Genomic DNA, 68,337 nt, shown 5'->3' on the forward strand with positions numbered 1-68,337 from the left:
GAAGATTACGCCTAGATCCTTATGGCTATCAAGTCTTTGTAGAATGTCATTTTCAAGTTTTTAATTATAATATAATGGACTATGATTTCTAGAAAATGTCACAACGCTACATTTCTTATTGTTAAAATATAGCCCATTGATATTACACCATTTAATTAAATTATTTAAATCAATTTGAACTTTATTTGCATCGTTAAGTGAATTTATGGAACTGAATATTTTGAAATCGTCAGCAAATAGAAGACATTTAGAAAAAGTAAGATGCAGAGGTAAGTCGTTAATAAAAATGATGAAAAGAAGTGGTCCAAGGTGACTACCTTGAGGAACAACCGAAAAATTTATAATTTCCTTAGACAAGGCATTATCAATTTTTACCACCTGTTTCCTACCTACTAAATAGCTCTTTATCCACATTAGGAGCTGAGAGTGAAATTCATATATCTCTAGTTTCTTTAAGAGAACACTATGTTGAACGCGGTCAAAAGCCTTTGAAAAATCAGTGTAAATAGTGTAGACTTGAGAACGCATTTCCATCTGTGATAGACAAAAATTTGAAAATATTGATACATTTGTAGTAGTGGATCTACCTTTTAAGAAACCATGTTGGTAAACTGAAATGTTATTGTGAATAAAATTATACAATTTGTTTTTTACTACAGCTTCGAAAACCTTAGGAATTAACTGCAGTTTTGCAATTGGTCTGTAATTTTCAATCGAACTTTTTGTACCTGATTTATGAAGGGGAGTTATTATAGAGTATATAGAGTATATATTTCCGTTCATCTAAAAACTAACCATTACTTAAAGAAAGGTTAAATATTATACAAAGTGGTGTAGCAAGTATATTAGCACAAGTTTTTAAAAGAATTGGACATTATCTACAGATAACTGCAAATTACCAAGATCAACCATAGGATCTGAATTTATTGAGTTAGCATAGTCTAATTTGAGATTTATAAAATTAGATTGAAAGAACGACGCGAAGTTATTGCAAATTATATTAATATCATCGGAGAACACATTATTATAAGTCATGCTAGATGGAATCCCAGTTGAGTTTCTTTTCGTGTTAATAAATGACCAAAAACTCTCAGGGTTATTCTTAATATTTGATTCAAGAGACGAGATGTATTGCTTGTATAAAATTTTTTTCAAAAACTCATACTCCCTTCTTATTTGTTTGAACTGTTCATTTAAATGAATTGAAGATTTTTTAATTTTATTAAGTTTATTCATGTCATTTTTCAGTCTTGATATACTTTTGTTGAACCAAATAGGTTTATTTGAATTTTTAAATAAAGTTTTTTTAGGAACGTAAAAAGAAGCCGCTGAATCTAAAATGTTCCGAAACAGAGTAAAAGCTTGTTTAGTATCTTTACTGCTTAAGATTTGTTGCCAATCTACTGTGTTTAAATAAGTTTTTATGGAATCATAATCAGCTTTTTTAAAATCATACAATTGTGAATTATTTTTAGATTTAGATTCATTTAAAACTGAAAAATTTAAAATTATTTCAACTGTATTGTGATGAATGCTATTTTCTAACATTTTATAAGATGGTTCATTACATTGAGTTTCAAGGCAATTATCAATAAAAATTAAATCCAAAATACGACCAATAGAATTAGGAATATTGTTAATTTGATACATATTTAAGGCTGATAAATTATCAATAACATTATATTCATAATCTTTGACAACATTATAAGGAAATAATTGCTTTTCATCATCTGAGAATTTCCAATTAATTAGGCAAGTTAAAATCGCCAACAACTACAAAATAACAATTTTTATCTTTATCATCAATTTCTACAATATTTTTAATGTGAGACTCATACAAAAGATTTTGATATGAAGGTGGGATATATGATACGAAAATATATAAATGAATACATTTAAAAGATTGAATAAATAAATCTACACAAACACAAATCTGATCAATTTCGAAAGAATTATAAGGTAGTCTAACTTCTCTACATGTAAAATTTGATGGAACAGCCAACAAAACTCCTCCTCCTTTAGTTTGACCAGTTTGACGATCTTTGCGAAAGACGATGTAATCGGAAGGGAAATATTCACCATTCAAAAAGTTCTCATTTAACCAAGTTTCAGTTAAAGCTATAATGTCGTATGGACATTCCTGGGCAGCAATAAAGAAATCATGCGATTTGGTTCTCATACCACTCGCATTATGATAAAAGATGGAAAAATACTTGTTGAAGCTAAAAATTTGAAGATCATTCATTATGTTGACGTTTGATTTTGTTTTTGGCCTAGTCCGTTTTTTGGATGGTTCAAAAACTGCTTAACTTGTACTCCAGTTGGCCATAAAGATGATTGAAGAACAGCATCGAAAGATCTCGAAGGTACACCAAGTTTAAAATTTATGAAACGCAGTTGAGAAATATCTGCATCTTTCTTCACCAATTTAGCACAAACAAGGTTCTCTTCTGGCGGATTTAGCTTTTGTGCTACAAATTTCGTAATGTCGTTTTCATTGACAGTGTTTTTAAGCCGAGAAACATGTATAAAACGTAGTTTAGGTACGGAAGGAAGAACGGAGACGGCGAGAACATCGCTGCCTATTAAATGTTTTTGTTTCTTACACTTACTAGTACCTGCAACATTTTTGTTCGCTGTAACATTATTGCTTACTACAGCTTCAGCCACACCATCATCAACAGCAACAAGTTTTTCACTTTCACCTTCAACATTATTGTTCGATGTAACATTATTGTTTATACCAGCGTCAGCAACACGATCATCAACCGCAACAAGTTTTCCACTTTCGCATGCACCACGATCATCAATAGCAACAAATTTTACTCTATCAACATTAACATCACCAATATCGTCAACATTACCAACGTCATCGCGAGCATCAACAACAACAACATCTGTTTCAATTGAATTGTTTTTATCACTGTAGTCAATGTTGCTAGCATCAACATCTATTATTGTCGTAGGAACATTCTTCAATTTAGATGCCGATTTGACTTTATTTGAATTTGATATCGTAGAAGTTGATAACAATTTCGTTGATGAGGGAGTGAGAGAGGAACGCGAAGGAACGTTATTTTTTAACGAAGAGCGACTCTGAGGTGTAGAGGTTTCTCCGAGAGAAACTTTTTTGTTTTTTGTATTAGTAATTGACTGTTTCTTTTTATCAGTTACACTTAAACTTGTTGTTCTCTGAGCACGAGTAGAGATACGGATGTTTCGACTCAGATCTAGAGAAGGTGTTGCACTCTGAGAAGATGGAACATCGAGCAACATAAAAAGTTCTCTTAATTTGTCAATACACAGTTTTAAAGGAATAAGAATGCACTTTTCGCATTTAATGAACAAATGTTTATTTGATTTGAAAGTGATAATTTCTTTTTTATCGATTAAGTTGATACACCCCGCATGTATGCTTCTGCCACAAACACCACACGAAAGAAAGGAAATATCATCAATAACCTTTAAGCATTTATCACATTTAGAATTCATTTTAAATAAATAAATTTAAGAGAGCACAAAAAAATGTTTGTAATAGATCTTGATGATTAACTCTATTGAAAGACGTACCGAAATTCGTTTGAAAATATTGGAAAATTTGGAACAGTACATTTGCCATTGATTGACAAATCCATAATGTACCGCTAAAATAGCTTCTTCAATATAAAATAAGTGTTTTAAAATTTTCATAAAGTTTTGTTATGGTCATCATCAATTGAAGTTTCATCTATATAGATAGTTCATTGATTTAAGTTTACCTACTGATTTTATCTTATAACTTATGAAATGCCCAAAAACCTTGGGGGTAGTTTTTGACATTATTTTGGACTTGGGCACATGACTTGCACATATATTTATTATGATGGTAAATTGCTTTCGTAGAAAACAGTATTTTTCATACAATGCAACATTATTGTTTAAATTACGATATAATGTACTTAATTTATTTTTACGATTATTTAGATTTTTTTAAACATATTAACAGCAAAGTGGGTTTTAAACGTTGGCTTTCAGTTTTTAGGAATAAATGACTATCGAATACTTTACTCGATGGATAGTTTTTTTTGTATTTCCGACTAAATAGTTCAGTTCAGTTTTCTTTATTGCGACTTAAAATTCAAAAATCAGTTTTGATTACAATATTTTTTAATTATGCAGCCGACTTCATTAACATGTCTGGCTTTTAGAAGATGTTTAATAAAAGAATAGTTTAAACCTTTTTAAATTACAATATATGCATACATGCTTCAAAAATGTATTTGATTAATATAATCGTGTGTTTGCTCCCGACACAAGTTCATTCCACCTAAATAGTGTATTCTTGATCGGATCAAGAACAAATATGATCTAAACTACTAGTAATAAAATTAGATTAGATTTTATGTTTATTATTTCATACCATATTTGTAAATGGGCAGGTTCAGGCGACATAAGGCAAGTTTCAAGCATCTGATTTGCCAGCTGCCAAAAAACTGCTTTCAAATTAAGGCAACTTTATTGAAAACTTAACAGTAAAGTTAGTAAAGAAAAATCTCCCGAGCTGTCGAGTCAACTTGTGTCAGAATGACGATCATGTTTTTTTTTTAATTAACTGAAAGTTGAACTTTATTCCTCTATGATGTATTTATTTTTAGCACAATTCGATTTAATATTTTGTGTAAAAGGGTTTCTCGTCATATTCGAAAAACCCTGTTTTGTAGACAGTAATGTGTTTGGTAGTTTTTGTACGGTAAACTGAAGGGAAGTAAAGTTCTGAGTTTGAAGTTTATGAAACTTAAAAAACTAACGAGTTGACTTGGTCAAAATGTACGTTCAAAGAATGCAGTTGACTGCAAATGAAGTCCCTTATATTGTCTGAACTTGCCCAATGACAATGTTGTCTGTCAGGTTGACAAGCTAAATTTAATGTAATATAAGGCTTATTATTAGTGTATTGATTAATATGTTCGAGGTTAAACTCAGCCAACCTCTTTATCTTTACTCTCCCAATCAGTTCGAACGTTTTATGACGCAAATTTGTAATTAACAATGGAAGAATAAAAGCTACTTGCTGATATTGTTTGAGATGTTTTTATATGGTACAGAGATTATCAATATGTATTTTATATAACTATTCGACAATGTTGAGGATAGATCTGTTTTAGTGGCAACAATTGATGATCGAACCATAACTCCACCTCTATAAAGATCAGTTGATAATGAAAATCGACCTTTTTGAAAAACATGGTGGATTGCATTGTTTAAGGTTTATGCTGTATGATGACATTTGTTAAGCCAGGTTTTAGAAGGATTGATAATATCATAAAGTTGAGCCAACGAAAATAAAAACATCCCATCGAGGTAAGTAGGGCTGGCCAGAAGACAAGAACCAATGCGATTTCCGTTAGACTCGAATTGGTCTCATCATAAGTCGAAAAAAGTCAGTCTCAGTCTCATTTTTTTTTTCTAGTGAATATTAATTTGCACTCTCGTCTCTATTAGTGTAGTCTTGCCTTTGGTCTTTGTCGGGACTTATGTTTAAGGTTTTAATTTAAAAGTATTGTATAGGGAAAATTCTTAAATTTATACATTTTTTTTTTTCAAAGGGTAAGTTTTAACTAAGTTGTTTTTGAATGTATGTCATTTAAAAAGCGAATATAAGGATATTCAACGGAATTTTTTCGATTATTTTACTTTGTTTTTAGATCTCTATCTGACTATGGAAGTTCCTTAGTTTTGTGCAAGAAATCGATGCGTCGGGTGTTTCTTTTTTCAATTTAAAAGTTTTGAGTGGAAAATACATGTTATAAGAAAACGTTTATGTAATTGTTATTTGTTTTCTTTTTTTTAAGAAGATACAAACAAAAACAAAATCAAAAGAACTGGTGTAAGTCAAGTTGAGCCACCAGAGAATCCCAGCACTTGTTTAGAATTTTAAAGCAATTGAAATTAAAACAAAAAACGAGAAAATAGGATCCTATATTATTTTCACCGTACAAAAACTAAAATGCATCATTTACACACGTTGTAGAGATAATCAAGAACAACTGGAAAATATTTGAAATTTAAACTATTTGAATACAATTAATTTAATATTCGCCATATCTGCCAAACATGTATACAGAGATGGAACATTAAGAATGTATTTAATTCTGTTTTAATTTTGTATGAAATTTAACTTCAAGTCAAATATTTTATTAAATTAAATTGGGTGGCGCAACAGTTCGTTGTGAATCAGGCCCTAGTGACTTACAACTCTCAACCATTCCTGTGTGCGAGTACTGTTGTCAGGAATGGAAGGGACCTACAATTTTAGGCCGAATCGGAACGGCTAATTTGAGAAAGCACTTTTTCATGACAAGAATTACTCTTGAAGGATTTGTCAATTCCTCGCAAGAGGCAGTACCCGCGAAAATAATTTTTTTTTTTGAAATTAAGGTGGCACAGGCAGAGATTGAACCCAAGACCCCTTGCATCACAGTCCAACGCACTAACCATCATGCCACGGGTACTACAAATATTTTATTATGGTAGATTTTAAATCCAATGCCATAAAAAAAATTACATTGGGACTTACTAATAATCAAAATTAATGTCGAGGTTAAAATTAGTGTGAAATTGACCTATATGATGTGACTCTTATTATTAAAAGATACATGCTATGACTTAAATATTTAATTCGACTCTTAACAATAAACCAATTCTGGTTTCAAATACAAAGAAATTTTACATAAAATGTATGGTTTATAATTTATGATCCTTTATTTATGGTAAATCTCTAAATCTGATTATTAGTAGTCTATTGACTTTTCTCTCGGATTTGCATATACCCTCAAGTATGCAACTGCTTGAATTTTTTTCTCACTTAAGTTTGAGAACTTACAAAAATATTAAGAGCTACATAGTTAAAAATTGTATCAAAAAATCGAAAGAAAGAGAAAAAAATTGAAATAAGTACAATAAAACTTAACTGCATATTCTTAACAGCTCCATAAATATTTCCAAGGAGAATTATCTCGTTGCATAAATGCCCTTAAAAATCTAAAGTTTTAAAGTTAACATATAGAAAAAGAGCAGCTTGTCAAAATATTATACAGCTCTATGACAGTGCTGGGATATTTTTTGTATTAGTTAGTTTATGCCCTTAAAATAGAGAGCACAGAGATAGTTCTTTGCTTATTTTATGTTTTCAATTTACAAGAATGGCTCTAAAATAAAAGTTTAAGAGTACCTATCTATTATCAAAACAACTATGTAAAAATTGCTTACATGATCAGTTTTTATTGTGTTTTATCTTTTTTTTATGATTTAACATCTCAATTTTTATACTAACTATGTACGCCTTAACCTACACTTCATTGTTTCTGCTAAGAGAATAGCTCCCAATTTACCTACATACAATGTGGAAAATAGAAAAACAAAATACTTTATTGCTAACTGTATTCAATAATTTGTAAATATATATTGAGAGCTGTAAGCCACTAGGCCTTAGTTCTCAAAGGACTGTTGCGCCACCTTATTTATTTTGTATTTATATACATATTGTGTTATTACACTCAGAAGTTTTTAGAAAGACGCAAATAAGTGCGAAAGAGAAAGTATGTGAAATTAAAATACTATGAAAAGTGTCAACCCGCACAGTTATGGCTGAATCACAAACACGCTTTATCTTCGGCTTCGTCTTCGTTACGGTGGGCCTACTTTGAGGTTGCTTTGAATGACATTTCTATTATTTCATCCCTCCAAAGAGCAAATATTTTGTTTGTTGACATTTTATTACAGGTGTTGAGCTGTCAGACAAAGCAAATGTTCAGATAATTGATGTAGAGCTTCCGTTTGGAGTCACATTACGTTACATTATGTTATTTTCCTTACGATTGTCAAACGAAACGTGAGGTCGAAGCTCCATTGTGATAGCATGTATTGCGTTCCCATGGCTGAATTTGTAAACATCAGGTGAAGCCGAAGCTTCAATTGAAGAAAAGACCTTTTACAACCGAATTAATTTAAATGAAGGAATGGTTAATTGAGTCCATCTTGATAGTTTAAGCTTTGCATTCCAAACTACCCGTCAACCGAAAAACATCCCAGTGTAATAATGCGAGATTGACGGGATGGGCGTTCAAAAGAAAATATGCGAAACACGCAGCATACAGAAAGTCTGAGTGTAATAATACACATACCTATTTTAATATGCTTGTTAATAATTGATTTTCAACATATCATATGTCTAAAAAATAAGGTGTATTTTTGATTAGCTATTAAATACGTATATGTAAAAAATTTCAATAAATAACGTATAACACAAATTTTAAAACATTTTTTTTTCTTTTAGTTAATGTTTCTAATGAAACAATCGCATAGTCTGCTATTACACGATGCCTCACGACTCACGACTCACATGAGTGCGAAAAAGAAAGCAACTATGAGAAAATGAGATGCAAAAAATAAATTTCCGGTGAATCTCGGGCAAATTTTTAGTAGACTCATTTTGACGTTTCTTTTTTCTCATATTCGTTTTATGCTGTTTATTTTCATTCGATTTTCTTGTTGCTTTGATAAACAACATCGAATTTGTTTGAAAACCAGAGAAGTGTGTAACTCCATATAAAAATATAAAATTAAAGCCAACGAAGGGAGCACTCAAAACAAAACAAATAATAATTGTCAAATTTGAGGCATGGGGCACGAGTCAACATGTAATAGCGCTTGCTTCAACGAATACAAATTTAAAAGAAAAGTCAAAAGTGAGTCGTGAGTCATGAGTCATGAGTCAACGTGTAATAGGGGACATAGATTCACGGGTATGAAAAAGAGACAAATAGAATCGGGATTATTAAACAAAGAAACTCTCTATAAAGACCGGAAAGCAATCTTTAACCCGGTTTGCCTACAAGCTAATATCAATTCACCATTCAAAATGTATAATTATATAATGTTAACTTTTAAAAATAAAGAAATTGCCTTTCTCATTCTTTATGGTTTGTTTAATACGATTTTAAAAAAATATTTTTTTAGCTTAAAATAACTTCGCAAGTAAACTTCTTTCTGAAGCAAATAATGCTTGCTTATAATTGTGTGAACAACATATTTATTGTATTATGTAAAGAGAACTTGACAAAATATTAGCAAAAAAGTAAAACATTGTTTTTTTTTTTTTAAATTTTAAATGTAATGTAAACGTACAAAACGGTCTTTATATAGAAATAAAAGGAAAGTCGACCTCTTAGTTTGAGTAAATGTTTAAAACTGCCGAAGCTTTATTAAATGGAAAATAACAATTCTTTCTTAAAATGCTACGTTGACATGTTTTGATGTTTCATGTTGCAATATGAGAATTGAATTATCTTTTGTTTCTGCCGAAGCTTTATTAAATGTAAAATAACAATTCTTTCTTAAAATGCTAAGTTGACATGTTTTGATGTTTCATGTTGCAATGTGGGAATTGAATTATCTTTTGTTTCTCACGATTGCAACTTGGAATTAGCTTGAAAATATAAGATTACAATGCTAAAGGGAAATGGAATTTGATTATTATAACTCCTCCCCGCCTTAAAGTTTTGCAGCCTCTGCAAAAGGATCTTTTTTTTCGTTACTTTTTGTTTCAGTATTTATTTCTTTTGATCTTAGTTTTATTTTCTTTATGAAAAGTATTACAAAAACAATAATCAAAATTAAACTTATTAAATTTAAGCTAGAATTTATTGTTGTAGTTATTTTATGTTTAAATTCCAAATACTCAATTTTTTCTCTATTTTTAAAATGATTAATATTTAGATTTTCTAAGTTCAAAGTATTTACAATTTTTGTAAAGTTATTATTAATATTTGGAATTATAAATTTCTCAGTGTAGTTTTTAAACTTATTTTCAAATACAGTATTTCCAATTTCAATTTTGCAGTTACTAAATTTAATCAAATTATTTCCACTAATTTTAGTTTTTTGATTTATACAATTTTGATTAATTTCTGTTACAGGAAAATTTTTTGTTATGACTAAATCGTCATATATTTTTTCATTAAAGGTTGAATTGTTAATTTTTAATTTACAAACAGTATTTTCTTTTAAAATATTTTTAATACATTTATCATTGTGTTTTCTTAATTTTCTTTTTAGTATAATTTCTTTTTCATATTCGAAAACATTATCTTTTTGTATAAATATTCTTTGTATTTCGGAATCTAGTTCTTCAAAATTATTATTTGGAAATGGAATGACGAGAGCGTTGAAAAATTCATCTTTTGAAAAACTAGGAAGACTTATAACAAAAATAAGTGATTCATCCTTAAAAATAACGCTATTTTGGATAAAGGGTAGCATTTCAGCAGTTATGTTATATTCAGAGATTTCTTTATTTGAAAATATGTTGTGTGCTAAAATGTTTAACCTACTCATGAGAATGTTATCTGAAATTTTACTAATCTGTCTAATTAGGGTTCCTATATCTGAATAAATTATTAAAATTGATTTTAATTTATCGAACGTTAACAGTGTAGTGTTTGTTTTATTATTGAGATCTGTTATTAAAGTTTTTAATTGAATTTGTTGTGTGTTTACATTTGTTACCACTTGTTTATAACTTTCGATCAAGTTATTGTTAATTATGACTTGTTTATTCATTTGTTCTGTTACCTGTTTTGTGTTGCTATCTAGATTATTTAAATGTTTATAAATGTCTATAGCATCTTCGTTGTCCATTGTCCCTGCGATGAGCTTCATACCGGAACCTAGCAAATTAATCAATGCACGTTTTTTTCGATTATTATTCTTGTAGATATGTGGTACTAAAATGTTTAAATCCTGTTTTGCCAAAGTAAGTTCCCTATCTAGTCTTTGATATTCGTCCGTATTTCGTTCCAAATTCAGTTTATTTATGTTTTCTTCGATTGTTTTGATTGCATCTTCGTAGTCATTCAAGTTTATAATGTGTAATATTTTTGTGTAGTTATCCCATTGACATACTATACATGGACTGCTAGTGGTGTGAATTTTCCATACAAAATTTTAATAAAAATGGTTCCACTTCAAATTAGCTACACTAGCCCTTTCAGGCCCAGTGGCAAAAAAAAGGTATGAAATATTTAGCGACATCTGTTTGTATTTAGTTGAGATAAGCTATTTCTGACATAGAAAGTATTGACATCTAGTATAATTTGTTGAAGATAAACGATGCCATGTTTTTTTTGCTGTGAGCAGTGCTGTCGCTTTAAAAATTTCAAGAGTAGTATTTTTTTATCATTTTGGGGAGTATTTTCTTAAAAAAGTAGGAGTAAAACAAAAAAAACAACAAACACATGCTTGGCCCCTGAACAAAATTAAAAACTGAAAATAATAATGTCCAAATACGAAGTTAATTGGCCTATTGCGAAGGTTAATGTTCCGAAAACAGACAAATAGGGGGATGTAAAGTTGTACCAAATTTTTGCTTTCACTGCTTAAAGGCCAACATTTTAAATAAACAATAAATAATTTAAATTCAATAGTTTTTGTTTATTAAATAAGAAATTGACAATTAAAATTATATTTTACATCAATATACATGTTTAAATATGCATGAATAAATTAAATTCATTATTGTAAATTCGATGTTTCATATTTTCAGTTACAAACATTAAGGGGTTAATTATAGCTACCATTGAAATCGATCCAGAACAACATTTTTATGATGTTTCCCTTTAATTAGAAATAAAAATTATGTAATCATCCATCGGAAATCCAAAGAATTTTTTTTGGGAAAAAAAGTGTAATTGCGCATTTATTTTTCTCTACAATTGACGGAAATTCATTTTCCTGAACAGCTGATACTTTATGTTCAAAAGTAAAACGAATCGTTCCACTGATTTGTGTTCTAATTTCACACAATTGCAATGATAGATTTCACTCAGTAAAATTTTGTCGGTGGATTTCAATCGGGAAATTTTTTTTAATGACAGAAATGTTTAAGGATAGCTATAGAGGACCTGTCAAAAAAGTTTCAATGTTTGTTTTCAATGATGAAAACCAATGATAGCTATAACTAGCACCTTATACAATATTTTGTTATTCTAGATTAAAGTTTTCGATGGCTCCCATTTTTCGGTGAAATTGTTTTTAAGAAGTTCCTTAGCAGTAAGTAGGGCTTTCACCGTTTCTACCTTGAGTGAATTTGTTTTTTATCTTTTATAAGGCTTACGTGTAAAAATTTTCTTTCTGCTGTTGCACTATTATTTTAAATTTTGGTTTTTATAGTAAACCAAATACAAATTTCTTTTCCGTTTTATTTTGGGGAGTAGTTTTCGTCCGTGGGTGGAGTAGCAGTTGACTCTGAAAATAGTAAAATACTACTATAGTAGCAAGAACGACAGCAGTGGCTGTGAGTATTAAATGTTACACAATTTATCCGCATAGCCCTCTTTGCGCTAGTGTTTTGTCCGTTAAAAGTGGAACCATCGTGAAGTTGGCTACTAGCAGTCCATGTATAGTATGTCGATGAGTTATCCACTATGGTTTGTTTCTCCATTCTGAAGAGTATGTATCCATTATTGGTATTTATATTGGAGACCTCTATCGATTGTCCCAGAATGTGCGCAATTTTTAACATGAATATTAGTGAATACATCTGAAAGAGATGTTCAATTTTTTGATTTTTGATATTTAAATTTTCTCTTTTGTTGAGATGTATTGTATTTAATGTTACGTTTCCTACTTGTGTCAAATACGTAGTTTTCCTGCCTTTTGTAATTATTTAACCTTTTATATTTCGGACTGTTTTTTACTATATTTCTATTAGATACTATGTTTTCATTTAGTTTGTACTCAGATGTACGATTCTTGTTTAGCTTGTTTATTCTATCTTCCTTTTCTTCTGCTAACCTTTTTGCTAAAGTTTCAATTTCATTTCTATCATAATTTTTATTTATAAAATCTATTGGGCGTAATTTTGTTGTAGTGTGAATTGTGTTATTATAGAATGTAATGGCTTTAAAAATTTTTGTGTCAATGTCATCATCATTGCTACTATCTAAGCTCATTATGCGTAAATGTTCGTTTAAGGTACCATGTAACCGTTCTATATCAGCGTTACCAGTTTTGTTTCCTGGAGTGGTAACGTGTGATTCTATTTCGTTTTCCTTTAAGAATAATTCTACTGCATTATGAAGGATACATCTTTCATTATCGTATACTAGTTTATTCATTTTTCCTAAGAATTGAATTCGTTCTTTGAGAGCTTTAAGAATTGAAATCCAAGTTCTATCTGTCAATTTATGTATGGTAGCATATTTGCTAAATTTGTCAATGGTCGTTAAGAACATGACGTTTCTGTATGGAAACCATATATCTATATGCGCTATAGCATTAAAATTATTTGCTGTTTCTGTTAACCTGAAAGGAAGTTTAACCGGCTGTCTGTCGTGTTTAGCTAATATACATGTTTCACAGTTGTTTATGTATTGTGTAATAATTTTTAATAAGTTTGGATGATAGTACGCTTGCTTTAATTCGTTAAAAACTTCTTGGATGCCTCGATGATTGTTTTTTAAATGTTCGTTTTTAACAATGTTGAGAATTTGTTCTTTGTCTGTAACGTCTACTAGTTTAATACTGGATTTAAGAATTTTTAAATTTTTATTATTTGCAAAAAATTTAACATAAATATCTTGGAATTGAACATATAACTTATTGTTTTCACAATAGACACACATTATTCCTTTGTCTATCAATAATCCCTTCATAATTTGGAGTAAGTTGCTATTGTCGTCAATGAGAACATAATTTTGAATTTTTTTATTAATAATTTTTTTGAATACTCTTTCTTTATTTCCTATTTCTAAATAAATTTGGTTTTTGTAGAGGTTGATAGCTTTTTCTGTGACGTATATGTACTGGGTCTCGTCTTCTATTCCACTGTGAATAGTAGCGTCAGTAGATTTAACGTCTTCGTCAGTTTCTAACCTATTTTTATTAATCGTATCATTGTTGAAAATGTTAAGCAATAAAGGTTCTTCCTCTAAATTATTATTTGGGTACCTACTTAAACCATCAGCGACATGATTTTCTTTTCCCTTTATGTACTCTATGGTGAAGTTATATTCATTCAATTGAATTTTCCACCTTTGGAGCTTCATATTCGGTTCTTTGAGGTTATTTAGCCAGACGAGAGGTTTGTGGTCCGTACGTATGATAAATTTTCTACCGTAAATGTATGTTCTAAAATACTTAACTGCATAGACAATTGCGAGAAGTTCTTTCTCGATTGTCGAGTACTTTGTTTCGTGCTTATTTAAGGTACGTGAAGCGTAACTTATAGGATGGTTATTTTGACTAAGTACCGCACCAATCGCATAGTTTGATGCGTCGCTTGTTATGGTGAATGTTTTCTCAAAGTTTGGGCTTTTGAGTATTGGATCGCTAGTTAGTAGTAATTTTAATTTATTAAATGCATTTATATATTCTGAGTCAGATTTGTTTATTTTCATGTCTTTTTTCAAGTACTTTATTATTGGATACGCAACTTTCGCATAGTCCCTAATGAACTTGCGATAATATCCAGTAATGCCAAGAAATTGTTTAATTTCTTTGACTGTTGTGGGAAGTTTCATTTTCTGAATAGCTTCTATTTTTTCGTTATTGGGTTTTATGCCACCATTAGTTATTGTATGTCCAAGAAAATTAGTGTATTCTTCAGCGAAATGACATTTATCAATTTGGACTTTTAAGTTTACCTCTCGTAATCGTTCCATGATTTTCCTTATTGAGAGTAAATGCTCATCAAAGCTAGTGGAAAAAATGAGTATGTCGTCTAAATAGACTACACAGATTTTATTGATAAAATCTTTCAGAACGTTATTCATTAGGCGCTGAAAAGTCGCTGGCGCGTTTTTCAGGCCAAATGGCATGCGAATAAACTCGTAGTGGCCATTTGATGTAGAGAATGCTGTCTTAGGACGATCTCTTGGTAAAACTTCTATTTGGTGAAATCCCTTAGCTAAATCTATGCTTGAAAAATAAGTGCATTTTCCGATTTTATCAAATAAATCATCAATGTTTGGCATGGGAAATCGATCATCGACTGTTTGCTCGTTAAGCTTACGATAGTCTACAACGATTCGCCATTTTTGCTCTTGAGAGTTATCTAATTTTTTTGGTACAACCCATATTGGAGAGTTGTATGGGCTGTTACTATGTTTTATGATATTTTGCCTTAACATGTCTTTAATTTGTCTTTCGACTTCTGATCTATGCACTTGTGGATAGCGGTATAATTTATTATAAATTGGAATATTATTTTTGGTTTCTATTTCATGTTGTATTTCGTTGGTTAATGAAAGGCTATCACCTTCTTTGAAAAATACGTCTTTAAATGATAGTAAGAGTGATTTGAGTTTATCAATGTCATTTTTGTGCAAATGTTTTGCAAAGCTTACTATTGGAATATTGGAATGAAATTCGTTGCTAAAAATTTCAGTAACATTTTCCGTATTTGAAAATGCAACATTTGTATACCATTCCTCTTCTTCATTTAGAAACAATGGTATTTTAGCAGAACGTGTGCGTAGTAATCGATTTTTATAATCAATTATCGCCTCCAGTCCTAGTAAAATATTGTTTCCAATTATTCCATCAAATTTTTCGTGAAACTTATATTCTAAAAAGTTAACATAATAATCTTTTTCATTAAACTCATTGAATAAGGGAAAACTGTACTCATTATTAACTTGTATATGACGACCTAAGACTCTTAGAAAATTATTTGTAGGGGCTAGTTTCCATTTGGGATTACATAACATAGGGTTTATTATACTTCTTTCCGCGCCGCTATCGATTATAAATTTTAAATTACGTAATTTATTTCCAATTACTATATAGGGTAATTGTTTTCGGGGTTGATCCGAAAATTTTGAAAAAATTCAGAGTCTTGAACAGGGTCTTGAACAGGGTCAGAATTTGCGATTGTAGCAATATCCATTGGTTCATTATTACGTGCAGTATTATTTTGTTGCCTACTGTCATTGTTATTTGTATTATTACGATTATTGTTATTATAATTGTAATTATTTTGATAACTTTGTTGGTTACTTAGTCGCGATTGCATGCTAGAATCGTAATTATTATTATTATTGTTACTGTTATTATTTTGAGAGTTATTTGGGTTGCTTCGTCGCGATTGCATGCTTGAATCGTTATTATTATTATTACTTCTATAATAATAATTATTATTATTATGATTCCTATAACCGTTATTGTTTTGAAAGTTACCTGGGTTACTTCGTCGCGATTGAACGCTTAAATCGTTATTATTATTATTATTATTATACCTGTTACTATTTTGATAGGAACTTGGGTTATTTTGTCGTGATTGCATTCTTGAATTGTTGTTGTTATAACTATTACTGTTGTTATATTTATTATAATGGTTATTGTTACGCGTATTATAAGAAATATTTCTAAATTTAAGATAATTATTTGAAGCTAATATAATGTGTGCCTCTTGCATTGTTAAAGGATTTCTATTAATAATAATGCCTCTTACCGGTTCTGGTAAGTTATTCTTAAAAACGTCTACAACTATTCTATTATTTGTTGTGGCTTGCTCTGTTGACATAGTGTTTTTTAATAAATACGCATTATTAAGTTTTACTAATAAACTATTCAGTTTATTATAAAAATCTTCTACTGTCGCGTCACATCGACAAAGTGAAATCTCATCCAGAATTTTCTCAATCGGCTCTGATTCACCGTGAGTTCGGATTAATGTTTCCTTTAACTCTGGCCATGTTTCCACATGACCTTGAGCAAGGATCGTCTCTCGAACTTTTCCCACAATTTTATCTTGGATATGGTCTAACAAAATTTTTTTCAAGACCACACTAAGTGTGTTAATAATTGGTATAAGTGTTTCTATTCGGTTTATAAAACTAAACAGATCAGATTTATTCCCGTTAAAGGATGTAATATTCGATATATTTTTAAAAATGAAGTTATATTTTTGGATTTCGTCTAAATTTTCCATTTTTGTTAAGATGAGGAACTAGATATATTTAATTTGATACAAAAAATTTGAAGTAAATTTTTGTTTTTGTTTTTTTTTTTTTTACATACATACAAACATACATACATTAATTCACTAGCTTTATTTGTTTCCACCTGACTTTCACGGGTCCAAATGCAATTTATAGATGTCCAATTCAGTTTATAGATGTCTATAGTTACAGATGTTTAATTACAAATTACAGATGTCTAGTTACAGATGTTAAGTTACAGATGTCTAGTTACAGATGTTCAATTATAGATTATAGATGTTCAATTACAGATTAGTTTTTTATTAATTTGCAAATAATTTATTTTAGCAAATTTCTTTTGATTTTATTGTCCATTTTTTTTTTCACAACAGACAACACACGGAATTATTTTTTTCTTCTCTTATTTGCTCAGCACTGAATAAGAATGTTTTTTTTTCGAAATTCGTTTGCAATGAGTATTTCTTCATCGAAATAATTGTATGAGTTTATTAGTTTACTTCTTCATCGAAATAATGTTTTTGCGTTTACCGACTTTAAAACAGTTTACTTCTTCATCGAAATAATGTTTTTGCGTTTACCGACTGCGCCAGAAATAAAAGGAAAGTCGACCTCTTAGTTTGAGTAAATGTTTAAAACTGCCGAAGCTTTATTAAATGGAAAATAACAATTCTTTCTTAAAATGCTACGTTGACATGTTTTGATGTTTCATGTTGCAATGTGGGAATTGAATTATCTTTTGTTTCTCACGATTGCAACTTGGAATTAGCTTGAAAATATAAGATTACAATGCTAAAGGGAAATGGAATTTGATTATTATAACTATATATTTAATTTGATACAAAAAATTTGAAGTAAATTTTTGTTTTTGTTTTTTTTTTTTTTACATACATACAAACATACATACATTAATTCACTAGCTTTATTTGTTTCCACCTGACTTTCACGGGTCCAAATGCAATTTATAGATGTCCAATTCAGTTTATAGATGTCTATAGTTACAGATGTTTAATTACAAATTACAGATGTCTAGTTACAGATGTTAAGTTACAGATGTCTAGTTACAGATGTTCAATTATAGATTATAGATGTTCAATTACAGATTAGTTTTTTATTAATTTGCAAATAATTTATTTTAGCAAATTTCTTTTGATTTTATTGTCCATTTTTTTTTCACAACAGACAACACACGGAATTATTTTTTTCTTCTCTTATTTGCTCAGCACTGAATAAGAATGTTTTTTTTTTCGAAATTCGTTTGCAATGAGTATTTCTTCATTGAAATAATTGTATGAGTTTATTAGTTTACTTCTTCATCGAAATAATGTTTTTGCGTTTACCGACTTTAAAACAGTTTACTTCTTCATCGAAATAATGTTTTTGCGTTTACCGACTGCGCCAGAAATAAAAGGAAAGTCGACCTCTTAGTTTGAGTAAATGTTTAAAACTGCCGAAGCTTTATTAAATGGAAAATAACAATTCTTTCTTAAAATGCTACGTTGACATGTTTTGATGTTTCATGTTGCAATATGAGAATTGAATTATCTTTTGTTTCTGCCGAAGCTTTATTAAATGTAAAATAACAATTCTTTCTTAAAATGCTAAGTTGACATGTTTTGATGTTTCATGTTGCAATGTGGGAATTGAATTATCTTTTGTTTCTCACGATTGCAACTTGGAATTAGCTTGAAAATATAAGATTACAATGCTAAAGGGAAATGGAATTTGATTATTATAACTATATGGAATGTCTTTGGCTTCAGCCAGCGTTCAACTCGGTCTGCTCAGTTATTTTATTCCGAGCTCGTAGACCACTCCATATGGCGTTTTCTTTTTTAGTTCAGAGCTGAGACATAGAGGAAATATATTAGGTATCTAGAGTCCCGACTTAATGGGTTTGCTCTCTTTCGGCCTACAAGCTAAATTGGGAGGATTTTGTCCATAAGGATAAGCATGTGTTAGTTGTCCCGTGCATTTCTTATGGGACCAAGCCATTATGAATGTAGTTGTTATGGAATTTGTGCCCATATTGCTCAACCGCGGGGGAAAAAACTATGAAGTGAACTCAGCCGTTCAAAAATGAGATCCGTTTTTGATAAAAACAGAACAAATCATGAAAAAAGTATAGGTACACCATAGAACTGCAATGCGAACGTGGCCCAATTTGAGTTGTTCCCAGTTTTGACAGATCAACAGCGAGGTAAGTATTTTGACAGCAAAAATTAAATCAAATCAAAACAAAACAAATCTATTGAATATTTTTTCGTATAAAACTTTAATTTATGCAGATTTTTATTTTGAGGAGCATCAAAGATTGCTTTTAACCAGAAGATTCCAAGAACTTGAAATCGAGATCGGCTCAATCGGTTGAATCTATGAAGTTAGCCACATCAATGAAATCTGGATGGGAAAAGTTGGAATCAGCAAGTCCAGTCGAGTTGAGCATATGTATGTATGATACGAGCAGTATCGCGTTCGTCGCGAGTAAGTTCACGTTCATCAAGTCGTCATCCAATTCGAACTCATTTCCTCATCGTCTTCGTCCTCATCATCAAGCGATAAAGTTGACGAAGCTTGAAGAACCAAATATAACAAGTCTGCCAGCAAACATGCTTTATCTAGCAGTGGTGCACAGAGGCCAGGCGCTGTATTTCGAAATCAATCCATTCCACCTGCCAGACGCAAATCGCGAAGTTCAAGAAAAGTTAATCACGAAGTTAAAGGAACTCTGGTGTGTCCAGTGGTGGATAAAGCCTAGATGATAACCTCGAATACAGTGCTATTAACATGAGCCACGAATCACCAAAATGCATCGAACAATTTAAGAAATATGACGAGATTTTGAAGCCGAAGCAGGGGATTGCCTTGAATTGAGTAAAGAGGAACAGGATAAAATCGATCTCGAAGATGCCAAGAAGAAGGAGGAAGATGCTAGGAAGATAAAGACCACTATATCAAGAACAGCTACATAGACCACCTGAAGTAAGTTAATTTAAGATCCAAAATGAATTTGAATTGATTAAATTACATTTGTTCCACAATATGCAATATCCAAAACATCAGAATAATCAAGAACCAACCGTTCGTAAGTTCACGATAAAATTAACGAAGCTTGAGGCATGATGAGGATGTTCTAAATTTGAAGACTAAGAAGAGGATTGTTTTGCAGGGAGCACAGAGGAACAGCATAAAATCGACCTCGAAGATGTAAAGAAGAAAAAGGAAAATGATGAAAATTCCAATGGCTGCTTTAAGATGATTCTGTAAGTTTATTTAAAATCCAAAAAAAGTTGTATTTATTTATTTACTCATTTAAAATAAAAAAATAAAAAAATAAAATTTAAAAATATCCAAGACATCAGAATCATCAACAAACAACCAATCTGATTTCACTTCCTGTAGAACACCACAACATATCTACGATGATGTAGATCATTATGACCACAGTGCTAGATAATAAGGACTGTCAGCACATAGAAGAATTTTATGAGAACGAGAATAGAGTGCGTCCAACACGTGAAACCGATCAACAGTGTTCGTCCAAATCATATTGCTGCTGTTAATGTTTTGTTGCAGCTTTCCTGAGCTTAGAAGTAAGCAAGTTTACTATTACGATTTTCAAGTTGTTAATTTCTTATTTTTTCTTTTGTTTATAGTATCCGAATGCCTGGTGGCTTCAATAAAAAATGCATTTCGATTTGGAATCGATCCGTTTAAAATGTAAAATGTCTCCTATTTGTTGGCAAGGATGAGTATATGAATAAAAACAATTTGTTTAAATTCACACATTCAAATTCATATTAGTTAACAATCCTTAATAATATTGTATTCTTTTTGCTGTGATAAGGAATTATTTAAATCATTAAACATGTAGACTTTTTGATATGTTAATCATGATTATTTGTTTTCAAAATAAAATGGAATTAATACAAATATGTAAATTCTATTCGGCACCCAACCTTATTTTTTTTCTACACTTCAGAATTTCAGAAAGTAGTTAGCTTATACCAAACCAATATCAGAGGCTTATCATAAGTGCATGTGTTAGTTGTTAGTAAGATAATAATACAATTAAAGCCCAACACACGCACAAAATACAAATCATAATTAACATTACCATGAATTAATACAGAACAAATAAGGACGTTTACGATAGTGGAGCACTGGTTCTAAACAATGATTTATAATACATTATAAGGCTTTTCGAGGCTTTTTCGATAGCTTTTTTCAAAAAAAATGTTTGATGTTTTTCCAAACCTACAATATCTTTAATCAATATTCCGTTTAAATTTGTTTCGTACTTTTTATTACGAATTTGTAGTCTTAGGTTAAAACATCAAGTTCCTGTAGTAAATTAAAAATATACAAAAATAATGTTGAAAAATAGGTTTGTAGCTAAAATTGAAGTTCGTAATCAGCATCAAAAATTAACTCACGAACTATTTAAAACCATAAAAGTATTACAATTCAAAACTTTAGGTAGAGTCAAATGAAGACTCATGAGTCTGTTAACCACATGAAATAGCGAAAGAATACACATGGACGTGATGAACCAAAACATAAGAAGAAAAAGGATTATGGTTTTAATGTCTCAATAAAGAAAAAAATTCTTTATACAGCTTATTTTTATTATTTGTCAAAAATTTGATACAATTAAGAAGTTATAATTTAGGAAAATTAAAAAGAAGTGTTATTCTTGAGTATATTTAGAGCGATTTTGTTCACTAGAAGTTGCACATAACTTGGGGTTTTTTATTGTCAACTTGAGAATTCGGTTTTGTTCACTCAAAGTTGACGTTTATAACTTTCGGTTTTAAACTCGAGAGTTTACAAACTTTTGATTTTCATAACTTCCCGAAAAAGTAGAAGTTAAGAAGAAAACTTTTGTTTTATATATTAAAAAAAAATAACAATAATGTATCGAAGAAATTATTTTTGGGAAAATTCGGCATGTTCATCTTCAAGCAGCGAAGATGAAGAAAGTCTGCAAATTGAGAGACGGGAATATAAAATGTTCAAACGCATTCAATTAAACACGTGGGATGACCTAGACTTTTTGCATCGTTTCCGTCTCTCAAAACGCACGACAATGATGGTGCTAGAAGAAATAAAAGATTCCTTGCCGTGTGATGAAAGGAGGTAAAATTTTCTCGTTTTAGTTGAAGTGTGGAAGTGAAATATTTTTCATTTTTCTAAAAAGATCACGCGAATTACGACCTATGACGCAATTGCTAATTGCATTAAGGTATTATGCGCTTGGATCTTTTCAACTAGCAATCGCGGATTTTTCAGGGGTTTGTATTACAAGTGTACACGTTTTGTTGAAACGTGTGTCCAGAGCTCTTGCCGAACTTTCCCCACGGTATATTCAAATGCCCCAAACGCAAAACGAGCGCTTGAAAGCAGCTAAAGAATTTTTGCAGCGGCAAAGTTCCCTCGGACTATTGGTGCAATAGATTGCACCCATATTCGAATTCAATCGCCAGGTGGAACAGATGCAGAAAACTTCAGAAATCGAAAAGGGTGGTTCTCGTTGAACGTCCAGACGGTTTCTGCAGCTAATTTAAAAATTAACGATATCGTGGCTCGGTGGCAGGTACAGCTTATGCTGTATTGAATTTTCAATATGTCGAGTCTAAAGAAACGGTTTGAAGACGGAGAGTTCGAGCATTTTATCCTTGTTGGTGATTCGGGCTATACAAATACCACCTTTCTTGCAACACCATTTCTCAATTTCACAAACGCAGTAGAAAACTTGTATAACGAATCACAAATTCGAACTCGCAATTGTGTGGAACGTTCATTATGGCGTTTGGAAAAGGCGGTTTCCAGTTTTAGCAACTGGATTGAGGTGTAGGCTTAACACTGTTCAATCAGTAATAGTGGCTTGTGCCGTTTTCCATAAAATTGCCATCGACCAAAGCGAATCACAACCGCCACCGGAGATGTATGATTTTGCTAATATGCTGGCCGCTACAGATGTTCCTTCAGATACGCTTTTGGGATCAGCTTCCGCAACTACTCATAACGTTCGCGTTCGATTGGTGCGTTCATATTTTCAGCCAATGTTAGCTAGCTAAATATGATATTTTAAAACTTAATCTTCACATGAAAACTCAATAAAAAACACTGGTCGCTTCAACAAACTTCATTTAATAAATAAAATCTTATAATAAAATATTTTACATTTAATTTAATTTATATTCTTTTTTTGCAGCCGCGGTTAAGAGTGGTACGGGATTCAATCCAGACAGGAGGCCATACGGATTCGATTAATCTCATCGATTAACAGCTCGTTTGCTTTTCAAATTAAAAACTGACATAATTTGTATTGACTGTCACAAATATCCCAAGGATATTTTCAAAACTGAAAGTTGGCCAACTTTTGTTTTTCAAACTCGAGAGTTATGAAAAAAATAGTGAACAAAATAGATTCTTCTTTTGTTTTAACTCTCGAGTTAAAATCAACTCTCAAGTTACGACCTATGACGCAATTGCTAATTGCATTAAGGATCGCGGATTTTTCAGGGGTTTGTATTACAAGTGTACACGTTGTGTTGAAACGTGTGTCCAGAGCTCTTGCCGAACTTTGAGAGTTTGCTTCAAGTTAAGCAATAGCTGCTGATTTCAAACCATGATATTGAAAGCAACTTCCCTCAAGAAATTTGGAAGATTTGCTCAAAACAAGCGCGCTGATTCCCAGGTGAGTTTATTTTATATGCAGCTAAAGCAACATTTTCTGGTTTCATAAAGTGCAACTGTCTCACTTAATGACAGCGGGGACACTATACTGGCCGAGAAAGCGGCTGGCTCCTGCGTCCGGCACACACCAAGTTGATGATGAACTGAATGTCGACTTTGAAGCAACCTGCTGTGAGAACTCCTTCTAAATGACGGGATTCAGAAGTCGGAAGTAAGTCTTCTGAATATTGAAAATCTCATCATTTTAGTATGTACTAAATCTTAAAGTCTTCAGAAATGTTGGTAAACTTATAGACTGGAAAAGTAAAAGCTGAATTCCATGAAAACATAATGCCTATTGAATCATCAAAATTAATTGCATTGTTAACTCAACTGACTGCACTCTTATAGAAGACCGTCGACAAAGGAATGCCTCTACAAACTACTCTAACGATGTTTCAAGAATTAAGAATCTGCAACCTTCACCTGCCGAAAATTTAAAAAAAATAATACAATCAGAAATTGTGCATTTGTGACATGGTCCAATTGGGATTTTGGAATTTGTTTCGCATGTCACAAACGACTTGCCACAATTTTGTATTCAACGGATCGACTTACCAGCACTATTCCGGCAATGATATGATTCAAAACCAATCAATTTGCTACAATTGCATTGTGCGTTAATTGACTAGAAGGATCATAATGGCAAGTAACTTTAACATAAACCACATTTTTTGAAAGCATTAATTTTTTTTAGCAACAAATCAAATATATAGACTTTAGTATAATTTTTTTTAATCCAATGCTATTATGTATTTTCAATTATAAAAGAAAACTGAAAGTTGAAATGTATGTAACTTTTTAGCTTTCGAGTAATTGAAAAAAAACTACTTTTTTCCAAGAAAAATACTTTTTGGATTTTCCTAATTTGATCTGCTCAGGTCTATTATTAAATTAGTGGATTATCCTTTTTTATTTTTTGTTGCATTTAAGCAATTAATAATTATTATTAAGTAAGAATGCCAAGTTAAAATTTTCAACTGCCAAATTTATTTTTTCTCGAATTAAAGATTGCATTTTGCGTTGTACTATTTCAGCAGATTCCGAATGTACAACTGACGCAATCTGTTGATGTTTTCTTTAGCGAATTATTTTGAAGGAGACAGTAAAATTGATCCAAGGCTATATTTAAAACGGAAAGTTCGTAGTAAGCTTATTATAAACGATGTGTTATTTGAGGTGAGTTTTTAAACTAGAATAAATTGATCGAAGAGGAAATTTTAAAAATATGCCACAGGTTAGGATAGTACCTGTGGATGGTGCAAGTCGCCTTAAATTGGTAATTACCTACCATGGAAGTGATCGTTTTCCAACAAGTCAGAACAGAACAATGTTGAGAAGACCAAGACGACTACAAAACAAAAGGCATAAGAACTCGGGACGTAGAGTGAATGTCTTAGCATCGTTAGTTAAATTTTAAGAACTTGTTTAGCTTTAACATTATAAAATATGTGTATCTACATATAATATTGAACTAGACTTTGTATAAATTTGAAAACTCGTACGTTATAAATCATGAATGAAGATTATACTTCCAAAATACATGCGAACATTATGTGATATAAGTGTCAATTCTATTTAATTTGTTAGTTTTTCTTGTTTACGTCTATTAATTATTTCATATGGGAGTAAAATTTATAGAATTAATACAAAATATTGAATAAAGACAACCCTGAAGAACAGGAACACTTACGAAACGTTTTTTATTTGCATTCCATAAACAAAAAGACCAAAATAGTCAAACGAATTATCTTATATATAAATAAAATAATTGGTTAAATACACATAACAAAGATATAAATCCTCGGTAGACATCTTGGGTTGCCTACGAGCTTAACCGGAAATCAGATTCATAAACTCATTTAAGGATCAAAAACACTCTATATATACTAGGGTGTTTTTGATTATGACATTTCCCCTAAAAACTCAATAGTTGATTCTAAGTATGCGTCAAAACATGTCATTATTTTTCATTTAAGTTCACATCTATTAGTCCACATTACAAATACAACAAAGTAAACAAATGGGTTTTGGGGGGTGATACGTCTGAAAGATTTATATGCTCAGTGTTTTTGATTATTACCCTTGAGATCATCTACACAAATTGATCCTTAATAGAACTTCACAATCGATACGTTCTTCATAACGCATTCAATATTTTTTTTTTTCAATATCAATCTTTCAACCAAATTGCAAAAATATGTTCTAATGAAAATAGCACGACATTAATGGCGACATCGAGCTAAGCTTTCAAAAATGCTGAAATCCGTAAATGAAATTTAAGGCAGTCGTATCTATTTCCTAAATACCGAAAATCGAGCTCCAAATCTTTTAACGAATGCCAAATGAATACAAAGATTCGTTTATTTTGACTAAACTAATTTAAATTATTATATTTTCTTCAAACTGTTCATAATAAAACGTTTATTTATCGTTTTTTTGTTCGGCTCCCTCGAGCAGTAAACTTTTTATTCCAACTTTTTTGAGTTCTTCTATTAAGTCACCACTTTGATGCATTTGCAGTACAATATCACATCCTCCAATAAATTCTCCATTGATAAATATTTGAGGGATAGTTGGCCATTTGCTGTAGTCTTTAACTCCTTAAAAGATTAAATTAAACGACATGACTATCAGGTATATCACAAGACCTACCCTGTCTTAGTTCATCGCTTTGTAATACATCATGTGCATCATAGGAAACACCATGCATTCGCATAATTTGCACCACCGCATTACTAAATCCACACCGCGGTTGCTCCGGAGTACCTTTCATAAACACAACAACTTTATTTGTCCGTACCAGTTTGTCAAATGTATTTTTGTCAAATTTCAAATCTTTTCCAGAACTAAAAACTCTGCTCTGTTTGAAACTGCTTCTTATTAAATCGGTTTTAAAAATATGACGAAAATTCGATGCCAATGCCATTTCAATGGTATAAAATATTTACAAATTATAATGAGTTGTTTTATAACACGAGCTAATATACTATATGTATATTATATAGCTGACTATAGAAGATTTCAAAAATACTTAATTTAGAAAGATGGAAATCAAAAAGACTAAATATATTTATTTGTTTTTGATGAAAATCTTAAACTGACATTACGGTACGCTTACGAGCTACTTAGGACTGAGTGTGAGAATGAAAAAGTGTGGGTTAAAACTGAACATATTAGCGCATTTAGAACCCAGACCAATCAAACTTCTTTATTTTGAAAGTGTTATGGGCGCGTCCGAAAACAAAACAATCCTTACCAACAGAATCTCAAGTGCTGACATGGTCTTAAATTGAAAGATTTTAAAACTTTTTAATTTCAATCAAAATTAAAGTTGAGGCCAAATTTCCATTACGGCAGCACGAATTTCGACACGCATTTTTTATTCAATAGATATGTGCAAGTAATAATAACAATAGGAATTTTAGAGCGAGGAAACATTTATTTCTATTTTAAATTAATTTTCAAAGTTTATTTTTTCACATACAAAACACGACAAAATGGTTGATTTTGACATTTCTTCCCTGTTTTTTGTTGAGTTTGTACAAACTTGCTTTTTTTGTTGGGGATTTCTTTGATTTTAGTGCTTAAATGCATATATGCAAGTACATTGCATATAGCCAAATTCGCACCCACCCTAAATCCTATAGCGATCCCAAGCAGGGGAGTATCATGTTCCCTTACATACCAGGCTATTCGTAGGCTGTGCTATCAATTCAAAAAAACTTGTTTGAGGCTTAAAAATGAAATACAAAAAAGTAGGGTTAAGTCCGAAGAAGAAAATATCTTTTTCTATGACTTAAAGGTGTTTTCTCGCCTTAATATTTAAAACATGTTCTATTAAGACTCCTACATAAAAGTAAAAAATCAGAAGACAATTCGTGCTGCGGTAATGGAAAGTCACCCCAAAAGTTGTTAATGCATATTAAAATAAAAAAGGTGAACAAAAACATGCTAACTGATTTTATTAACTTTATTACCTTAAATATTAAGGAACCAAATTTGCATATTTCAGCTGTTGTTTGCGTATGTTTTATGAATTTTCTTTAATATTCGACGACAAAAATGACTTATATTTCCCTTTTTATGCTGTAATCTGTTGTTATATATTTATTAAAATAAAGATTTAATATGAAGGGTGAATAAATTTTAAGGGTGGGTGTTGAATGTGGTCCACACTTAAACACAATCACAGTTCGTGATTTTTTCGGTCGCTTTAATCGTCCAAATGTGCGTACAATCAGAAAAATTTTGCAAAATTTGAGCAAACATGATTTTTAGGAGAATTGAAAACACAGCTCGTACTGCAGAAAACAACACTGCAGTTCGGGATAGTGTAGCTAATTCAAAATTAAAGTCTCTTGACCATTTCAAGCATCGTTAATAGTCAGAATGGTGGGAAGATTTGTCAATAAGCAGAATTGCCGCTTTAAAGAGATTATCCAATAGTGGCTGTCGAGCAATGCAATGCCAAAAATTAATGTTTGGTGTGGTTTATTTGCTGGCAGCATTATCGGCCGTATTTTTTTAAAATGGAGGCAGTAGCTGTGAGTGGTGTTCACTATTCTGAGATAAAAAACAACTTTTACGGCCTGCATTCGAACAAAGGGATGTGGACGATATGTGGTTTCAACAGGACAGTACTACTTGTCACACAGCTAACGTTGGACTTCTTCGGGGTGATTTGAAAAAAAAATGCACGTCGATAACCCAACGACAATTCTAGAGCTAAAAGATGAGAAAATTCGGCACATTAACAGCCTAGAACCTTAAAATTTGGACGATCGGATGGAGGTAACTGATATTTTGTTCCAAACGTAACTGTACCATAGTAATGTTGTCATTATAAAACTAAATTACAATAGTTTCCTTAATAATTTGTGTTTCATTTAAAATGAACATCGGCTTTTAAAATCTAACAACCTTTTATTTTAAAATGTTCTTTCGTATTCGTTCACATTTCCTGCAGTTGGTCGCAAAAAGTACTTGTGTCACATGTTAATTAAATTACAGGTAAAATATAAATCTTACATTTTTTGGAATGAAAATATCATTTTTTTGTTGAATGTTAAGATATAAGTTTGGGGTTCCATTTTTACTTCTTACAATTATTGGAAACTAAAAAAAACTTTCAACTAACGCAAACAACTTGTTACGTATGATTCATATTATTTTGCAAAATTTGTTTAATTAAATACGTAATTACAAATTTATTTTGTTTTGTCCCTAATATTGGGCTTTATATGAAAATAAAAGGGTCAGACCATGTTCGCTCTCTTAAAGCTACATAAATGTATGAAAATGCGTTCAATAGATTTTATCTTATTCTTTTATATTTCCTTAAAAAGAGTCCATACCTGGAATGCCTACTGAAGATAGGGCAGATTAAGGTAGTATATAGAACGAGAGTAACATATGAACCCTGAAATTCCTTAGACCAACGTCTAAAAAATCCTACCATAGAATTGGCTTTACTAAAGATCGAATCAATATGCTCCATGATATCGTGATTAGACTTAAAAAGAACTTCCAAAATTTAAAACTATGAATGCGATGGGTAAAGTGCTGTGATATCAAACAAACCAGAAGTACGTTTTTAAAAGAAAGTCATTGCCTGGCATTAAATTAGGTTAAGGTTTAGTCCATTTTCTTTTTTGCACCAAATAACAAAACGCTCAGTGTCTTCTAGTTGTAACCTATCGTTTAAAGATTTTATGCTTTTTAAGATTTTCATATCATCTCCATAAATTAACCAATACCTTAACCAAATGGAAAATAACCTTCTTTCTGATGCAAGGAAATTTTTCAAGTTTATAAATGTCAAACGAAAATCTGATGGGTTTCCACCTTCAATGAGTTTCTCCAACATAATCTCCTCTGATCCAACAACCATATCAAATCTATTTGCTAATTACTTTAGCAAATCGTATACTGAACATCTGCATGATCCTGATCCTGATCCACACTACTTTAGTTATTTAGATGGTTGCACTCAAACCTCACTTTCATCGTTTACAATTACTGAAGAAATGGTACCAAAATCGTAAGCCTCAAAGAAAACTTTAGCCCTGGTCCTGATGGCGTCCCATCAGTTGTTCTAAAAAAATGTATGCATTCTCTGTCAAAGCCTCTAACTGCACTCTTTGAACTCTCGCTTTCCCAAGGTGTGTTTCCTCATATATGGAAAGATTCATTTATATTTCCCATTCATAAACAAGGCAATAAAACTGAAATTAACAATTATAGACCTATTGCTAAACTTTCATGCATTCCAAATCTTTTGTTTATGACTCCGTTTATTTCCATTGCAAGCCTTTATTCTCCCCCGCTCAACATGGTTTTCTTAAAGGTAGAAACCCTACGACTAACTTAATTGAATTTATATCCAAAGTTTTGTCAGAGCTTGAGAATGGCAAAGAAGTTGATGTCGTATTCACTGATTACAGCAAAGCCTTTGATAAAATATCCCATAACATAATTTATCTCAAACTAAGAGCTCTAGGCTTTCCATCTAGATATATTTATAAACTGGATAAGCTCCTATCTTGCGAATAGAACTTATAGAGTACTTTCCCGAAACTCAGTCTCCAGTCCTATACATGCAACTGGAGTCCCACAAGGTAGTCACCTTGGCCCCCTTCTCTTCGTCTTATCTGTTAACGATGTCTGTCTTAAATTAAAAACTCAGATATCCTAATGTTTGCGGATGATGAGAAAATTTTTAAGATTATCTCTACTCCATCTGATTCCTTACTTTTACAAAATGATCTTAATATCTTTTATGTTTGGCGCATGCATAATTTCCTAGAGTTAAATGTAGGTAAATGTAAACAAATGACCTTTTCGCTCAAACAAATCCCATCTCATAGAGTATACTACTTCCTTAATGACGCCGTCAACGTAGTCGATTCTATTAGAGATCTTGATATTATGTGTGACAAGCACCTGAATTTCCATTCACATTTTGACCAAATTATTGATAAAGCTAATAGATCTCTCGGTTTTATTAAGAGATTGCCAAAAGAATTTTCTAACCCCTATGTAACTAAAGCGCTTTACATTTCCCTTGTCCGTCCTCATCTTGAATATGCATGCCAAGTATGGTCTCCCTTTTATGAAAACCATTCGCTAAGACGTTTCGTTCGATTTGCCTTTCGTGGCCTCCCCTGGGATAATACATTTAACTTGCCTCCTTATGCCGATCGACTAAAACTGATAGGTTTGCAGCCCTTATATAATAGACGCAAAAACGCTGATATATTATTTGCTCACCAATTGTTAATGGGCAATATAGATTCCCCGGCACTCCTGAGTGATATTCATCTTAGCACCAACCCTCGAAATCTGCGATCTGTTTCCCTTTTCTATATCCCTCATCACCGCACTAATTAGGGGCACTTTGAACCAATGTCCAGAATTCTTCGTCACTGCAACGCTGCTATGGAAGTTTTCGATTTCAACATTTCCAAATCCCATCTGAAAGATACCCTTTACTTTTTCCCTTTTTGAGTCCGAATTTCCCGTCCCTTGTAATTTTAAGTCAAATAAAATCAAAATTGTTAGTTCTTGTACATTAAAGAGCTTTTATGTGGGCCTTAGGGCCCACATGAATTAATGTTGAAAACTGATAACAAAAACTGCAAAAAAAAAAAAAAAATGTTAAGCTAGTGTTAAGTTAAGTTATGATAGCTTGTATAAAATAAAATAAATAAATAAAAAATAAAAATGAAAATAAAAGAGAAGACAAGCTTTTTATAAGTTTTTCCCAAGCCCTGTTACTCTTGTTTCGTGCCATTTTAAGCTTTTTCGTATATCCATATTTTCGAATATTTTTGATCATAGATGATCGAAAAATTAGCTTTCCGAAAGTCAATAGAATATAAACAGTCATGTGAATTACTTCTTTTTAGTAATCATCCATCCAATTCAAGTAAAACGTCAAAGGAGTGACTGTATTTATCCATATTCGATATAGCAGAGTTTGATTGAACTGCTGCCATCAGATGAAAAATCTTAATCGTGTTGCCAATTTAAAGAATTTTGAATACAGCTTACTAGCAGTCCTTGGAGATAATAAGGTCTAATAATAGAGCTCCAGTTGAGAAGAATGATGCTTCTTAGTAAGATTCGTGTTGTGATGTGAAAGAGTTAATGTATTGCAAGTTAAAGTCAAAAGAAGAATATTGTGCATGATTTAACAGAGTTCAACAAAAGTTGAGACTGGGCTTTTAGGAGGAATGTAGACATTTAAAGCAAATAAATCTATTGACTGCAGCGATATTTGAAAAATTTCAATTGTTTGGTTAAATGGAAATGTTGTTGAAGTCCTACACAAATTATTAACTATAGCTCCTCAGACTCCACCACCTACTGAAAATGCTTTATCCACTTGTTGATCTTTATGAAAATTAAAACTCTTGATCAAAAAGTTTCATGGCTAGGATAGTGGCGTTCAACCATGTTTCAGTGAAAGCGAATAGATCGTAAGGAAAAGCCTGATAATTGCTTAAAACCTTACTTGTTTTACTGGGGATTCCTATTACATTTTGGTAGTAGAGGGGAACCGAGAGAAGTTTTTTAAATTTGTGATGTTATGTTTTTTTACTGGATTCTGCCTTGATGGAATCGTAAATTCTTTAATCAAAGTGTTAAGTAGTATTCACATGAGCGCTTTTGAAGAAACATTTTCACACAAATTCTATACAAAACGATAGCAATATAGTTTCTATTTGATTTACGATACATACTTTTACTTTTCAATATCATATATAAATAAATTTAAGAAACCAAATTTATTCGTCGCGAATTGAAGTTGATACGAACTGTCAAACTTTACTCACGTTCCACTTCATCCACAGTTGAACCGAATAAAATAATCGCGCGTACTTAACCTGAAAAAATCATTTTTGTTTTGGTTTTGGTGGTGAATGATGTTTGGCTGTGGCTCCTTGTCAAACTTCATTCGCGGCAAATTAAAAACTCTCATGTGAAAGAAATGTCGAAATCGACGAATATTCGTTCATTCGTTGGTCGTTGGTCGTGCTCATGTGAATAGTGCTTTAAAGCATCTAGCACATGAGCTACGAACTACAAACTGCGAACTGTGGATGTTGGCATATTAGGACTTTTCTTTCACATGGGCTTTATTTCTATTCGCAGACAGCGACCATTTGAATTACCTTTTTCTCCATATTTCCTCAGCCATGATCTTCCACACAAAAACAAAACAAGAGTGGTATAATTTTGAGGTTATGTTGAGCGCGAACAATTTATTCGTTGCAGTATGGATGGTATGTAGAAAACGAATAGAGTTTGACAGTTCGTAGCAACCTCAGTGCAATTCGTTATTACCAAATTATTTAAAAAAAAAAAAAAAACATTTTCTTATTTTAGAGAACAAAATACAAGTTTTATTATCCTAACATTAGTGCCAATTAGTTTCTTATAATTAAAATGTGATTTTTTTTTAAATTGACTTTTTGAAAAGCGTAAAATCACGTTTGTTTGTCCATTTGTTGTTCGCTCTCATGTGCAAGGCCCTTTAGGGCCAGTTGCTATTGCATTTGTGAAGTGCGGATATTTTGAAAGATTAAACGAAACTGTTTGGTTTATTTATTTTGGTACATTTTACAGACGAAAAATTAGGTATTTAGTTTATGGCAAGAAGATGTTGCAAGAAATCATCAGCTATAATTTCTGGTAGTTTTTTTTTTTTATATATTATACGCGCACTCAAGGGGATATGAATACCCTTATCATGATAAATCACAGTGCGAGCAATTAAGAAGGGAGGATAGGATTAGAAAGGAGATACCGACGCACATTGGTTTTGAATGTCTGAATATTGTAATGAGTGGGAAACATTGAGTCTGGTAAAGCATTCCACATTCGTGTGGTGCGGCTGAAGAAGGAATCTCTGTACTTTTACCGCGAAATTAATATGGATTTGGGTTTGGGTACTGATTCTAAAGGTCCAGGAACAAACTGATTATTTACGTTGACTGAAATAATAGTTTCTAAACGCGAATCTGAACCTAGAGTTGGAGGTTCTAATGAACTGCTAGTTCTATCATCAGGGATCAGAACTAGATTTTGTTCTTGGCTTGCATTGGGGATACATACAATTTTATCTTGCTTCTTTTCAGATTTGATCGAGAATTCGGAAAACAAAACAATTTTGATGAATTTATTTTTGTCCGTATATTTTAAGTGATTCATATGAATTCAAATTAATGAAACAATAGTCAATTAGTGTTGGTGGTCAAGTTGAAATTTTGTAGTGGTTCTAATAATTTATCGAAATAAAAGTATTAAATTGTTTGTCATGTGACATTTTCCCACTTTTTCCTATTTATTTTTTTAAGTCAAAAGGTTTTTTGATCAAACATTTGAAATTATTTTTTTGGTTAAAGCATCTTGCACATGAGCTACGAACTGCGAACTGTGGATGTTCGCATATTTTGACTTTCCTTTCACATGAGCTTTATATCTATTCGCAGACAGCGACAAATTGTCAAATTATAATTACCCTTTTCAATAAACAAAACGAGAGTGGTATAATTTTGAGGTTAAGTTGAGCGCGAACAATGTATTCGTTGCAGTGTGGATTGTATGTGAAACGCAAATAGAGTTTGACAGTTCGTAGCAAACACACTGCAATTCGTTACTACCAAATTGTTTTCACAAAATTCTTTTATTATAGAGAACAAAATGCAAATTTTATTATCCTAACATAAGTTTGAATTGGTTTCTTATAATTAAAATGTATTTTTATTTGAAATTGACTTTTTGAAATGTATAAAATCACGTTTGTTCGTCCATTCGTTTATTCGTTGTTCGCTCTCATGTGCAAGGCTCTTAAGATAGAAAATTCATAGTAATATAATGTAAAAAAATCACATAGAATGAAGCAGAGAAACTCAACCTTTCAGATTTAGTTTATAATACCCACATTCTAAATTAGTTATAACACATTGCTATCCTTATAAACTAATGGTTGCACAAAACTTGCCCTATAAGGTACTTTGAAATTTGTTGTTCTCATTTTCATACTTTTTGAACACTATCATGAATCTATTAATAATTGATTTTAGAAGCAAACGTCGGCTATATTGAAATAAGCTGTAGATGTGTTCGTGTAAATTGACATTTCAGCTTGTAGCTTAGTATATAGTCTCTGTATGACTATATAGTAAGTGAATGATCCCTAGAATTTCGTGTTTTTGGTTGACACCACATACAACCCTAATTTAATTTTGCACCAGTTTTAAGTTTATTTTAATTTAATTTACTATGGCAATGTCATCTGATTCCACAAGTACTTTTAAAAAAACTTTACCATGCGAACCAGCTGCTTCTCCGATATGCATTATTGTGCTTGGAATGGCCGGTTCTGGAAAAACGACTTTCGTGCGAAAACTCACAGAAGTATCATCCGAGCACTTCAAACCGTATGTTATTAATCTTGATCCAGCATGCCGCGAAACACCCTACCACCCCAATATAGATATTCGCGATACTGTCAATTATAAAGAAGTAATGAAACAATATAAACTAGGACCAAATGGGGCTATTGTCACTTCTCTGAACCTCTTTGCCACCAAATTCGAAAAGGTCGTAGAACTAATTAAACGTGCTGGAGAGCAGGGTCATAAGTGGTGCATTATTGATACTCCCGGACAGATCGAAGTCTTTACCTGGTCTGCATCGGGCATAATTATTACAGAAGCCCTAGCGACGGGTTTTCCAACGATTGTTGTTTACGTGATGGATGTGGTTAGGTCTGTCAGTCCTACAACATTTATGTCAAACATGTTGTATGCTTGTTCAATTCTATACAAAGCGAAGTTGCCGTTTATTGTCGCATTAAATAAGGTTGAATTCTTTAAAACGTACGAATAGTATCTAATTTTGTTCTTTATTTAGATTGACGTCCAAAGCCACGACTTTGCAATAGAATGGATGCAGGACTTCGAAGTATTCCAGGAAGCTTTAGAAAAGGAACACTCATATGTAAGCAATCTAACGCGTACCATGTCATTGACTCTAGATGAGTTTTATAAAGACTTGAGAACTTGTGGGGTTTCATCTAAAACAGGTATTGGATTTGATAAATTATTCGACCTGGTCATGAGCGGAGCCATAGAATACGAAAAGTGAGTAGCATTAATCACACTTGATATTGGAACAGATTTCAATTCTATATAAAATGCAGAGATTATAAAACTGAGTTCAACAAGTTACGCTTTCAAAAATTGGAACGAGATGAAAAAAAGTGTAAACAAAAACTTGATCAAATTGCTTCAAGTACGGGAGCTGGTTCTGAAGTGCCATTTTCAACATTCATTGAAGAGGTATATAAACGCTTAAAAAGAACAAAAATGTTTATTGATAAAAACTTGTTGACAGACTTCTGCAGGACGTGAACTCTCCGATGTATACCTCAAACATCCTGGCAATGAAAGTTCCGAAGACGAAGAAGGCAACGAAGAAAAGCCTGTTAGTTTTGCTGATGATGAACTTGAAGAGTATAATTTCAACCAATTTGTTTCTAAACGGAAAACTTCACAGGAAGAGAAACAAAATAAAATAATCAACTTGAGCTAAGATTACATTATATTTTGTATTCTTTAAATGGTTAAACATTTTCAATAATTTTTATTGGAGCACCAATAGAATCTATGCTTGTCTTGGTCACTGGGAATACCGTCATTTGTTTCTTAAAGTTGATTATATTAGGTAATGTGTGTTCAACAAATTTAGGAATAAGGCTCTCGATAACATCTTCGCTTGGTGTTGAAACTTCCTTGTTTGAATTGAACACACCTGCATCTTTTTTATGACCGATTACTTGCACTGACAGCTTCCTCAAGTTGTTACGTTCATTCTCCAAAAGAAAATCAATTAGATCCTGTTTCGTTATTGTTTTCAGAATTTCAACCTCACGCTTTCTCCTATCAAAGAGGTATTCTTCGCATGATATCTCGCCCCAGTTCCGATTGACTTCTTCTGAAAGAGAAGCATCAACTACTTGTTTGATTTTTATCAACGATTCTCGAACGTGTTCGTACTCTTCTTGTTCAAGAGTTCTTAGAATAACCATCATTTGCATGCGGAATGCTTCAATACGCTCTTCAACATATTGAGCAGTAAATTTAGATTCTTGGCATTGCACAGTTATAGAATACCCAGCAATTCCACTATTTATTCTTACTGACGCTGAAACGTCATATCCGAGCTGTTCCTTGGTGCGAAGAGTATCAAAAAGGGGTTCATCAACAAACATCATCAATAGATCAAGAATTCCTTCTAAGCGTAATGAACAAGGACCAATTTGGTAAAAATTGCAAACTACTGAATTTTGATCGTCAATGTTGATAGCATTACATTGAACATAATTTGAACCTTGTGGAATCTGGCAAGTACGTGATTCAATGAAACAAGTCTATAAAAAAAATAAAATTTGATTTGTTAAATTAAAATAAATTGTGTAGTTAACATATCCATACTCACGTCTTTAACTTTCTTACAGTTCAAGGTGGTCAGCACGGAATTCATAACATTATGAGCAGTTTCTTCCGTCAAATTACCTTGCATAAGTGCTTGAACGTACAATTGCTTAGTGTAATTTTTGGAATATTCTTCAATATCTTTTAGGCTAATATCCGCTAGAACTGTGAACTTTTCAACGAGTGGCCAACGAATATTTTCTAAAACACTTAAGCGAATGTCTCTGAAAAATACATAGCAAAATTCAACAAAAATGTAGTTAATATTATTATTATTTTTCGCAAAAAATGTGTAGGTTAAGGAGGCGTACTAATGCATGATGCGATAAACGTATTACGGTTGAACTGTTTAAGGGGAGGAATGCAGCTGGATATTTCTCTAGAGCATAAACCATTAAAGTAGCGGTAAAATAGGGTGAGACAAGAAACATTTCGACGATGTTCAAGTGACGTAAATGATCTAATGATGGTAATAATCAATCTAAATGCTCTACATTCAATACTATTCAAGAGGCTTAAGTAAGTTGCAGGAGCAAAAAAAAACATGATATGTTATGCTTTACCAAAAATATTTGTTAGTACATAATAAAAAAAACGCCTGTATACAGATCAATTTTACCAAACAAGCTCATTTACATTCAGTAACAGGATACTTTAGTCTTATACTTAGCCATATTCTTATATCAGCAACTTTTCTATTGCAATCGAAGTGAATTCTATTATTGAAGAACATAAGTGTGGTTTTATTTCACGTAAAGTGTTGAGTTCTTTGCGAGTATTACGACAGGCAATTTTAAATATGAACGATGGGCAAAGTTTATTTACAATGAAAAGACGCACTACTTTTTAATCAAGCAACGAAATAATTCTCTCTTTTCTTATTTCGCGGCATGTTTGATACTTACAGCCAGAATTGTAATCTGGGCTGTGGTCATTTAAGCTTATTTTTAAACTATTCAAATAGACCGTGAATTTTGACTGGTTGGCGCCTTGTAATAACTTTGGCGGCGCGACACACATTTTTTGTTTTATATATACATAAATATGTATATAGAGACGAAAGATTTTTATTCAGAAAAGCATATAAGTGGCGGCGGCGGCTTTTAAAATGAAATTGAAAAATTTGTAATTTTATGTAAAAGAAAATATTTATTCTTATAGTAAATCTAATTATGAAATAAAGAAATTAATTAAAATAAGTTTAAAGGTAAAGTTAAATTTAATGGCCAAGCGAAGTTTTCTGAATGTGTTGTTTTCGTCGAATCTACATCACGGCTTCACAATTCACATACTGCCATGTCCTGTGCTGTGACTGGAAGCGAAGTTCTCTCTCCACCTAGCATAGAACCATCTCACTCCAACAATAATCAAGAATCGAAACTAACGTTAAGGTGTTTAAAATGTATCACTTTAAAATATGATATAGATTTGACTCCCAAAATAAAAATGCAATAGCAGAGAAGAAGTAATTAATGAAAAACAATATTCGAGCTAGTGAACAAGTAAAATTCGTTTTTTTAAGATCAACATTTTCCCTGAATGAATAGTAACAAAATTAATAATACCTTAACTAATTAGTCCTGTTAGTGATTAGCAATAGCATTAGCATCTGCTGTGTGCTTGGTAGATGACAAAAGATGGTTGGAATGTATTTCAATTTAAATTTCTACATATTTCATTTTGGCTGAATACGTGTCATTTCTTGCAAGTTAAAAAGCGCTTTTGTTATTACAGAAAATAAACATTTGCTTGGACCAAGCTTCTTTATTTTACACGAGACATAAAATCCTTTTGGTCTTCTGAAGTGCATACATTATAGCCGAATTCGTAGGATTCAAATCCAAATTTATTGATAGTGGATTGTTTGAGTTCCGGAAAAACTCAATTTTTCCAGCTGAAATATTTCTAATGTTGCCCATCCCCAAAATTTAAAATCTATCATCTTTTATTTAAAAGTTTTTAGTTAAGTTTTCTTTTACAAATTATTCTTGACTTTCATATTTTTTTTAAGAAACTTTATAATTGATGCATTGATCAGCACCTGATTGCTTGAGAACGGCCACCAGCAAGAAATTGGTCAAATTGTTAGCAATCGACTTGAATTAACATCCATCATTTAAGTTTTCTTTTACAAAATTCTTGACTTTCATATTTGCCTTAGTAAACTTTATAATAAGAAAGTGCCAGTAAGAAATTCTTCAAATTGTTGTTAATCGACTTGTCTGTTTTAATCCATACAGAGTTTTATTCAGCTTACATACATTTTTGGATCCACCAATGTAACCATTCAAATAAAGCAGTAGCAACATTCACCTGACAAATGTTTAGATCCTATAAGTATGCAATCGCTATTAAAAACGCTGAAAGTTAAAAGGTTTCTTGTTATTTTTTATATTTTGTTTGCCAATGACCTGCATGAATTTGCCAAGATGTTAAGACTTAGATAGATCTATCAAAATTGAATAGGATTAAACTCAGTCTCCATTGCTTTTTGACAAGCATTGCTAACACTTTCTGTGTCATTACCTTGCTTGCTATTGTGGTAATGGGAATTGAGTGCTACAAATATGTAAATACAATAATATGGTAGTTGTTGTAAATTTACAAATTTTCCTACACGAAAGCGGTATCAATGCTTTTAGGTTAATACTATTCCCTTCAAGAACAAATTCTTAGAAGACTTACACTGTCTGATTATTACAGTCTGTCACTTAACTTTAACCAAAATTCAACACTTAACAAATAAAAAAGCATATATTTCAGTAAAATAAATGAAAAACAAAAAACCAAACAAATGTTGGATCAAATGTGTTGCCAAGTATGTCACAGACAACAGTTTCCAAGTTCTTTCACCGAACGTTGAGTCTCCTGAAAAATAAGTTTTGTCCGCAATGGATTAAATTTGATAGCTCTAAGTTTGAAGACAGCAAGGCGTATTATTATAAGAAATGTAAACTACCGGGAATAGTGTGCTGCCTTGATGGTACTCATATTCCTATTTTAAGACCAAAAGAAAACGAGCATATCTATTTCAACCGAAAAGGTTTTCTCCACATAATATTGCTATTTTCTTCCCCTGGGCAGTTTTGAGAATTTCCCTCGCTAAATCAACGTGAGAGCTCATAAAATTGGTCAAAATCTCAGTCTGTTTTTTATTTATTGATATTTTTTTTTGTTTTTCCATTTTTCTCATACAAAAATCACTGCCGACGATAACTAATTTCTGTCGAGTGGAAACTTTTGTTTCAAACGTCAATTTGAAGTTTGTGTGCCGCCAAATTTGGCGAAAAATCGAGGACACTCGATTGAACCAAAAAATGTGCTGCCAATGCTCGATTGTATCGACTAAACTCGGTTGTATCAAGTTACGTGCTGGCACCCCAGCAAAATTTGATGGGTATTGCAATTACGCTAAAAATGAACCAAAACCAAGTGATTCAAACCAAACTCAGTTTTGCACTTCGACCTTTAAAGTATTGTGCTAATAAAATTTGTATGACTTGGTGTTGACTTTTTTTAAAAACATTTTTGTTTGTTTTTAAACTTTTTAAAAAGTATGATTTTTATAACACCTTTGAAAACGTGCAGAGATGATTTCAAACTAAATAAACGCAGGTACGTTGCATGCACCTTGTACTGGTGCGAAGTTTTAAGTGTTAACAATTGATTAAAAAAATAATTAACTTAAAATTAAATATTACTTTTTATACGTACTTATTCAAGAGCTTCGGTTTGATGACAGCATTAAAATAAGACTTCTTCTGATGAGCCTTAAAACAAGTCAATTGCATTTGTCGTAGTTTGTTCTCAAAAGTATCTCCCAAAGAAGTCATTGTTCTTGTTATTGCATCTACCAACAGGTGAAGCTTTTCATTGTATCCATTTACCTTTAAAGAAAGTTTTAAGTATTCAGAAAGTTTTCAGATAAAAAAAATCACCTTCAAGACAACTCCTTTTTCAGCTGGATAAAAATTATATTCCATGCCAGCACATGTTGCTGGATATAATGCCTCCGCTAAATCATATTTAATGTACTGAACATAAAGCGCTGTCAATACATCATATTTTGCTTGCATACGTGGCAGTGGCGATATGAAATAGAAGTACATCATGGCATCAGGCAGATTAAATTTGTCGTCCTGTCGGAACCACAATTCACACAAATCGGTTTGAAGAATTTTTTTCGGATAATCCGATATCTCAGGCTCACCATTTTCTTTCCATAAAATTTTGAAATCACGAGCTACGTAAATATTGGGTTCAGGCACAAAGAGTTCTGGATAACTTGGGCAATTGTTCCATGCATCTATCCATTTGTTTGGCATTGGAATAGAAGTGTATTCTGTGCCAAACCATTTTTCTTTTTGATCATAGGTTACGGCTTCGTGTTTCTTTTCTGATGTAATCATAATATTGAATTTGAATTCGTTAAGTTCACGTATCAATGATTGTATTTGTTCGCCGTCATATTCAAAGTACAATTCCGGACCGGTGATTATATCCTTAGGGGGATAGTGTTTCATATTCACTGTAATATTTTGAACGTTATCGAATGCGGTTTTTTGGGATTGATAACGAAAACCAATTTCTTCGATGTATTGAAGTTCCTTATAACAGGCTTCAAGGCTTTCACAAGTGGAAAGCATCTTTATGTAGGAAAATGTGGCTGTTAAGACCTGAAATGAATAAGTTTTTGTGTCATACTTCACTTTCCTATTTTAGAATATGATAAATAAATACATAAATTAGGTGGCGCAACAGTCCGTAAAGAACCATCAGGGCCTAGTGGCTTACAACTCTCAACCATTTCTGTGTGCGAATAATTGCAGGAATGGAGGGGGCCTAACGGTTTATATGCCGAATCCGAATTACTAAATTGAGGAAGCACTTTTCATGACAAGAACTACTCTTGGAGAATTTGTCAATTCCTTGTAAGAGGCACTACCCGTGAGACAACTTTAGGTGTTACAGGCAGGGATCGAACCCAAGACCTCTCGCATGACAGCCCAACCCACTTTTTTTGCATTCATTTTTATTAATTCATTCTTACTTCAAACTATCTTAAAGCTAGACAAAAATTCATAAAACTATTTAGTTGACCTTGAATGCTCAACAACAAGGCTACAATGTCAGGCTGCGCCTCTGCTGCCTTTGGGACAACCGTTCGTGGGGCCTGTCTCGTGTTCCCATTCCCTGTCAACATTTGGCGGAAGAGAATTTGGGATCCACGAACTTTTGTGTGAGCCTGTCGAACTGTTCGACATATTTCGGCTTTTTGACTGACCTATTCTTGTTTCATTTGTTGAACCTTAGGACAACCCCTATAGCTAGCCGGGTGCCCTTGGTTTTCACAAAGAACACACTTGACCTGGGTTAAATCCTTAACCCGCTCATTCCCCAGCTTACATTATCCTTTGATGTGGGTTTCGGAGCACTTGACGCAGCACGACTGCATATTGCAGTTGGCTCCGGCATGCATGGCCAAACCTCGTACATTGTAAAATGTCGTCGTGCCTTTTTAATGTATCCTAGAGTATGGCTTAATAGTCGAGAAGTTTGATTTCCCTCAGACTCTCAATCCTACTTTGGAGCGATGTTAGGAGGAACATTGGCAGGCTATAACCCCCTCGCCTGCACTTCATTGAGTGAAAGGCTTGACCCCGATAAATTCGAGATTGGCTTTTTCATGGAGCTCAGCTAAGAGCGCCTCTGGTTCCGTGCAGGAACTTATGCCCTTCAGACCGTCTTTAATTTTTCACTTTTAGGCGTGAAGCTGAAGAACTCAGCTGTGGTCTCCTTTAGCATTTCTTTAACTAAATTGTATTCGGCTAGTGAGAAGCATTGCACCGAATACCGCTTTTCTTTTTCATTTAAATTTTGTATGACAAAATTGCACTTGTGGGCCGACTTACATACCTGGGAGGTCATTCCGTAAAACGATTATAGTCGAACGATAGCGTTTTGACGATAGTCTCACTTCACGTAAGACGATAATTGTCGAAGTGATATCGTCATTAATTTCCAAATACTGACTAAGCAAATTGAAATAAAATTGTTTCGTAATTGAGTTTTGTTACAAAGTGAAATGAAAACTCAGAAAAAAGATACGGTTATAGAGACAATTAAAGCACTTTTCACATGCGGTCGACCAACGACCAACGAATGAACGAATATTCGTCGATTTTGACGTTTTTTTTACATGAGAGTTTTTATTTCATCGCGAATATTTTTTCAAGGAACCACAGCCAAACACCATTCACCACCGAAACCAAAACAAAAAAGATTTTTTAGGTTAAGTACGCGCGATTATTTTATTCGTTGCGAATCTAAGAAAAGAAGCCGAGAAAACTCTGAACTTGCTAGAAATTCTACCCCACCAACAAAAAGAACAAATGTAAACATCACTCCAATACCTACAGATCCCACCGGAACTCCCAATATCCCTCAAATTGTTGCCTCAGATTTAGCTTCCAATAGTGACACCGTTACAGGAACTGTAATAAACAACGTCATCCCTATCAAAGCTGTCTCCAAACCAAAGATAATTTTTATATCTCGTCTGGACCCAGTTACTACGCCAGAAGATATAACTTCCCACTTAGTATCTACCAAGAGCATACCTTCCAGCTCATCTACCAGGTGTACTAAGATCAGTAATCCAAAAAGCTTTGTTTCCTCTTTTAAATTAATAACCAATCCCACTTACTTTGATTCTATTTGCAACCCAAATATATGGCCCGCACAGACTTTAGTCAAAGAATTTACTCAAAGTCAAAAACAGGGTGTTTCTTTGAAAAACAAATCAAAAAACTTAACAGGCTTGTGCTCTTCTACCAAAACGTAAGGGGACTTCGTAGCAAGACTACTGACATTTTTCTTAACTCCCAATCATTTCCACACGACGTATTCGTTTTGACAGAAACATGGCTTAATTCAAGCTTTTCCGACACACAACTTTTTAGTCAAGAGTTCGAAGTTTACAGAAACGATCGTCATGTTGGTAATGCAAAGGATTTAGGTGGAGGTGTTCTCATAGCGGTAAAAAACACATATTTCTCTTCTTCCGTATTTTTTCCATTTGTATTAGCAATTGAACTGGTATGTGTAAAGATAATGGTACAGACTAAGACTTTTTTCATTTTAAACGTTTACATTCCTCCAAAATGTTTGGAGTCTGTTTATAACGATCTCTCCTTGGCATTAGACTATCTTATTAATTTGTCCAGCTCTGACACCAATATCTTACTTTTAGGTGATTTTAATTTACCACACATTGACTGCATTAAATCCGAAGACGAATCTTGCCTTGAAGCCTCTCCTTCTTCTTCACAAATGGAACTATCTCTTCTCGATAAAGTCCTTTTTACTGACATACAGCAAACAAGCTGTATTAAAAACTCAAAAAATCGAATTCTCGATTTAGACTGTTCTTCTGACGCTATTAGTACTCTTGTTCTAGAATTTAGATCAGGAATTACTAATATTGACAAATATCACCCCCCTTTGGACATTTTTTTTGACTTAAGTAATCACCTTACTAATCACAGTAATTCTTTTGATTGCTTATATAATTTTGATTTCAGAAGAGCCAATTTCCAGCAGTTGTCTGAAGATTTAACCATTTCTGGAATTGCTGATACACTAGCATTTTCTAACATTGACGAAGCAGTTTCAACTTTTTATAGGATCCTTAATTATTGTTTTGAAAAAAAAATACCGATAAAGAAATCAAGAAATACAAACTTTAGCCATCCTTGGTACACGAAAGAATTGCGTTTGCTGCGTAACAAAAGAAATAAGGCATGGAAAACGTATCTCAAAACTCTGTCTCCAGTCAACTTCTCTTTTTATGTTGAACTCTTTAACCAATTTAAATCTCTTTCTAATTTTGTATATGCTTGTTATGTTACTGATATGGCCACCTCTTTGAAAGAGAATCCTAAACAATTTTGGAATTTTGTAAACTCAAAGAAAAAATCAGAAGGCTTTTCAGTTAACTTTACTTACAAGAACCTTTCGTTAGATAAAACTTTTGATATCTGTAACGCTTTCGCAACGAATTTCCGTGAGTCATTTGTTAATAGCACTCAACAAGTTGATGAAGTATATTTTCATAATCTTCACGTTTTTTCGCAAACTAGCTGTAGTCACATACCTGTGCTACAGAGTACGGTCCTTGATCTTTTATCTGCGTTGAATGATGACTACTCAGCCGGTCCTGATGGTATTCCCCCGATAGTACTAGACAGGTGTAGTAATGCTTTAGTTGAACCCCTTACGTTTTTATTCAAACTTTCTCTAAAAACAGGCAAATTTCCCAGTATATATATATAGATATATGCAACTACAGGCCTATTGCAAAGCTTTCTTGCATTCCTAAAGTATTTGAACAAGTTGTTTGCGAAAGCGTAGCATATTTTAATAAAAATGTCATTTGCGAACAGCAACATGGTTTTGTGAAAAAAAAGATCAACCGTTACTAATTTCCTCACATTCTCAAACATATGTTTAAACGCTTTAGAACAAGGTTATGAAGTTGACTGTGTATACACTGACTTTTCTAAAGCTTTTGACCAACTTAGCCACGGAATTATTTTATTTAAACGTAAGGCTCTTGGTTTTCCACCATTTTTCTTAGCTTGGATTAAGTCATACCTCGAAAACAGATCCTACGAGGTAAAATTTAGAAATTGTAATTGTGAATCTTTTGTTGCTCAATCTGGTGTTCCCCAGGGAAGCCATCTAGGCCCCTTTCTGTTCATCCTGTCTATTAACGATGTATCGTCATGTCTACGCTCAAGTGAACTTCTCATTTTTACTGACGATATGAAGATTTTCAAAATAATAAAGTCCAACCATGATCGTATTCTTTTACAAGCCGACATTGATAGTTTCAGATTTTGGTGTGGGAAAAATAGCCTTTTACTCAACCCTTTAAAATGCCAGACTATAACTTTCACTAATAAACTAATCAGTAACGTATTTGACTACTGTATATCACAGCAAAAACTCTTGCGTGTCTCCACATTTAAAGATTTAGGTGTAAATTTCTGTTCCAACTTAGAGTTTACACATCACATTAATTTTATTGTTAATAAGGCAAGTTCTATGCTTGGTTTTATAAAACGCTGGGCAAGGGAGTTCAATGATCCCTATGTTACCCTTTTTTTTGTATAATTGCCATGTTCGTCCTCATCTTGAATATGCTTCGCAGGTATGGACTCCCTATTACGAAATTCATAGAAAACGTATTGAATCAATTCAACATAATTTCATTCTCTTTGCCCTAAAAGGTCTCCCTTGGGAAGATCCCTATGATCTGCCTCCCTATGAACATCGTATTCTACTTCTTCAAATGCAATCTCTCCATCAAAGGCGTGTTAATAATGACTTAGTATTTTTTCATGAACTCATTAATGGTGAAATTGATGCACCTTATTTGCTATCTTGTGCACATTTGAATTACCGGGGCGGAACTCATCACCTGCGCACATTTGATTTTATACATATTGACTTCCATAGAACTAACTATGGCAAGAATGAAGCTTTAAGTCGAATGAGCATTTTATATAACTTAAACTGTTCATCGATAGATTTAAATTTAAATAAGGTGGGATTAAAATCATTGTTTAGAACCAGTGCTCCACTATCATAAACGTTCTCATTTTATTTTTTGTTCTGTAATAGTTAAATGCTAATTTTGTTTTGTATTTTGTGCGTGTGTTAGGCTATATTTGTATTATTTTTTACTAACAACTAACACATGCACTTATGATGAGCCTCTGATCGTAGTTTGACGCTTGCTATAAGCTTACTACTTTCTGAAATTGTGAAGTGTAAAAAAAATAAAGTTTAACAGTTCGTATCAACTATAATTTTTTTCGCGACGAATAAATTTATATTTTTAAATTTATTAATATACTAAATTGAAAAGTAAAAGTATGTATCATATATCAAATAGAAATTATATTGTTATCGTTTTGTTAAGAATTTGTGTGGAAATATGTGTTCAAACTTAAATAAACTCACATTTTGTAATACATTCGTCGTTCACTGGTTGCGCTCATGTGAATACTACTTAACAGACAAATCATATCATCTATCTATTCCATCCTATATGTAAGCATTTTTGTTTTTTCTTTCGCACTTGTCATAAAATAATTTAAACCATCATAGTTTTGTTCAGTTTTTCAAAAGAGTACTTTTTAAAGATATTGGAAAATAAACGGTCTTGCACGAAGCACATTATCCAAAATGGTTTCAGACATAAATAGCGTATATGTTGAAATTTTAGTTACATCGTCGGTGGCAAAAAATAAAAACAATAACAATAATCAAAATCAAATGGGGTGGCGCAACAGTCCGTTGTGAACCAGGGCTTAGTGACTTACAACTCTCAACCATTTCTGTGTGCGAGTACTGTAGTCAGGAATGGAAGGGACCTACAATTTTATGCCGAATCCGAACGGCTAGTTAGAGAAAGCACTTTTTCATGACAAGAATTACTCTTGAAGGATTTGTCATTTCCTCGCAAGAGGCAGTACCCGCGAAAATTAATTTTTTTAAATTAAGGTGGCACAGGCAGGGATTGAACACAAGACCCTTGCATGACAGTCCAACGCACTAACCATCATGCCACAGGATTACTACACACACAATAACAATAAACACCACAAAATAGTTGGTAAGTTTGGCAAAAAGCAATTTGTTACAAATTTTCACAATTTCCCATAGACATAAGCCAAGTTTAATAACATGTTCAAGTTATTGAACAAGCATTATCTTTCGTTAAGTTCATTTTGACATTTTAGTTATTTTATATTAAAAACGATAGACGAGACGATAGTGACAAAGTGCCTGTCTATACGTGTTGTGCCCACAACGTTGTGACGAGAGTTTGTGGGCAAGAGAGGACCTGAGTAGAGGGACGGGATGTTCATGACAGAAATTGAATTTTCTGCTTGGGCAGTACAGTTCCTTTCTCATTTCGTTCCGAATTTCTCATTATTTTCTGTTCGTCGATGCGAGAGGTACATTTGTTTTGCTGTTCGGCTTCGGGGTTCGGATTCCTCCGCAGGAATAGCTTCTCACATAACAGAATTCCGTTTTTGAATTGAGTTCTGCACTATGCATTAAAAGTTCTTTAAAAGAATCGTCGTCCATACGAAGATAACGCCTGTACGCGTCCTTATCTTCTGAGCGTAGACCGTCATTTAAAAGAACTTTGTGTATTCCTGCGGAGCCTCCAAGGTTTTGAACATTCCCTTTTGTTTTTCTTTTCTTTTCCTCTTCTTTATTTAGCAGAAATAAAACATTTGCCGCTGCGCATATTGCAGTTAAACAAATAATTTCATTATTTGTATCCATTTCAATCTTTAAAATTCTTTATCTTGTAAAAAGCAGACAAAATCCTATGTATGTCGGTAGTATATCACCCGCTCAAAATCTCAAACACAGATGTTTCAAGTTCTTCGTTCCACAACACAAAATGGAAAACGGGTCATGAGTAGTCACAACCCATGTAGACACATAGTGTTGTGAGCACAACGTTGTGACGAGAATTTGTGGGCAAGAGAGGAGCTGAGTAAATGGACGGGATGCTCATGACAGAAATTGAATTTTCTGCTTGGGCAGTACAGTTCCTTTCTCATTTCGTTCCGAATTTCTCATTACTTTCTGTTCGTCGATGCGAGAGGTACATTTGTTTTGCTCTTCGGCTTTGTACATATTGTATACACTATTGCCACATTGGTCATATGTGACCAAATTTGGTCATAATTTTTTCACTTGGTCAAATGGTAATTTTGCATTCCATTTGGTCATATTTTTCGGAAATGGCGAAAGATGTTCAACAATTTGAGTAACGAAAACGTTCTTTTAACATACTCACTTGGCTAAATAAAATAACTGTTAAAATCATTTAAGCAACTTTGATCTGAATTGGACTTAGGGAACAGAGAGAATTATCTACGCATTACACAAGCCGTAAAAATTCTCGAAATCTAAATTATTGTAAAAACTTATATACTGTGATCTCATGTTAAAACGCTTTGTTTTTATATTTCGTCATCTGTATTTGGGTTAATATAATTTAATAAAGTATGTTAGGGATTTTGTGAGTTTATTTGTACGTAATTAAAAAATAAATGTCATCTGCATAATATGGAAAATATGTTGAACAAAAAAAAAATGAATTCATTAATCTGTGTATACACATTTTCCGGACTTGAATTATGTTGGTCATTTTTATTTTCAAATTTGAACAAAAACTTTTTTTCAAGTGGCAATCGTGATACTATATGTATGCATGTCGGTCGGAAGTATCACCGGCTCAAAATTTCAAACACAAATGTTTCAAGTTTGTCGTTCCACAGCACAAAATGGAAAAGGGGTCGTGAGTAGTCACAACACATGTAGACACATATACCCTGGTTACAAGACGAGATCGAGGAATCGAATCGAATCGAATTGAGATTTCGATCCAGGTATATGGTGGCACTGAATCGAGGAATCGAATTCAAATGGAATCGAAATGACATTTCGGTTTTATTTGTGTGCGTACTGCTACTTTTAAATAAACTTAAAATTTTAGAACAATGCTCTAAACACAAAGACGAGCGCCAAATTCAATTCAGCTTAGAATCAAAAATACTCCATTTAAATGGAGTCTTTTTGCTTAGAACAAACAAGAGAGAAAAAAATTATCGCATGCACACAAGCAAAACCTCACACACCAATAACTCGATTCCCCAAATCAGGTTTACAAACAAATTTTCGATGCGATTCACCTCTTTCAGTGGAATTGGATCGAGTAATCCTATTTCGATCCGATCCAGGTCTATACGGCGCTAAATCCTGATTCAATTCTTCTTGTAAACGCGGTAATAGTGTTGTGAGCACAACGCGTACAGACAGGCACCAAGCAGACAATTCAATTTCTGTCATGAGCATCCCGTCCCTTTACTCAGCTCCTCTCTTGCCCACAAACTCTCGTCACAACGTTGTTTTTTTTTTTTTTTTTCAAATTCATTTTTATTTAATTCAATCTTAAACCTATCTTAAAGCTAGACAAAAATTCATAAAACTAGCCTAAATTATCCATAACTTACAACTAACTTAATGGTCCCATACGGACACTCTAAGCTAAACTATAACACTAATTACTAATGCCTTTCGGCCTTAAGATCTATTTTACTTCCATTTAAATTTTATTTGTTTTGTTTTTATTAGAAAATTTTGAAAAAAACTAATATCAATAACCTTTTTTATTTATTTTTACTTACAAACTACTTAAAATAAGGTCCTTAAATAAAACTTAAAAACTAACTTAAACTACCTATTCTACCTATAAACTACTTAAAACTAGAACAACCACAGCAGCAAATCTAACTATCTAACATTTTTGTTTTTCATATTTCGTTGTCTTTTTTTTTTTTTTTTTTTTTTATTTTTTTGTATTTTTATTTTTTTTTTTTTTAATGTTTTTTTAATTTTTTTTTTTAATTTCTTGTTTTTTGTTTTTTTTTTTTTTTATTTTTTTTTTTTTTTTTTTTTTTTTTTTTTTTTTTTTTTTTTTTTTCGTCACAACGTTGTGGCACAACACTTATAGACAGGCACTAATGGAGCATTTTTAGTTATAAATCCTTTATTCTTTGCTTAATTGGAATGTGCCGTATAGGAAAAAAAAGAACAATTGCCGTTTATTCTTTCTGTTATGGATTTCAACAAGCTATGTTTATTTAAAAACTCAAATATGGTACCGTCAAGTTTTAATGTAAATAAAAGCAGTAAACTACAGGAACTAATTTAACTAAATTTTAATTAAATTAATCATATCTTTTTAAAAACAATTAAGAAAGATAGGATTAAAATCGTTCAATTTGCTGGTTTGTCAGTTTTGGTGGTGAGTTATGGCATATGGTTTTATTTTCGTTCAAACAATTGGGGACAATTTATACAATTATAATATACTATACAAGAAATATTATAGCTTCCGTTTTGTTTTTAGGTTGGGTTAACAATTGCCTGCTTCTTCTATGTACTAACGTCCTTCGAAGTATTATAAATATTAAATTTTACAAAATAAAATAAATTCAAACTGGACAAAATTTGAACAAAAATTGGTATTTAAAGACGCAAGAAAGTCAGAGCCAATTTTTCAAGTCTACTGCGACACAATCCTCGAACTCGAGAATTTGTTCTAAATACCCACGTCTTAAAAAATTGTTGACTCTTCATAGGTTAAGGTGTTGAAAATATTTATTCTCAATTGAAAATAGTGTCCACAATGAAGCAGTCTTGTTAATATTAATGGACGAAATACGCTTCAAATTTTTTGAAAGTGCCCAGTTGCTTGTGTTAAAAGTACAAAATCTCGAACGTTGTTGGGACAGGTGTTTCCACTAAGGCACCTTTCCCATCTGCAAGGCAGTTATAACCACCATCAAGAGCTGCGATGCAATGGACCGGGCAGAAGCAAATAAAAATACTACGACGATTGCTATCCATAACAATGGCAGCGACTATTTGGGGGTGGATTTGTTGTTGGAACTAGACTGAGGCAACGGCCTAGTCACTAGTCACTGATAAAGGTTCGGTTTCTGAAACCTGACAAATTTAGAAATTGGCCAACATTTACACGAGATGGACGAAACAATAAAACGAACGATGGAACGGACAATACCAAATTACAAAGAACGGGACCAAATGGACGCTTACAGAAACGCGACTATTGACGCACTGCGAAGGCACAAGAGTGGCTTACTGACAAGACTAAAAAACTTGTACAGACGACTTACAGACCCACATGACTTGGAGGTTAGTACACTGAAGTCGTCAATAAAAAATGTCAATCTGTTGATTAAGGAGAACTACATGTTATCAATTAACAAGTACTGGGACAGCAAGATCCGGTCAGTTAATTCGATTGACCCTAGTATGTTCCCTAAAATCAACAAGATATTCAGGAAAAAGAACGACAATGAACTTCCGAGTCTGAAACTCCAAGGAACCGAAGAGAACAGAGACGTACTCAGGACAGCGCAAATAGATCCAGAAGAAGCCATCTTTGACGATGACTTTTACATAATTGAATATCCGAAGCAAAAAGTGGAGGCGATGGGAGCTGTTTTCCAGCAAGTGTACAAGGTGAATGTTAGCATTCGCCCCAACCACAACCTGGAAATCAGAGCACTACTTAATTACTTCTACCTCCGAAATGATATCACGCAATGGCTATCTAAAAACCGCGGTTTCACTCAGTTCAATGACGACTCCTTGGCAAATGCCATAATCGCCGAGCAAACGGGACCAAGTCCCTTGTTAGTGACGAAGGTTGAGCTTCAGCTCATCTTCAACTCAATAAAAAACAAAAAGTCAGCAGGTGTCGATGGTATATCCAACGTTGTACTAAGACATTTACCGACGGAAGCAATCGACATTTACACCACACTCTTCAACAATGCACTGAATAATGCATATTATCCAGTGCATTGGAAGACCGCTGTCTGTGGTTAATCCTTTCCCGTAAAAGGGAAAGGATAACTCCAACCCATCAAATCTTCGGTCGATAAGTCTTCTTCCGAGCATCAGCAAAGTTTTCGAAAAGATCATTAATAGGGCTCTGACTAAGTGGGCTGCGGACAACAAAATTATTCCGGATAAATAGTTCGGGTTCCAGGCGGGTCATGACACAATTCATGTTGCGTCTAAACTCGTTTCTGATATCCAATGGAATAAATCAAAACAACAATGCACAGGTGCTGTTCTGGTTGATTTGGAAAAGTCCTTTGACACCGTATGGTTAAAGGGTCTTTACCTAAAACTGAGCAGACTTCGCATAAGCAAGCCATTGTTGTATATACTTTATGATATGCTTAACAGTAGAAAGCTTGTTGTCAAAAGTGGCAATGTAACTTCTACCACAACATTATCAATTAATGGTCTTCAACAGGAAGCGGTGAATTCGCCGATTCTCTTCAGCATTAACACTAGCGATCTAATTGCGTACAGAACGGCCCGAAAGGTTGAGGTTATTATATTTCTCTTGGAGCGTGATTTCGACAAGATTCAGCGATATTGCGACGACTGGAAACTGAATATAAATGTCCAGAAGTCGGAGACAGTTCTGTTCCGGACTCTGTTGGCTAGGGTCACGAGGGATACGTGCAAGAATTGGAGCAAGATCGTCATCGTTGTTCTTCACGGGCAGCCATTAGCGAGCAAAAGTGTAGTGAAGTACCTCGGTATCTGGTTAGATCAGTATTTATATTTCGACAGACATATAAATGCTTCTCTAACCATGGCTAATGGAGCCTTCGCTCTGACGAAAAGGCTGTTTTTTAACAGTCGGCTCCAGAGTGAAGCTAATTTTCTACATGGCCCTAATACGGCCGATGATCGTTTATGGTTGTCTTGTGTGATTTAACGTTGCTCCTTCCCACGCTGTACCGGCTTATATCGAACAGACTAATCTTCCTAAATACATTACTATTCCAACGAGGTCCTATACAACGGGGCTCGAATCAACAGAGTTGACAATTTCGTGATAAAACTTGTTCGAGGTCACATTGCAAGAGCTATGTCTTCGACCAACAATTTAATTTTCGGGGCGTTCTATCCGAACGATGAGTATTTTAAAAGTGCACGCTTGAGGGGCTTCATTCCACCATAGGCATTCCTCTTTTTAGATAGATGCGTTCTGATACAGGATATATTGGCAGTTCCGCTAATCTACCACATCAGACGAAGAACCGTTTATAGGCGACTCCTGTACAATCGGGACGTCATGGTACAAGGCGAAGCAGAGCTTCTTCGGTTCAGTAGAGCTGTGTCCGAACGGGATCGAACTGATAGGGTGAAGCAGGAGAACCAGTTTTAGTGGCTTCAAGCGGCAATTGATAGTGGGTAGTCAGGATGGGGTTTTAAGCCTTGGTATTTCCCAAGGGTCGCCGTTATCAGTAGTAATGTTTTTGAATGCTTTTGATGAAATGAGTTATATAATATCAAACTATCCACAACACTTGATCATGATGATGTCTACATATAATGTAGGCATAACAGTCTTGTAGAACATCAATACATATTTCCCAACGTTCTATCAGACATTATAACTTGGTCTGATACTTCTGGAGCAAAGTTATCTGTAGACAAATGCAAAACATTACATATGTATATGCCGTAAAACATCTTGTAAAAAATATACTTTTAGATTTAATAATGTAAACATACAAAATATAAATACGTAAAGTATCTTAGGTATTTAATTTAGTAATAAATATAATTTTAAAAACCATTGCATTAAAGCCTAGCTTCTAGTGCTAATATCGTTAAATATTTATCATCTAATAAATCGAATGCTCATTTAAACACTCTATGTAACGTTGCAGGATCTCTGATACTAAGTAATATTGATTATGGTATTCTTGTCTATGGTACCTCCCCAAGAACAACAATCAACATTATTAAAGCCCCGTATCACCAAGCAGTACGAAGATGCTTAAACGCTTTTCCCACCATTCCTATACTTAATTTAATGGCTGAAGCTGGACTTCCTTGAGTTGATGAACGCATTCTTGAAAGCAGAGTAAATATCTACGTAAAACTCTCATTTATACAAAGCTCTATAATAAACGACGATGTTAAATCAGTTTTAAAAGTAAAATATACCAAGCGTATTCCATCAGCTTTATCAATTGCAATAAATGCCACTATCTCAATGGAACTTCTTGTTGTTAAAAACAGTAAATACTTTCTAATTCTCCCACTTTTGTCCACTTCAAACTCATCTTTTATAATGGATATGACAGAAAACACAGTGTAATACATCCAGCAAAATATACCGGTCATTATATCATGACGTAACAACTTTATTGAAGTCGAATGGTTCGAAATTTGTATATAAAAACCAATTTAGCACATCATTCGCATCAACTTACGAAGACGTATCATTGCTATCTATAGGTTTATTAAATATTATTACGTCTGTTTTTACCGCAGAGACATCAGCGATCCTAGAAACCGCAACTATAATGACAAAGCTAAACAACAATTTTGTTATATACTCAGACAGTCGTGAAGTTCTCACCGCATTTCTGAATCCAAACAACACAATTGTTATAATTAGCAAAATAAGAGATCTTCTGATAAAACTTCAGAACAAATCAAAGTTAATGTGGATTCCTGGGCATGTCGGGATTCCCGGTAGTGAACATGCTGATAAGGCGGCTAATGAGGCTCACTCTGCGCCAGTCAAATCGATTGCTAGTCTTACCAAACGTGATCTCTTGCACGAAACCAAAAACTAACTCAGGGAACAACAACAACAACACCCATTAAAAATTAAATTAATCAACATCGACAAAATCAAACCATGCAACCCAATCACCACCTCCAAGCAGATGAACACTGTTATGGCCAGACTACGTATAGGACGCACAGCACTCACCCACCAACATCTTCTAAAAAAAAAACAGACCCACCAACATGCACTCACAGCCAAACAACAATAGACTTGAAACACATCCTTGGGATAGGAGCATGAAAATCATTGACATCCAAAAACAGCATCTATAACCCAACTTCATCATTAGAAGACATCGTGTTAATTTATTGACCAATTTGTATAATTATTGCGCTGTAGTTTTTGCAATGAAACAATTAAATTACATTAAGTTTCCTAACGTTTCGGCAGGGATTGCTGCCTTATTCAGGGGAATCAAGAAAAATAGGAAACAAAATTAATAATTAATTTCAATAATTAATATAAATTAAAAATTTAACTATAAATATAATTAGCACTACTAAACACATGTATGTGCTACGGTGTGCAGGTGTTTGGATATTTATTCTTAGAGTCATTTGAAAAAATGCAAAGATATTTTTTCAAGCGCTTATTCAGATTGCCACACTTAACCCCGAACTACGCCATCTATGTCGAATCTGGTATAACTCTTCTATTCACTCAAAATCTTAAAGCCAACTATGAATATCTAATTAGAGTTATGAAAAGAAGTGGAAGAAATCTTCACAAATATATTTTGATAAGATTATTACAAACCAATGCCTCCCCATTTAAGGATTGGAATGAGTTGGCCCTATCACATGGATTTAATCTATCTATAACGGAGTCAAATGTTGATGAATGGCGAGGATTGTTTGCAGAGCTCACGGCTTAAATAGATGAAAAAACTTATACCTAGGCAGTGCGGCTACAACAACATCAAGGAATGCATACAGGAATCTCGAGCATCAATTGACATCAGCAACAAACTATTTCAGCAACAAGTTTTCGGTCGAAGCTATAAGCCATATATTTAAAACATGTGTTGAGCTCTTTAACTTAAACTCTAGGCCTCATCAAGCCGACCTGATACAAATTTGTAGTTTATGCAATAGAAGAGAAAATGAAGATGTCTACCATTTCATCGCAATTTGCCCAATACTGCAGGAAATCCGGCGTTTATATTTCCAACAAAGTTTTCTTTCTTCAAGTCAGTTGTACGAAATTTTAAATGGAGTTCTAGGATGGAAAACATTATAAAATTATTAACATGCCCTAGCTTTTAGAAACTCTTTTCTGACTTAAATTTTGTTCGTTTAACCAGCTTTTACAGTTAAAAGGGTCATTATTATTTATTTATTTATTTTTGGTTTCAAGTCACTTGAAAATTGATATTTATTTATTTATGCTTCAAATCATTTCAAAATAGCTACATTTTTGCGTTTCAAATCTTTTTAAAATTGGTATTTTTTGTGTTTTAAATCATTATAAAACTGACATTCTTTTAATTGTTATGTTAAATCTCAACAAATATTGAAATTATAAACTTTTGAATTTAATCAATATATAAAAGTATTGGATTTAATAACATATATTTGTTTCCACTTAAGACCCAGAAGCTCCAAGCAGCTAGTGCTCATTTATGCATTAACATGTAAATTTTAATTTTATGTTAATAAATTATAATAATAAAAATTAAAAACAAAATACTCAGTCAGTTACAATGGCAATTGGTTTATCGCTTACATAGACATCAGGCATACCCAAGTGTAAAGTTAATTGTTTTCTTTGTTTGTTATTTAATCTTTTAACAAATGTATCTCGCCTGTTAGCAGGTCAGCTAACTGTGCAGCTGTTAGAGCAAAACCTTTTATGAATCTTGGAAAATAGTAGACAAGTACGATAAATTATTCAGAAATAATGTTAATATTGCCATGCCTTGCGAATGACTTAATCGCATTGTACCTCGTGTGGATGGAATCAATTTTCGGATCTTATTGTCATTTCATTGTTCTCCATATTTATTTATTTCCAAATTTTACTTTTGCTTTCATTAGCTTCAAATTTTCTTTTTAATGCCTCGATAGCTACTAGCCAATATCTAAGTTCGCATTCTGTTCCATCAGATCCACGGCTTCGCAAACTAATTCATGCTTGAAAAGTTATTAGTTTTTTTTACTAGTAAATATTACAATTAAAAGTAGGTAGATTATTCTTGTATCATTTAAGTATTAATACACAATTTTCGAACACGTAAAAACTTAATTTCGAATTGTTTCGTATTATAAAACGCTAACCTTTATGAAAGAAGGTTATGTAGTATACATATCTTTAACTCTATTGATCGGATCATCGGGATCGTCCTGATCAGTGCTAAAGGTGCAGTGTCTCTACTCTAATATTAATGTGCTGAGTAGAATGTAATGTAATGAAATCGTATCATCGATTTAAATGATTCTGGGTCAAAAGAAAAATTACGGGACATAAATTCAATACAAAAATTAGATATCGCAGTCTTTTGTCTTCACCAGATACACCAAAACCAACCCTCACAGACTAAAATCATAATTTTGTATCAAATTTTTTTGAAAATATAATATCAAAAAAGAAGCAAAATATTCAACAATAAATTATTATTTAAGTCAACTTACGTCTTCCAGATGCAAAAGGCCCTCATCTGTTAGATAAATGCAAAGGTTAAAAAGGGAATAAATACTATTTGTATCAAAACCGGAATCGTCTACACCACATATCAATTCCATCGCCCACAATCTAAACATAATTAGTGGATTAAAAAAAAAATTTATATTTTAACAATTAGCTTACTTGTTTCGTAAATAAGCACATAAACTACCCTTTCCTTCGTATCCTATAATGTATGATAAGAAATGATCGGGTTTGCAGCGGTATGCCTATTTAAAACGAGTTTTTTTTAAATTCAATTTGAGAAAAATATATAAAATTTGCCTTTCTAAATGGTGGAAGACACCACGTTAGCTCCACCTTATTAACGTTTTCAACCGGCTTAACGAAATACACTCTTTCATAGAATTCTGGATTAAAAGCATCACGGTGATTTAACACGGAAAAGTCATCTCCGCCTTGATTATTATTGGGTATATCCTTAAAATGCTTAACGGCCATTTCCTCCAAGTCTTCAATTGGAAGCCTTGCTTGTAAACACACGAACATCCGATGACTGCTATAATGTCTTATCCGGAATTGATGCGTTTTTTGGTACAACTCCTCATCGTCAATATTTTCTTTTAGTGACTTTAAATTTCCCCAAGCGAAAATACTGTTGGGATAGTTTGGATTGGCAAGAGAAGCAAGTAACTGATCTCGACGAGCCTCATCATCAAGAATGGTGTTCTGAAATTCTGATTCAACAGCATCTCTTTCTCTTGTCATGGCTTCTTTTTTCATTAGAGGAGCTTTAAAAAGCGCTGAAAATATCTCAATAGTGCTATTCAAGTGTTCTTCTGAACATTCAAAATAAAACATTGTTTCCTCGCACTCTGTATGGGCATTGTCAAACCCTCCGCACTTCTTGACGTGTGCATCAAATGCATTTTCAGCTGGAAATTGTTCAGATCCCATAAATATCATATGTTCTAGGAAATGGGAAAGGCCTTGGTATTCCTTGGGATCAGAGAAGGATCCAACGTCAATCATGAGCGAACATGCAGCTAACTTTTCGTCACCTTCTTCATCCGAACTGTCATCTTCATCGTCAGGATCGGAGTGAGAATTTTCTTCGTCTTCATTACTATCCGATTCTTCAGATCCTGAGTCGTCTGATGTTTGACTAGAAGATGTCGTGAACCCATCATGTGGTACAGGAGTTGGATCAGAAATAATTAATATAAGGAGACCATTTGGAAGCATAATAGTTCTAAAAAAAAAAACCTTTATTGCTACACAGTTTTTTAAACAAAAAGAATTGATCGCACTTGTATTGCTTCTTGTCGGTTTCAGATTTATCAGGTGTATCCAAGTATGTAACAACATTATCAGTCCCTTCCATTATTAAAATGTGGTGTCGAGACAAAAAAATTTTGTTGGATTCGTTAGAAATGTAATATAAAATTGATTTTCTGACGACAGCTAAACCTTCCGTTTGGATTTTTTGAAATAATATTTAGGAAAGTACTTAGCAATTATGTTTAGAAAACGAATGAATAATTATTTAATATTAAAGTGTACCTAGTTGTGCATAAAGGACTGATGTAGTGACGTTTACGTTTAGCAAAGACACTTAAATTAAAAAGATGATAAACCTTGGTTGTCATTTCGATTTGAACAATCTATGGAGGAATACATACGCGAAAGTGTGTGTAAAATCAAGAAAAAATAAAACACAATCTCGCATTTTTATTCCGCCTATTCAAATCGGTTCTTTTTGAAAAATTCCTGGGTGTGTTTAAAACAATTCAAATATTAACCAACAGAATCTCAAGTGCTGACATGTTCTCAAATAAAAATGTATGTATAGCTTTTATTATGTTATAGCGTATATTGTAAGTTGAAGTGTCATATTAAATTTAATAATTAATTATTTGTCTAATAAGTATGGACTGCTAGTCGAAACAAAAATTGTATTTTAAAACCAAAAGAGATTCCACCTCTATGCTTGCCCTTTTGTAGGTTTGGTGGACAAAATTCTAATTCGTTTTTCAAAGTCATATCTTGTTTCTTTTGTCCAAAAATAGCAGGTGAATAGTTTTTAAGAAAGAGCGGATAGATGTTGAAATGGAATTAAACAATCTGTGTGTGAGGTTTAACAAAATTATTTTTTTTATTTGAAACTTGACAAATACATAAATTGACCAACAATTAAAACATATGGACGAAATAATAACGGACAATAGTATAAAGAACGGGACCAAATGCGATTAAAGACGCACGATATAGACTCAAGAGTGGCTTACTAACAAGACTCAAAAACTTATACTGACGATTCACCTGCACGACTTGGAAATTAGGACAGCAAAGTCATCACCAAAAAATTCCAATTTGTTGATTAAGAATAACTACAGGTTATCAATTAACAAGTACTGTGACCACAAGATTGACGGTGGAGGTGTAACCATCTCGACCAATAGCATATGCATTCAATGCAACAAAACCAGCTGCAACAACACCACCAAGTCAATAAAACAAGTGGAAGCTTCGACTTTCAGAAGTCTACCGCTAATGCCCATCTCCCAGCAGCTGAGTGTTGATGCTGGAACGACTCAACAGCAGTAACAGCCACTGCAGAGTAGTGAGGCAATGCAGGTTAGTTAATTAACCTACGAAGGATCCAAACAGGAGTATTTAAAATTATTACATTCAGTACACAACTTAAAAGCACTAATTGACCCGTTTTTTCAGCAACAAATCAAAGCAAAGCTTAGGAGTCGATTCGGCTTTGCTGTTCAGTTGATTCGACAATATGTTTAGAATCTCATTCATGATTAGTAAAGATTCATCGTGGAGTACCTAATTTTTAAATTAAGTTGTAATTTTTAAAAATTGTATGTAATTTAGTATAATTCTTGTTTTTAAAATTCAATACCATTATAGACTTTAGGTTTTAAAATGTATCTTACTGCTAGGTTCCCAAATCGAGTGAAATTAAATCTAGATCTAAATTGAAAAAAAAATTGAAATTGTTTTGCAGGGTTCTATCATTATATGATATTTATAAAAAAAAAAAACATTTTGGTTGACTGTCATAATTTGTTTAATTTTTTGTTTTTTGAATTGTTTTCATTTTGTTTTGTTCTTTTAATAAAATAAACAAAGAAAATATGAGTGCTGTATTTATTTTAATATTTTGACAGTTGAAAAGCAAAAGTATTATACTATTCGGCTTGGTCCGACAATTAAAACTTTGTAAATACAACACAATTCACTTTATTTAAATCACTCACAAACTTATTTATTCAACATTTTCAATTATTACTTTAAATACACAGTCTTTCCTTTATCGCACTTCGCAATCAATAATGAACCGCTTCGCTTCCGAGCGCCTTTTAATATCCAACAAATCGGTTCGAGAAACTACTAGGTTCTTGTAGGCACCGACTGTTCTCGATACTTAACGAAGCGAGTTCTCCTCTTAACCACTAGATTTTGATCCTTGTTCTAGATGTCCTACACAAGTGTTTACTAATACAAATACAACTGCCGCACCCGATCTAATGGTTTGAACTCTGTTGTTGTCATTCGTATATCGTAGCGTGGGTTCATTCGGTCACTGAACATCTTTATTTTCCACCTGGGATTGTCGTGGATCTGAATGGGTCTTTCTCCGAGGTCATCAATGTAGTCATCCTCGGCTTGCGGCTTCGACGTGGGAAATTAGCTCGACAGTCTGATATTCCTTCCCATCAAAATCTAAAATGGTGTTGTGAGGCAAGATAAGGTGTGGAGGTGGGTGAAGTGGAAGGGTAGGATAAGGATGAGGTAGGAAAAAGAGATAGGAAGATTTGGAATAGGTTAGGTGGGATTGTTGAGATCCGGGGGACGCGGCCTGCTTGCGGTGCACGGCGTCAGCTCGTCGGACTGGGGGGGGATCTTGCCCCCGAAACTCAACTTCGCCTGCAGACAAAAACATAAATCAGGCCCAGGAAGGAAACATGAACGGACAGACTATTGGCACATCAGGGCAGTGCGGATGTTGTGCAGTGAGACCATTACCCACCCTACCTTTAGGTATCCGCGGCCAGTGTTGGATACCCCCAAAAATCGTAGGTCGACGGTCGGTTTCAGGTCATCGCAGTAGCACGCTCACTCCGCTACCCCTGGCACCCCTGAAAAGAAACTCAAGCCCTCATTGTATCGCTTAGGCGAAACATAAAATAACTTCTTTATCTATTGCGTTACTGTCGGAAGTTTAATTTTTATTTAACTGACAGAGTAATCATACTAATTCAGATCTATTACAAATTTATAGCAAAAAAAAATATGTATAAACAAAATAATTTAACAAAAAAATTTACATCACAAAACAAGAAAAAGAAAATGGTGACAAAAAAAAAGCCAGGTTGGTAGTCCTGCGTCTTTATTTGTTTCTACCTTTGCGTAGAAGTACCCTTTGTGGTTTTTTCTATTTTATTAACCGATGAATTAATCGATGATTAACGATTTAATTTGATAAGTTTCAAAAAAAAAAATATAGGGCAATCACAAACACAAAAAGATCCACCGGGAAGGCATAGAGGAAATATATTATCTAGAGTCCCGACTTAATGGGTTTGCTCTCTTTCGGCCTACAAATTTCTTTATAAGGGAAATCCCCCATTTTGCTTTTTTTCACCACTCACATGTATTCACTTATAGGGAATTTGAGAGAGTTCACCTCGAATAAAATTTGAGGGTGTTTCAGGTAGGACGGGTACCGGTCGGGACTCTAGATAATATATTTCCACTATGCGGGAAGGCATGAATATATATATAATATGTAGATGTTCGTATATGTTGTAGGTCAAATTTTCTTTCTTGGTAATTCCTTTTTCTTTAATTTATAAATTGATTTCTTTTTTTTTCTCCTTCAATTTTGTTTGCTTCTAAATTCCCGTTTATTTCAAACTTTCTTTAAAATTCTTTAATTTAAATTTTTTCCTTCTTTAGTTTCTTTCTTTTTTTCAGTTTTCAAATTTTAATTTTCGGGTTATTTAGTTTTTCTTTCTTTCAATTTCTTTTTTTTTTTTTAATTTTATTCAATTTAAAATTTGTATTCAATTTTTAAAATTGATTTAGTTTCGAATTTTTTTTAAATTTTATTTAATGTCAAACTTATTTTTTTATTTTAAATTCTGAGCGAAGGTGCGGCGCTGCTCTCCATAATTTAATTCGCGTCCCCCGGATCTCAACAATCCCACCTAACCTATTCCAAATCTTCTTATCTCTTGTTGCGATCTCGGGTATAGGCAGTGCTACACAAAAATAAAAATAAATTATAACAATAATAACATTAACAGAATATTATGAAATAAATACGTTCCGGAACACCCGGTGCCCGACATCAACAAGCTGTCACAATCCACAGCGAAAGGAATGATGATAGCAAATATCCCAGCTACCAAATAAAATATCCTGAAAGGAACAAACAGACAAATCGACAGAACACCAAAGAACAGATACGATAAAACTTCAAACAAATAACCTTTAAGACGAAAATCTACGTTAAACGATACTGGAGACGAGAAGGCGAACGAAAAATTTAACTCAAATAAATAACAACAAACGACGACAAGCTGCAGGTGGGGGATACGAAACTGACAGGACAGAAGTGGGTTCTATTGGAAGTCCATTCTGGAATGCGCGAAGGGCTAGATTCACCACAGGAGAAGTTGAGGCGAAAAGTCAGGGCTGGCATGTGGCCAAAAAGGGAAACGATTATTTTTTAGCTCAGAGAGAATTAGGAGAGTAGTTCGGAGAAAGGAGCCAGCTTTCTCCAGGAGTTTAGAGTAGGGTGAGTAAAGAAAAGAAAACTGGGAAAAATTAAAAGCTTTCCCGAATCGGTAGCCAAGTTGGAAGCCATTGACGACGACGGCAAAAAGAAAGTAAGAGTGAAGAAGTGCAGCCTCTTTTAACCGTGTGGCATAAAATTAAAAAAAGTAAAGTTCATATAAGAACATATATAGTGGTATAGAATATAAATTCAAACAAATGGTGAAGTATCCAGTAGCCCAGTTATACATAGAACGGCAGTAAAATAAAAACGGAAGCAAAAGAATAAAAGTTACGACGGTAAGTCGCACCAGTTTTTTTATATATTAGTTTAAATAGAGAAATGAGTGCGGTATTTATATAACTAGCTTCCAAAGATCCATACTCGAGCTCCGAACTGACGGAAAGGGTCCAGGCTGTGGATGGTAGAATCTCGAGAATAAAAGGATAAAACAGAAGATACGTTTAAAGAAACCTAAATCGAAAAATTTAGTTCGGGAAATTTAAAGGCCCGAGATTCGGTGAAAAAGGCAACGGCTAGTCACCGTAGCATAACCGTTGATCGGTAGGAAGCGGTCAAAACGGTCAAGCCAAACAAAGAGGCCGTACAGGAGTCTGTAAGAATAGAAATTAAATACGATCTTACATATTATGAAAAAGTCTTCTATATTACATAGGCACAGGAGTAGAAACATATTTGAAGTCAGCAAGAAGCAGACATTTATAATTTTAAGATTTATCATTTTTTGGCGTGATTAGTAATTAGTTATTTGTAGTTTTGTTATTGATTCATTTCATGTGAAGAAATTAATTAAATAGGTTGTCCAACTATAAAAAAAATGTACATAAAACAAAAAAAGTAAAAAGAGGTACACTGGGTCGAGTCGTACACTGTCGCGTCGTCGCGCTGCCGTTGAGGCAGAATTAAAGTTCCGACAGTAGGCTACTTTAACCGAGCTCGATTAGGGTAGGGCTGTTAGGGAGCGAACCGAGTTGGCCTTAGGCAAAAATTTATTTACAGTGGTGTCCAAAAAAGTAGTACACCCAAACGAAAAGTAATTAATAATTTTTGGCGACGGGATCGAACCCGACTACTGTTTTTTCTTTTAAATTAAAATAAAATAAAAAAGAAAAAAAACAATAAAATACAAAAACAAAACAAAAAATTATAAAACAAAATCTACAAAAAAAAGGAATAGGTTATTTTAGTTGAAGTCTTGAAAAATTGAAAAAGTTTTAAATTAGAATCCAAGTGAAGTTTGTTTTAATTTATTATTTATTTATTTATCATTTTTCGTATAATTTATGTTTTATTTATTTATTATTTTATGTATTTATTTATTAATTTATTTATTATTCTTAAACATTAGTGATTTTTCCTGTTGGACTTAACCCATTAATTAAAATCTAGTTAGTTAAGGATCTCAAAAATCAAATTTTATTTCGTTCATTCGATTGATTGGGTTTATTTTGTTGGCATCCGTCTCAGAGTTTTTTTTGTCATTTATTTAATTTTTTTTTAAAATTTATTTATTAATAGAGATTTGTTTTTTTTTCATTATTAAATTTTTATTTAATAAACAAATGTGCATCACGCCAATTTATGTCTTTTCTTGAGTCGGACTGAAGACATGATGTGGTAAGGTAAAAGTTTCAGGGAGTGGGAAGAGGTGAGCCTGAACCAAGAGGAGACATGGGCTGATGACTAAATAGAGAAGGATATAGTCACACGGTGGTCCGATGAGGATGTTTAAACAGACCCACGGAAGGGAGGGCGTGGACGAGCCGCATGACATCTGCGGTCAAGTCAAGTGAGTGAAGACCAGTGATACTAAATAAGCGCGTATATAATTGTGTGGTGGTGGTATTTGTGTTGTCATTTTTGTAGGCACGTTTTATGTTTTTGTTGCTGGCTCTGGTCGAGGTGAGAGCAAGATCCCCCCATATCGGCGAGCTTAGCCGAGCGTCGCAAGCGTGCCAGCTCTTTAACCTCGATGGATATCATATAGGGAATTTTAGCAGTCAGGGGCTCGCAACAAATGGCGTCCAACGTTTCGAAACTTAATGGTAAAGTTTTCGACACCCGGTTTGCAACTTTTGCAACAGGTTGTTAAACAGTATCTACAACGTAATGAAGTTTCAATCAATTTACAACTAATTTGCAACGCATTTGCAACCGGTTCGCAGTAGTTTCTCTTTTTTTGCAAGTTATTTGCAACGTTTTTCAAACTTATTTTCAACTTTTGTTCGAAGTTTTCGCAAAATTTTGGCAGTGTTTCGCAATCGATTTACAATATCACATATTGCAACTTATTTGCAGAACGCGACGAGGTTACTAAAATACCGTTGCAACGTTATTTCTATTGTTTAATTTGTCCTTTCCCTTTCTTTCCCTCAGTCTTGTTCATCAGCCGCTGCAGCTTGGATGAAGGAGTTCGGAGAGCGTAAGTCATGAGGAGGATGGCTTTTTAGAATGCCTTTTTATCCGCGACGTTCTACCGATCGTCGTCATCGCAGCCTATCAGAGCTGATCTAAGTGACGTTTTTCACTGCTTTTGCGGAGTAGGCGAAGTATCGGCATGACTTCAGACAGAAATTCATAACATACTGCTGGATCGCGGCAGATATATCACCTTACAAAGCAGAGACAGTGTCGGAATTTTCTTAGTCTTCATCAAGGAGTTCGCAATTCATTGTAAGTCTTAGCAAAATGGCTATTCAGAACGTTTGCTTAACCACGACAATGTATGGTTCTTTTAAGATGGAAGGCTGAAAAAAAATAGAACGTCTATGTCTGCTATAATCCGGTCGAGGTTGGCCAAGGAAAGTCGTAAGTCTTGTCTTGGGTTGCTCTTAAGAATACCAATCAATCGCGACGACTTACTTGACTGATTTCGCCAGGACTAAAGTAGATCATCCTGTTTTAAATGTTACCTTTTATGTGTTCCCGCTTATTGGAATCCAATGTCAATAAAAGCTTACTTGGATAGTCATCAGTCCAGAAGGAAAAGAAGTGGTCTCCAGTGCTAGGTGCCTCCAACACCCCCGCGCATTATGAATAGAGAAAAAAATCAACGAACAGTAACGTTACTTAGTTAAAATTTACTTGAAAAGGTTTGAAGGTGTATAAAAGCTCAAGAGGATTAATAATCTTTTGGGATAAACATTAGTAATAGAAACTAGAAACAGATATATATTATGCAGAAGTAAGAACAAAGTAAAAGACAATTAATTTAGGTAGAAATAAAGTCAAGGCTAGAAGGTCAGTCCATAGGCTATGATATCCAGAGATCGATCTCTGGGGATGAGCAAGAGTCTTGGGATAATAAGAGATCCTATTGTAACGCGTTCTCAGACTAGGCAAATTTCAAACTGTTAAACCAATATGTCCCCAGTAGTCCACTCCCCTAAGAGTAATGAGGAACAGGGTAACCGAAATTCCCTTACCCCGCACAATACGAATCAGCCAAGTGAGTCGAGGAACACCGAGTCACTATCAGCGCCGTCCTATAGTAACTTGACAGTGGATGAGCGGTCGCATCGATCGGAATTTTGGTACCCGGAATGGAGCCAGATAATTGAGAGGAAAGGTTAAGTAATTGGGTAGGTATGCTGGAAAAGGTCCGATCCTGTCCCTATCGACTGGTCAGCTCCGTTAGGATCATTGGGTGGAGAAGTTGATCCGGAAAGAACGACTCTAGAGTGGGACCGAAATCCTTGGACTAGAAGGTGGCAAGGTGAATCTAGATTGCTAGATAGCCGGAGAGATAGACGAAGTGATCCTTATCGAAGAAGTCTAACCGAACAGAGGAAGCGGGAGACTTTGGAACCGGGACGAAGCCACGCAGTTATGAACCGCCTTCGGGAAACACCGAGCTTCCACGATCCGATGACAGAGCGTACCCATCGAACCGAGGAGCCATACCAAAGTCATCAAACCAAAACGCATTGGCCAGTAATAGCGTGAGGCCAACCAAACAGCTACGAGACCGATTCGCCGAGGTAGCTTCCGGAACAACGGAGGAGCCTAGAGCAGTTTGACCGAGGCCCGACGCAGTTCCAGGAGATCAGACGAAGGTGTCAGCGGAACTAAAAACCGTCATCAATCTGGCTGTAGTTCAGGCTTATGAGTCGTATGCCGATTCATTGAAGGAGGAGGTGTCGGAATCCTTAAGAACGGAGGTAAGGAAAAACTTCTTGGAGTTTATGAAGGAGATTAACCATTCGGTGCGAGAGCGTTTGCCTTTGGAAACGAAGGGTAAAATTTTTACGACCACGCAGGCAAAGCTCAACCGCGGTCGAACCCGTCTGGAGAGTGGAACCGACCCACCGCCCCGCCGTATGCGCGATATAAAGTACCGATAAAAATTGATAGATGGGGAATAAAGTT

At 33.4% G+C, this 68,337-nt stretch overlaps 4 protein-coding genes across 4 annotated transcripts; 2 read left to right on the plus strand and 2 right to left on the minus strand.

Moving 5' to 3' along the window:
* The first annotated feature begins 21,744 nt into the window (after positions 1–21,744).
* LOC129948433 (uncharacterized) lies at positions 21,745–22,511 on the plus strand. The gene is made up of 2 exons (XM_056059436.1): positions 21,745–22,115; positions 22,177–22,511. Exons 1-2 carry the CDS (start codon positions 21,892–21,894, stop codon positions 22,430–22,432), a joined length of 480 nt encoding a protein of 159 aa, XP_055915411.1. The 5' UTR covers positions 21,745–21,891; the 3' UTR covers positions 22,433–22,511.
* Positions 22,512–26,079: 3,568 nt separating this feature from the next.
* On the minus strand, positions 26,080–26,789 carry LOC129947706 (glutaredoxin-related protein 5, mitochondrial). Its single transcript, XM_056058366.1, has 2 exons — positions 26,373–26,789; positions 26,080–26,320 (listed from the first exon to the last, which is right to left on the minus strand). Exons 1-2 carry the CDS (start codon positions 26,644–26,646, stop codon positions 26,142–26,144), a joined length of 453 nt encoding a protein of 150 aa, XP_055914341.1. The 5' UTR covers positions 26,647–26,789; the 3' UTR covers positions 26,080–26,141.
* Positions 26,790–34,922: 8,133 nt separating this feature from the next.
* On the plus strand, positions 34,923–36,328 carry LOC129944328 (GPN-loop GTPase 1). Its single transcript, XM_056053684.1, has 4 exons — positions 34,923–35,591; positions 35,643–35,872; positions 35,932–36,070; positions 36,126–36,328. The coding sequence occupies exons 1-4, from the start codon at positions 35,010–35,012 to the stop codon at positions 36,321–36,323; spliced, it is 1,149 nt and encodes a 382-aa protein (XP_055909659.1). The 5' UTR covers positions 34,923–35,009; the 3' UTR covers positions 36,324–36,328.
* Positions 36,315–59,742, minus strand: LOC129944327 (nardilysin). The gene is made up of 8 exons (XM_056053683.1): positions 59,459–59,742; positions 58,473–59,400; positions 58,332–58,417; positions 58,157–58,277; positions 41,164–41,901; positions 40,940–41,112; positions 37,230–37,449; positions 36,315–37,161 (listed from the first exon to the last, which is right to left on the minus strand). Exons 1-8 carry the CDS (start codon positions 59,530–59,532, stop codon positions 36,355–36,357), a joined length of 3,147 nt encoding a protein of 1,048 aa, XP_055909658.1. The 5' UTR covers positions 59,533–59,742; the 3' UTR covers positions 36,315–36,354.
* Positions 59,743–68,337: the final 8,595 nt, after the last annotated feature.

Source organism: Eupeodes corollae, chromosome 2, assembly GCF_945859685.1.
Source record: "Eupeodes corollae chromosome 2, idEupCoro1.1, whole genome shotgun sequence".
Taxonomy (NCBI): domain Eukaryota; kingdom Metazoa; phylum Arthropoda; class Insecta; order Diptera; family Syrphidae; genus Eupeodes; species Eupeodes corollae.

Coding starts and splice junctions, on each gene's coding strand:
- LOC129944327 (XM_056053683.1), bottom strand. CDS start 59,532: ATGGAAGGGACTGATAATGTTGTTACATACTTGGATACACCTGATAAA. Junction 58,278..58,331: donor TGTGCTTATTTACGAAACAA/GTAAGCTAATTG, acceptor AATTATGTTTAG/ATTGTGGGCGATGGAATTGA. Junction 37,450..40,939: donor AAACCGAAGCTCTTGAATAA/GTACGTATAAAA, acceptor TGTATTTTTCAG/AGACATTCGCTTAAGTGTTT.
- LOC129944328 (XM_056053684.1), top strand. CDS start 35,010: ATGGCAATGTCATCTGATTCCACAAGTACTTTTAAAAAAACTTTACCA. Junction 35,592..35,642: donor TTATTGTCGCATTAAATAAG/GTTGAATTCTTT, acceptor TTCTTTATTTAG/ATTGACGTCCAAAGCCACGA. Junction 36,071..36,125: donor TTTCAACATTCATTGAAGAG/GTATATAAACGC, acceptor ACTTGTTGACAG/ACTTCTGCAGGACGTGAACT.
- LOC129947706 (XM_056058366.1), bottom strand. CDS start 26,646: ATGGCATTGGCATCGAATTTTCGTCATATTTTTAAAACCGATTTAATA. Junction 26,321..26,372: donor AAGCGATGAACTAAGACAGG/GTAGGTCTTGTG, acceptor TAATCTTTTAAG/GAGTTAAAGACTACAGCAAA.
- LOC129948433 (XM_056059436.1), top strand. CDS start 21,892: ATGTATCGAAGAAATTATTTTTGGGAAAATTCGGCATGTTCATCTTCA. Junction 22,116..22,176: donor TTGCCGTGTGATGAAAGGAG/GTAAAATTTTCT, acceptor TTTTCTAAAAAG/ATCACGCGAATTACGACCTA.